Source organism: Saccopteryx bilineata, chromosome 11 (genome assembly GCF_036850765.1).
Source record: "Saccopteryx bilineata isolate mSacBil1 chromosome 11, mSacBil1_pri_phased_curated, whole genome shotgun sequence".
Lineage (NCBI taxonomy): Eukaryota > Metazoa > Chordata > Mammalia > Chiroptera > Emballonuridae > Saccopteryx > Saccopteryx bilineata.
This window is the reverse complement of record NC_089500.1, coordinates 70,676,282-70,746,688: the sequence shown is the minus strand read 5'-3', so window position 1 is coordinate 70,746,688 and position 70,407 is coordinate 70,676,282. Positions and strand designations below refer to the sequence as shown.

The 70,407-nt window shown below is 53.0% G+C and overlaps 1 protein-coding gene across 1 annotated transcript; it reads left to right on the top strand.

Annotated features, from left to right (window-relative positions):
- The first annotated feature begins 18,643 nt into the window (after window positions 1-18,643).
- On the top strand, window positions 18,644-65,203 carry SLC6A17 (solute carrier family 6 member 17). Its single transcript, XM_066246890.1, has 12 exons — window positions 18,644-19,000; window positions 34,282-34,651; window positions 37,355-37,512; window positions 39,141-39,267; window positions 40,318-40,499; window positions 41,913-42,023; window positions 55,942-56,183; window positions 56,436-56,628; window positions 58,389-58,581; window positions 58,829-58,988; window positions 60,759-60,921; window positions 61,377-65,203. Exons 2-12 carry the CDS (start codon window positions 34,366-34,368, stop codon window positions 61,743-61,745), a joined length of 2,184 nt encoding a protein of 727 aa, XP_066102987.1. The 5' UTR covers window positions 18,644-19,000; window positions 34,282-34,365; the 3' UTR covers window positions 61,746-65,203.
- The last annotated feature ends 5,204 nt before the right edge of the window (window positions 65,204-70,407 follow it).

The following is a 70,407-nucleotide window of genomic DNA, read 5'->3' as shown; positions in this document are numbered from 1 at the left end:
GCCCCCGATGTTTGGAGACTCTGGTTTACGCCTCATTCCCACTCTCTGGCGGGAGAGCGACTCATTTTTCATGGTGCCGCGTGACTTTCTAGGCTGTATTTTCAGCCTCGGTTTGACGTCAGTCTCTCGCTTGGTCCTCAGGGACTGGCTTTGTACATTTCCAGGCCATCAGGGCTGGAGCCTCCGCATCCCCTTGGGCCTCTCCTGTCATCTTCCTGCCACCTCTGGCGGCAGTCTGGGCAGCAGGGGGCGGGGCTGCCTGAAAGGAGGATGAATGTGGAAGGAAGGGAGCGGTTGGGGCGGCCACCTGGAGAGAAGGGAGGCCATCTCTTCCGAGGAGGTGGGCTGTCCTGTTTGTGAGTGTGTGGGGGGGGGTGGGGGTGGGAGGAGCCAGGCGGGTTGAGCCTGGAGGCCACAGGCTGTCTCTGGGCTGCTCCTCTGCAGACACTCCCTGGACCAGGCTCTGTATGCGTGTGTGTGTGTGTGTGTGTGGGGGGGGGGGGGGGGGGTTGGAGGGAGGGAGGGTGAGGACATGGGAGGGCAGAGTGGGGGGAGAGGAGGATGGAGGGGCATGGCAGGGGTGAGGGGGCATGGCAGAGGCAGGGGAACGGAGTAATAGCCCAACCACAGATGACATTTGCACAGTGCATCACTTTCCCATGAATCTCCCTCCTTTCATCCTCAGAACGACTTTGCTGTGGATATCGCTCCCTTTCTACAGATGGAGAAACCCTGCTGCAGGAAGACTGCTCTAGGCTCCCAGTGCCTAAGCTCAGCCCAGCTGGGTCTCGGCTTTCACTGCAGTTTCAGAGCTCAAGGGGCAAGACCGGCTCTCAGAGCTGAGCACGGAGCACGCCTGAATCTGCATCCGGCAGTGGCCCCCAAATTCCAACCACGACTTGTGTTTGCGGGCGTCTCCATCCTCACCCCATTTTTTTTTTTTTTTTTTTAGGCTGGGTAACTCAGTTTTAATTTTATTTATTGATTTTACAGAGAGGAAATATTTCCATATTGCTTCTTTTTTTATTATTCATTTTTTAGAAAGGAGAGAGAGGGAGGGAGAGGAGAAAAGAGAAAGAGAAGGGGGGAGGAGCAGGAAGCATCAACTCCCATATGTGCCTTGACCAGGCAAGCCTGGGGTTTCGAACCGGCGACCTCAGCATTTCCAGGTCGACACTTTATCCACTGCGCCACCACAGGTCAGGCCCTCACCCCATTTTTGAACCTAGACTAGGGCTCTCTGTGCCCTGCACCCCAGATACAGACAAGGGACTTCGGTTCCAGTTTCTGCCCTAACATCTACCTTCTGTGTGACTCCAGGAGAGGCACTGAACCTCTCTGGGCCTCTATTGCCTCGTTGTCTTGGACCCGATAAGTTTAACATGTCCTGGACTGAACTCATCTTCTCTCCACCGCCCTACACTTGGGGTCCAGACTCCCATGCTGCTCATCATCCCAAACTCTCTCTCTGGTTAACATTGCCCTCAGCCTTCCCAAACCAGAACCCCAAGTTCTCCTTCACACCCCTCGCCCCTCTCCCCTTTCCCCACATCCTGCTGATTGTGCTTCTTCAACACCTCGAGGATCGCTGTACACCTGCCTGGTGTTTGGTAGGCGCCGAAGAAGTGTAGGTTCTTTTATTTTTATTTTTTTAATTTTTACTTATTTATTCACTTTTTAGAGAGGAGAGACACAGAGAGAGAAAACAGAGAAAGAGGGGGAGGAGCAGGCTGCATCAACACCCATATGTGCCCTGACCAGGAAGCCTGGGGTTTCGAACTGGCAACCTCGGCATTTCAAGTCCACGCTTTATCCACGGCACCACCACGGCAGGTCAGGCCTAGGTTCTTTTTCTTATCAGCCCCTCTTCCTGCTTTGAAATGTATCAAGTGATCTGAACATGTGACTTGAATACAGCCAGATTCCTGAGCCTCCCTTCTCTCTTCTCTACTAGTCACAGTATCCCAACCCCCACCCCAGGGACTGGGGCTTCCAAACCTCTTCAAAGTGTGTCCACTTCCCACTGCCTGGCCTGCGGTCAGGTTCTCACAGCCCCTGGGGGTGGCAGTAGGTCTCAGTGGTTAAGATTGTGGGCTTGGGACTTTCATCTTAGTTCTCTCACACTAACTAGCTATGCGTAGGGAACTAGTTACTTAACCTCTCTGTGCTGTAGCCTCCTCACCTGTAGAATGGGAATGATACCAGATACTCCACTTTGTTAGGAGAATTAAATGAATTTATACACACAAAACACTTAGCACAGTGCCTGGCCAAAAACAAGCATTCAACAAATATTAACTCCTATAACTACTGCTAGGACTTTGACAATAGCTACTAAATGGCCTCTCTGCTCCCGGTTTTGTCTCTTCCAATGCATTCAGATAAAATACAGAATGCCCGGTTCAAATTTGGCTAGATGTCTGGTGTTTTTTATGTGCTAAATATGGCAACTCTATTTCCATGCTTAAAATTTCCCCCCTGGTTCTCCGTTAGCTTTGAAATAAAACCTAAGCCTTTAGGCATGACATTCAAGTTCTCTGCGATTCAGACCACTGTCCTCTCTGTGTGATCTCTCCCTTCCCGAATTCTTATTGCCTCAACCCCCTCATCATATGCTCCAACCGTCTCCAGCTGCCTTCTTGGAAACCCAGAGGATGAATCTTAGCGTTTTGGAACTAGGAAGAACCATTGGCCACATTTTTTTAGATGAGGGAATTGGGGCCCAGAGAGGTTAAAGACTTGCCCAGTCTCACACAGCAGTAAGTGAAGCCACATCTCCCAGGATGGTGTCTTTGCTAGGACCTCAAACCTTGGTTTGGAAACTCTGAACGCCACCACCAGGCCAGGGGAAGACCACCTTGGAGCAACAGACATATTAGGTTAAAATTTCTGGCCTCAGAGAAGCCGGCATGTGCTTCACTTAGGGTTAGGGGGAAGGGGGAGGCCAGATCTTCTGATGCCCCCCCCCCCACCTCCACACAGCAGCTCCCAGGGGTCAGCTCAAGCAAGCTTCGTGCCTGAGAGGCTTGGAAAAGGGGCAGACTGATGACCTGGAAGTATTCGGGGCTCAGGTAAGAAACGCCTCAGGTTATAGGGGAAGTGCTTCTGAGGCTTGGGGCTGAACAAGCAAGGCCCTGTTTGCAGCTCTGTTCTTCGGAGTTAGCCTGGAATAGTAACAGTTCCCCAAATCCAGGCAGCTGAGAGTGAGGGCATGTTAGGCTGGTGATTCTAAAATGGACAGACTAATCCTGGTTGGCCCAACAGCGTGTGATGACTTCAGGAGCAAACACAGAGTGGAAACCATCATGGTGGGAGTGGGGGACACCTTCCCCGTGGGGCTCCTGAGCATATCTCACCACTGTGCAGTCACCCCCCACAAACTCAAAGTGGACCCTCTGCCCAGCCAGATCCTCGGGAAGTTCTGGCTCTGTCACAGCCACTCAATAAAAACATAACTGTTCGGTGCTGAGAACTTGGTCCCAGTAATTGACTTGTACCACATCCAAAGGCTGTGTGCATAACCAGCCCAGAGTGATGCATCATCTTTAGCAAAAAGATTTATCATGGACTCTGTGGCAGCATCCCATTTGTCTCGAGCAGAAATAAGAACAGCTCTCCTTGCCAGGAGTCAGTCATCCTTGGTCTTCAAAGCAAATTCTTCCATGGTTGGAGGCACCCTGGGCCCAGGCTGAGGCCTGTGGCCAGCTCCCTGGCCCAGGTCCCAGAGTCTTGGTGTCTCCATCTTGAGAATCGCAGCACCAGCAGCAGAGAGCGAGGGAGAAAATAGAGCCCTGGGTTTAGGAGCCCTGGGTTCTAGACCTGACTCTGCCCCTGCTGCCTTGTGACCTTGGGCACGTCACTTAACACCCTCAGGCTTTTATTTCTCCATCTACAAAAAGGAATTTGTGCTTCCTGCTTGAACCATCTCATGACAGAAGTGGGAGAGGGATCATCCATCACTTCCCTTGTCGGGAGGCCACATGGAATCGTGGTTGGATGGGTCTGGGTCAGATCCCAACTCTGCTGCTTGGATGTGTTAGCTGGACACGTTTCCTCACCTCTTTAAGCTGCGGTTTGGTACAGTGGGGACTCCAGGAGGGTCTGCCCTGCAGTATTGCAGAGAAGACAACGACAGGACGCACAGGAGCCCTTGGAATGTGCAGGTTCGGGTTTGCACTCACGTCTGGGCCAGCGCTTCGTCAGCTCTGTGACCAGAGACAAGCCGCTCACCCTCTCTAAGTCCCATGCGTGTTAGGGTCTTAGTGCCGTAAATGGTGTTCCGTATGATAGTTCTTGTCGTCACTGCTATTAAAGGCAGGGTGTGCTCTGCGCCGAAGGACAGCGGCATGGCCAGTGATAAGTGCCGACAGAGCCTCCCCAGGACATCCCGTGGGCTGGAGGGGACCGGGCAAGACAGCAGGAGACAGTCGCATTGACGTGGGGCTTTGAAGGACAGCGAGGCTTCTGATGAGTGAAGCCGAGTGGGAGAAGCTTCTAGGCAGACTGGATGGTGCACAGGAAGCTGCCAGGTGGGCAGACTCAGATGTATTCTGGTGAAGTGAGCGTGGCAGCCGGGAGCCCACCCACGAGGAAGTGCACCCATTCACTCCCCCCCCCCCCCCCGGGACTGAGGCGACTGATTTTAAAATCACTTTCTATGTGCCAGACCTTTTGTAATCACTGTCTCTAATTTTCACAACTGCTCTTCGAAGTAGGTAACATCATCCCCTTTTTACAGATAAGCAACGGAGGCCCAGAGAGCATCCACTAGCTCCCTGAGGCCACACGCGTGGGGGACAGGGCTGGTACTGAGTCAGGTCTGTCTACAGCAGTGCTCTGTCTGCACCCTGAGCTAACCCCAACCAGCCATGAATGAGTCTGGGCTCCCATTCCACGCCCCTGCTGCGAGCGGGGGAGGGTTGTAGAAATAGGTTGGGCACTGTTGGTAGACTCCGGCGGCTGGCGGCCTTAGTAAACCCACACGGTGCTCAGATGGTTGTGCTGCACGTGGGGTGACACAGCCTCCCTCGTCAGACTAACTGTCCTCACCTTCGATATCGGAGACAGTCCGCTGTTCAGCCGGCTGACACTCGGTGGGGCAGGGGCAGGGGCTGATGTCCTCAGCTCCATGGGGATGGCATAGGTGACGAATAAGGGAGACCGAGCCTTGCCCTGCGTCACTCCAGCTTCTATCAGCCTCCAGTGGGGTTTAATCTCCGTGGAGCCTGCTGGACATCTTTCCTGAGGTCAGGTAGGTGACAGGATCCACGGCTGATGTCTGCTTTTGTTCTCTTGTCTCCTTCAGGAATATTCCAAGGCAAGTGTTTTTTGGATTTGAATCCGTCTTCTCCTGAGCTATTCACTGCTGCCTGCTTGAGCCCATGTGATTGGATCATGTGAACCAGCTCCGTGGTTGGCAGCGTCCTATCCCAAGACTTGGCCAGCATTTCCCCCTCAGTCAGAGCCCTGTCCCCCCGCCTGACTACTCAGGTCCTGTGCCATCACCAGGTATCTCTGAAAATGCTTCCCATACATCTGCTGGGCTGGGCCCTCCTTCCCACCTCCTCCTGGAAGCCTTCCCTGACTTCTGTGACCTACCTTATTTCAGACCTGAAGGTCCCCGGGACACAGCTGTTGGTTAACACGATTCTCTTTGCTTATCCACACGTACCTAAGCAGAGCAGCTCTGTGAGGTTAGGAACGGTCTTTCCTGTCTTTCCATCTCATTGCCAGCACCGAGCAAGGGAGGACAAAGAACAGGTGATGTTTGAAGGAGTTAGCTAGACGGGGGCAGATCTGGGATGCTCTGATTAAAAAAGAAAGGTTTCCATAGATTACCAAGGATGGCATCTATGTTTGCTCCACACTGTGGGGCTTCCCATGATGTATTAGCCCCTTTCTGGGACAGACTAAAAGAGCTGTTTTCACCTGTCTAAGAGACCCCTTAACTCCAGCCAGCTGGGCTAACCTGGGAGAATAGGTATCTAAAACACCACTCACCAGAGTCACCCCAGCCCAGAGCGGAGTCTGAATTAGGTGGAGAAGAGCCTGTAATGACACACGCCCTGGTTCTTGCCCTAGTTTTGCAACTGACTTGCTGTGTGACCTTGGGCAAGTCACTCCACCTTGCTGGGCCTGATTTCCTTTAACAAACGACAAGAGTAGTGGGATTGTTAAGGTGCCTACCAGCCCTGGCTCTTCGCTTCTCTGACTCAAAGATAAGATGTCTATAGCTGTGCAGATAAAATGTCCCTCCCCTGACGGCCCTGGAGAGATCAATAATTCTGTCAGCATCCTTAGCATCCTTGCAGTGAAGCTAGAATTCTGCAGTCCGCCCCCCCCTTGCCCCCGCCTGCCCCTGCAAGACTGGACCTGTTATCTTTATTCCTTGTTTATCCAATTCTCCCTCTTCTCAGCCCTTCCTCCAGCCCCCCTCCACCACCCCACTCCCAACCCAGGATGCGGCACCTTGCCATGAATGAAGAGTGGCTAGTCACATGGCCTGGTCGCCATGGCGACGGATCCCCGCAGACGAGGCAGGCATCAAAGTCACATGAGAACCCCGGAAAACTGGCTGAGGTATTTATAGAAACAGGCTGGTGCTTTTATGGAAATAGGTCTATATTTGACTCAGGTGCCGAAAGCTCCATGCCCGCCCTTGGTGAGGCGGGTTTTACATCTGATTCTCCTTCCCCGCGCCTGGGGCGGGGGCGCTCAGCCCCCTCCCTTCCTCTTGGGTCCTGGCTCATTCCCTCCCCCACCCCACTCCCAGCTGCTGCTGCTGCTGCTGCTGCTGCTGCTGCTACAGCTACAGCAGACACCCCCCTGTTCTGTTTACAAACAAGGCTCCCTCCCAGGTTGGGAGTGGGAGCCTCAGAATTCTGAGCAGGCGGGCAATTAGAGAAACCCTGCTTGCCCCCCCCCCCCCAGGACCACCGAGAGGGATGTCCTTGCAGCTCTCCGTACATATTAGAAGATACTGTGATTACTCAAAGCTTTTGCTACCTCTTCCTTCCTCCTAAGGTTGGAGGAAGCTGCAAAACCGAGGAAGTAGGCATTCTAGAGCCAGATCTGGAAGGGGTCAGCCATTGGCCCTCCGGGGGTTAGAGCCATGTTCCAGGAAAGCCAGTAATGTAACGGGAACTATTGTTTATTGAGCACTCGCTGGGTACATGCTATGCTATCTCACTTAACACACGCCGTATTCAGTGGTGTACATACTCCTGTTACCCCTGTCTCTAAGATAAGGACCCTGGTCTGATTCCACAATCCATACAGAGTGGTCCTAGACGGAGGGGACCAGAGAGTAGGCAGGGGCCCAGGAGAGAGCAGAAGAGAGGGGCAGTCTAGAGGAGCAAAGAGGAACGCATTTTGCTATTTTAATGAACAGGAAATAAATGCCCAGGGTCAAAGGCAAAGTAAGACAAAACTAAGGTAAGTTCAACACCAAGTTTCCCTTCCCAAGATCCTCCGGCCTCCAGTCCCCTCTGCAGAGGAAGTCAGTGTGGCCAGTGTCAGGCCTCCCCTTCCAGAGACCTCACGTTCATGTAGACGCGGAGAGGGACATAGTGAATATACATGGTACAGAATACAATTCGAAGGGTATAGGATGGAAAGTAAATCTTTCTCCCATGCCTGCCACAGCCACGCTGTCCCTCGCCCTAGAGGCAAGCGCTATTACCAGTTTCTGAGGTCTCATTCCAGAAATATTTTATGTCTCCACATGCACTGCAGCAAACACAAATGGCCACAGCCTCTCATACCATTTTGTATCCTTTTTAAACTAAACAGTACATTTTGGAGACATTTCCAAATCAGAACGTAGAGAGAAGGCTTGTTCCTTTTAATGGCTGCAAAGAATTGGAGTGCATGGAGGCACCATAAATTATTAAACAGTCCTTGTTGATAGGCATCTAAATTGTTGCCATTTTTTAAAAATTGCAAACACTGCTACAAGGAGTGTCTTTGAATGAATGCCTTTAAACAACGTGCAAAAACACAGTCTTTGCCTTCAAAATTTTGATAGCTATACACCAGCGATTTTTAACTAGTATGCTGCAAGAATTTTTAAAGCATGCAATACCTGACTATTTAGTCAGGGGCACTGACCTCTTTTCCCTTAGAGTGTCTAATTAAAAAATGACAACGGCCAACACAACAGTAGCCATCCAGTGTGAATGCCCTGTATTGAACCATAAAACTATAGTCCTTCAACAGAGCTGCTTCTTATTGGTCACATGCATAATAAGGTTGCATCTGAATGGTTAATTCTTGGTACCAGAAATCCTTGTATACAAATATAGGCATCTGATATTTTTAAAAAGTAACTCTGGAACAAAAAGAGTAAGTAAGTACTGTTATTATTTTGTAAATCAATCAAAATTATACCTATTTTTTGTCAGATCTACAAAAAAATATAACATCTATTTTGGTGCGCCACAGAATTTTAGTAATTAGTTTATGTGTGCCATGAGATGAAAAAGGTTGAAAATTACTGGTATACACTAATGGGCCTTGAGTAGATGCCTCTGTAATTTTGGTAAATATGGTTTAATTATCTCCCACGGAGATTGTACAATTAAACTCTTCTCCCATTAGCACATGTGTGTTATTGACCTTTTAGAAAAATTTATTTGCCAATATAATAGGTAGAAAATGGTGCCTCATTTTTCAATTTGCATTTTTCCATTCTGAATGGAATTGAACATCTTTTTATGTGTATAAGAGCCACTTGTATTTTATTATCTATGAAGTTTCTATTCATGTTCTTCTCTCTTCTTGCTGATCTTTAGTAACTCTTTATACATTAAAGAAATACCTCCCCCACTTTTTGGGTTTTGTTTTGTAGACAGGAACATTGAGCTGCTCCTGCACGTGCCCTGACTGGGGAATTGAACCGGCAACTTCTGCACTCCGGGAGGATGCTCCAACCAACAGAGCTCTCTGACCAGGGCTTAAGAAATACCTCCCCTACTTTTTAAACAATCACTCAACAGATATCTCTGAACAGCCACCATAGGGCAGGACTCTTCTAGGCATTGGCGATACAGCATTTCTCCAGTTGGGGGCCAACAACAAGCAGATAAATGGGAGAGTGAATTGAGTGCCAGATGATGATCAGTGATTTGGAGAACAAAAAAGCAGAAGGTAAAAGGGACAGCCAAGGATGCCCTCATACTTAGAAAGGTCTTCCCTGCTCACCATTATTACAGTCATTCCTGTGTTTTCTTTTAGTACCTTTATCACTTCACTGAAAAAAATTAGACTTTTCAAAGGGCAAGCTCCTGACTTCGATGATCCTCTCTATTGCAAGTTTGTCTTCCTATTTTATTAATTTGTACATTGACTTTATCATTGCCTTTCTCTGTTTTCTTTCCTTAAGGTCTTGAGGTTGTTGCTTGGTTCACTGATTAACAATCTTTTTCTTTTTAATATATCTGTTTAAGATGATAAATATCCCTCTAAGTGCTGCTTTTGGTGCATTCCTATGGTTTAGTTTTTTCCTATGGCTTATTTTTGTACATGTATTAACCTTAGTGCATCTACAGCTTACATTGGTATAAAGCATAAGGAAAGGATTCAAATTGATTCCTTTTTGGATGGCCAAACCAATACCACTTATTTAAAAATCTGTCTTTTTCCTCCACTCACTTGAAATGTAATCTTTATCACATTCTAAATGGCTGGATCTGGGTTCTTTTCTGGACTTCGGGTTCTGCTTCATGTACTTCTCACAACTAGGACCACACTAACTTAAACATGTAGCTTTATAATGTGCTTTATTGGCTGGGGGCAGGTCCCCACCACTCCCATTGCTTTCCCTGATAATTTCTCTGGCTAATTGCCTGTTTCCTTTTTCCATGTGAAGCTTAGAATTAGCTTGTCTGGTTAAAAAGAAAACAAAAACAAAAACCTCACCCTTATGTTATTTTCCTGCAGTCATTTTAAAACTACAGCTTATTTGAGAGTACATTAACATGTTCATTGTGTTTTCTCTTCCAATCCAATAACATGTCATTTCTTACCTCATGTTTAAATGTCCTTTACGATCTCTCAGTAGCATTCAGACACTTTATGTCAGATAAACTACACATCTTTTAAAGTTTATTCCAAGTGTTTTTCTTTTTTGGTTATTGCTCTGGTAACTGAAACATTTGTTGTTTCTTGTCCCTGGTTGGTATACTTTAAGGTTATGAATTTTTCCGTGTTAATGTTGCATCCAGTCATGTTCCTGAATTATATGCTTTTTTATGTTTCTTAGTAGTGAGTTATTTTTTAAATGAAGCTTCCGTCCCTTAAGGGGAGAGTGCATATTATACTGAACACCCCCCCCCCCAGGTTAGTAGCTATTTCATAATGCAATGGATTCATAAGCATAGCTGCAGTAGTGCCTGGCAAATCTTACGAGCTACTGGTAATACCAACAGTCATAACATGGCCTTGAGTTTACACAGGACCTTATCTCATTTAATCCTTATAACAGCCTTATGAGGTTAGAGAACAGATCATTAGTTCTTTTTCCAGATAAAGACTCTGAAGGTCAGAGATATGAAGTGATTTGTCAAAGGTCACCTGGTAAGGTCGTGCTGGATCAGAACCTGAGTTTATCTGAGTCTGTGCAGCAGGCTGTCTCAGAAAAAGAGACGAGGCCAGTTCTTTCGTGAAGTGGAGGGTCCCTTGGAATCATCATTTTGACCTGCATTCTGGGTGTTCACGCAGGGGGTGTTGGGTTGGTGCACCCGCCTGCTCGATAAGGACTCTGGATTCAGAGTTGCTGGAGCCACTTTCTCGACCACTGAGTGCCAATAAGGTAACAGATTGGGCTTGGCCTGCATTCGTGAGCTCCCAACAGAAGGAGAGGCTTTCCTCAGATATGATTTAGTGGGGTCCGAAAACCCGACCACTGCAAGGGCTCCAAGCTGTAGGAAGGGCTGCCATCCCCCAAGGTTGGCGCCAGGTGAGAGGACCAGCTGCCTGTTGTGTCCTGGCTGTGCCCAGGGAAGTCCCTACCCCATTCAGCTCTTACTGCTCCTTCCTTACCATGTGGCTCGAGTCCGGACAGGTCACCTTCTGGATAGGCCGGTTTGCAAAGCAAAGCTTCCTCCTTGGGCTCAAAGTTCTGTTCGTTCTGTACAGAACTCCAGGGCAAAGAGCTCTAGCCCTAAACGCCCCCTTACAAGCTACCGGTCCAGCTCCTCACTATGTCACCCCCAGCACCACCGTCATCATCATCATCGTCATCACAGCAGCAAGAGTGTGCGAGTCTCAGGTCCTCGCTGTGTGCCAGGTTGGCTGTTATAAATGTGTTCCGTGGAAAATTTTCATTTACTACTCAACACTCTGTCACTCTGTGAGGTGGACACTATTATTATTCCCATTTCACAGAGAAGGACACTCCGGCCCTGAGGGATCCACGCTGGTGCTAAGGCGGTGAGACCATGACTGCCAGGACCCAGCTTAGGAGCACTCACGCCCTGCGCTGCCACACTGCCCCAGCGGGGACCACACTGCGCGCTCACCCTGCCTTGCAGAGCTGAGACCTCACCATCTCCTGACTCAGGACGACAGATATGACCCGTGTTTCTGCTCACCCCAACGGATTGGTGACATGATGCAGCCAAGTAGCATTTCAATGGCAAAGCACCCACAGTGTATTAGGCATGGCGGCCGTGGGCCAGAAGGGCAGTAAGGAATGAGAAGGGCCGTGGGTGTGGCCCAGCCCTAAAGATACTCAGAGCTCAGGTTCCCACTTCCAGTGTCCATGTCCCCCAGGGCGTCACCCTGGCATCGGCCCTTCCTTCAGGTGAAATTTCACACACACACTGGGGACTGGCTTCATCCTCACAGACCACAGCAGGACAGCCATCTCTCCAGGAACCACAATAAGCCCCAGCATGTCTTCTAAAGCTACCTTTATGCTGTAACAGACGTGGGTGGGAACTTTCTTGTCGGCCACGTTTTAGGTTTGGTACCCTAATTGGGTGAGGGTCACTCATGCTTTTGGCTGACCTAACACGGTTAGTCTGGGAGGTGGGGTTCCTACGATGGCTGTGGGAAGAGGCCCGTTTACTGCTTCCAACGCAGGGGTGAGGGAGTTCTCCAAGGTGTGAGCATGGCACGTGGTCTGGGACCTTCTTGCTACTTCCAAAATTATGCAGCAGTTACAGGGCTGTTCTGGTTATTTATAGCTGTGTCACAAATCCCCCTAAAGCTTAGTGACTTCTCTCTCTCTCATGGTGTCTGCGGGTGAGGCATTTGGGAGGGACTCCGCTGGGCAGTTCATCTCTGCTCGGAGCCACGTCAGCTGGGGAGACCTAACTGGCTGGAAGACCCACTTCCCAGATGGCTCATTCACATGGCTGGCCTGGTGGGGCCGGCCTCCGGTCAGGGGCTCATTCAGGGCTGGTGGCGGGGGCCTCAGTTTTTCAGTTCCTCTCCACATGGGCCTCTCGACGGGCAGCATGGGCTTCCTCACAGAGTAGTAGTTAAGTTCTCAGAGCAAGCATCCAGAGAAAGAATGCATGGAAGCTACCATTTGCTTATGTCCTGGGTCTAGAAATAGACAAAGCATTATCTTTTATTCCAGAAGTCACAGAGCCCAGATTCAAAGGGAAGGGACATAGGCTTCCCTTCTTGAAGAGAGAATGGTCAAAGAGTTGTTGGTGGTGGTGGTGTTAAAGATATCCATGCTGGAAAAACTAATAATTGTGCCATGTAGAACAAAGGAGAGGTTGTAGCTTAGCATCTGGGCATTTAAGATACTCAGAAACACAGACTCAGCTTAGGTGAGAGAAGAGTGGAGGAGGTCACTGTGTCGGACCCATCATGTTTGAGAGGCTGCCCAGCCCGTAAGCCCTGACCGAGCCCCTACTGTGCATAAGTCACTGTGCTGGGGACACGAGGCACAGAGAAATGATCAGGAAAGGCCCCTGTCCTCTAAGCAGTCACTCTCTAATTTGAGAGGCAGGGCGCAGAAAAATGGAAGGGGGACCTACATAATGTAGCCCTCAATGTCAAGTTTGAGAGCAAGGACTTTGGACCAGGATGGACCTCACTGTATGACTTGGAAAAATTATTTAACCACACTAACCCATAGTTCCCCCATTAGTAAGATGGGAGGCTAATAGTACACCTCATGCTATTACACTATATCATTAAAATATATATATATTTTTTTTTTTTTGACAGAGACAGAGAGAAAGTCAGAGAGAGGGACAGCAGACAGACAGAAAAGGAGAGAGATGAGAAGCATCAATTCTTCATTGCAGCTCCTTAGTTCTTCATTGATTGCTTTCTCATATGTGCCTTGACCAGCGGGGCTACAGCAGAGCGAGTGTCCCCTTGCTCAAGCCAGCGACCTTGGGCTCAAGCCAGTGAGCCCGTGCTCAAGCCAGATGAGCCCACGCTCAAGCTGGCGACCTTGGGGTTTCGAACCTGGGTCCTCCGGGTCCCAGTCCAACACTATCCACTGCACCACTGCCTGGTCATGCCTCATTGAACTATATTTCTATAGGTCTGGTAAAAGGAAGAATCATTGTTCTAGATGTTCAGCGGAGAGACAGTCACTGAGAACTGGAAGGTTCAGGAAGACTTCACGGTGGAAGCCTTACTTCCTGTTTCCATCTCAGGGCCTTCAGTGTGGCGTCCTGCCCCCCCCCCCCAATGGGGCCTGTCATCAAGGACACCTTCCAGCCTTGCTCTTTAACTTGTCTGCGGATTTGGACCATGGACTGCCTTTCTCTTCTCAGACGTCTCCGGTTCTCCTGTGGCATGCACTGCTTCTCACCTCTTGACTTTTCCTCTCTGTCTCCTTTCCTGGCTGCTCTGGTTCTTCCCGCAGTACAGCCAGTGCTCGACTTATGGCCACGATTGGTTCTGACAGACTGGTCATAACATGATTTGGTCGTAAGTTGAGTAGGCTATATGTACAGTACTGTGAAATGATGTTATAAAAATCTTTTTTTTAAAATTTATTTTATTTTATTCATTTTAGAGAGGAGAGAGAAAGGAAGAGAGAGAGACAGAGAGGGAGAGAGAGGGGAGAGAGACAGAGAGAGAAGGGGGGAGGAGCTGGAAGCTCCCATATGTGCCTTGACCAGGCAAGCCCAGGGTTTCGAACCGGCGACCTCAGCATTTCCAGGTCGACGCTTTATCCACTGCGCCACCACAGGTCAGGCCTATAAAAATCTTTATGTCATATTTTATCATGATTTTCTTTCATTACTGTTATATATCATAATTTTCTTTGTTCATTTTATGCCATTTGTATCATCTCTACACCATTTTGTTTCTTATTTTTATATTCGTCAGGTTTAAGTAAAACACTGCATTAACCAGTACAACTGGTTTAATATTTGCAAAACATACAAAATTACAAAATACAGGGGCATACAAAAATACAAAATACAGGTGTAAAAAATACCATAGGAAACATTTTCCCAATTGCAAAACATATCAAAATATATGAACATGTACGAAACATTTTATTGGCCGCTGGTGCTTGGCTGTGGATCATTGATATCGTCATCTGAGGCAGCAGTTGGGGTTACCGGAGTTGGTTTTTTCATAAACATGGCGAGCTTTGTCTGAATTGTATGTTTCTTTTTTTTCTTTATAAATTTCACAATACGGACAAAACACATTGTGCGCCATCCGTTCAATCCTTGCAAATCATTTGATGTTTGGGTCCATTGCTTCGAAATCTATAAGAAGTTTATTCAGTAAAGATAGAGCTTCTGATAATCCCTTAGTGGTAACCTTTCTTTCTGGCTTCTCCTCTTCTCTCTCTGCTTCTCTTCTTTCTTCTTCTGCCACTCTTTCTCCTTCCAGTTCGATTAGCTCTTCATTTGTAAGTTCTCCGGATTCTTTGTCTAGCAACTCTTTGACATCTTCCATTTCACACTCCAAAGAAAGGTGTTTAGCGAGTTTTACTATTTATTCCCCTGAATTGTTTCAAGTTCATGTTCACTGTCAAATCCGTCAAAATCATTAACATAGCGTTTAACACAATTTTTCCAGATGCCACTCATGCACTTTGTCGTCACAGCCTCCCAGGCGGTAGCGATATTCTTGATACACATCAAAATGTTGTAGTGTTTCCAAAAATCTCGCAATGTTAGTTCTGAGTCAGCATCTATAGCGGATATTGCTTGAGCGAAGGTGGTTTAGAGATAGTTGGCCTTCAATGTAGCAATTGAACCTTGGTCTATAGGCTGGATGAGTGGAGTCGTGTTTGGCGGAAGAAAAACAAATTTTACATCTGGATGGAGATCGCCTAGATGTGGCGGGTATCCAGGCGCATTATCGAGTAGCAATAAAATCTTAAAAGGAATATCTTTCTCCAAACAATATTCTCGAACTTGAGAAATAAAACTGTTCATAAACCAGTCTTCAAACAGTCCTTGTGTCATCCATGCTTTACGTTGAGGACGAAAGTAGACGGGCAGTGTGTACTTGTTAACATTATTGAATGCACGGGGGTTGTCTGAGCGATAAATTAAGAACGGCTTCAGCTTAAACCCTGCGATGTTCCCACCAAGCAGCAGAGTTAGCCTATCCTTAAATGCTTTAAATCCCGGCATGCTTTTGGCCTCTTTGTGAATATAAGAGCGTGCTGGCATCCGTTTCCAAAATAATCCAGTTTCATCAACATTGAAAATCTGTTCTTCTAGATATCCCTCATCTGTAATTAATTCATCCAGACTATCAACAATCTTATGTGCTCCTTCCTCATCCGCACTCGCTGCTTCTCCAGTCACTCGAACACTATGCATTTGGAATCTCTTCTTGAATCTCTGGAACCAGCCAGTGCTTGCTTCAAATTCTTGACTGTAATCTTCTCCAGCATGCTCCTTCAGAGTCGGAAATAGACTTCTCACCTTCATCTGCACAGTAAAAAGACTTAATGGTGTCCGTTTTTTAATATGATCTTCCATCCAAATATATAGCAATTTCTCCATTTCGTGGATGGGCCAGCTTCGTTGCTTTGTTATAACTGTTGATCGCATGGGTGCAGAACCTTTCAGAGCTTCACGAATTCTTTCTTAGTCTTTCAAAATCGTCGACACAGTCGAGTGTGATAACTTCATATCACATATGATCACATTCACTTTCTTTCCTCCTTCATACTGCTCAATTACCTTCATTTTCATGTCGAGATCGATGGCCTTTCTTTCCTTCTTGGCAGGCTGAGGCGTAGACAAAGACAATTTCCTCTTGGTAGACATCTTGGGAGGGGTTTGAGGAAAAATATCCAAGACACAAAACACAAATTGCTGTACCGAGTCTGGGTTAACAGTTGAAATGGTGCACGCAGAGATGGTAGTGCTGCTGGAAGCTGGTCCGCACTGTCCTACGCCCAGCTGGGCAACGCTTGCGCTGCCAGATGGGGAGCAGTCGTGGCTAGCGATTGTGGTCATAAAGTTGAATGGTCGTAAGTTGCATAGGTTGTAAGTCGATCAATACCTGTAAGTGCTCCCACAAGCTTGGTCCTCTTGACCACCTTCTCTGCCCTTCCCTGGAGGGCTCTCTCCCACTCTGCTTCACTGTCCCCTTTATGTTTATGATCCCAAGTCTCTGCAGCCCTCTTTCCCAGACTTGATGCCCCTATTTCTAACCATGCTTTATCTATTCTTTCAGCAGACCTTTACGGAGAGTCCGTTCTGTTTTGAAGATGGTCTCTGCCCTGTGGAACGCTCACATCAGCCGTGGTGACAGTCACCCACTAGCCTGTCAGGCCATTACATACCTAACCACAACAGCGACAGAGGCTACTAAGGAGAAGAAATGTCTGCCTGGCAGGCTGACCGAATTCCTGTCCATGGTCAGGAGAGATGTGAAGAAACAGGGTTCGAGGTGAACTCTGTGGGTGAGCGGGCAGGGACCGAGGGAGGAGGAGAAGGGGAGCCTAGAGGCTTCCCAACAGAAAGGGCACGCGGGCTGGAGGCTGAGTCAGGAAGGAGTGGGCGAGTCGGAGAGCTGAGAGAAGGTCGGTGTGGGTAATGGGCTGCGGGGAAGGCCACGGGGAGAGGGTGTGAGATGAGGGGAGGGGTGAGGAGGGGCCTTGTAGGGCACGTTCAAGATGGGGGCAGCACTGCAAACTCGAGAAGGATGCGCACGTATTTGTGCTTCTAAAAGAAGGGGCACTGATCACTTTTTGTTCTAGACTATCTTTTTTGAGGATGCTTGCACAGCAAATGGCTTTGGAAGTTGGAGATAGCGTCTCCCCAGCGGAAGACAGATTTGTCTGCTGTTCATATAATAATGATAGTAAGTGTAACAATACTCAGGGCAAAGGCTGGGCAGGGTTGCCTGCAGCCCATTATAAAAGATTGGGGTTTCCTAAGTTTGGAGCTTCCAGCATGCGCAGTATCACCTGGGCACAACCCCATGTTCCTCCCATGGACTGGGGGTGAAGGTAGCTGATTTGACTGTGAAGCTCAAGTAATGCCTGCTGTGCCTTGAGTAATAAAGTCCTTTGTCTCTGGCCCAGGAGTCTCGTGTCTTCTCCTAGCATCCATGAAATTGTGGCAGACTAACGTGTTAGATTGCAAGGGTAAAATCTCAGAGCCTTTAGAGTTCATGACAATGATTCTACTGCCTTTCAGTGGGACGACTGGGACAGCCTCTACCACCCACCCTTCCCAAACACCTGTCTCTAATGCCAGGGTTCCCCGAATGTCCGCTAGAGCAGAGACCATTCATTCCAGACTCCCCAAACAGCCCGCTATGCCCGGGAGCATGGCTCCTACCTCCCTACCTTCACCCGCCCTGCTCCAGCTCCAGCAGCCATCCCCCTGCGTGCCTCCGCCCTCTTGCATCTCTGCTCTTTTCTCTTGTTATGCTGTCCCCTCCGCAGGGGTCATCCTTCTCCCCTTCTGTCTGCTGAAGTCCTGTGCACCCTCTGAGGCCAGGATCCTGTCTCACCTCCATCATAAGGTCTGCCCAGACCCAGTCAGAAGTGCCCTCTCCCTTCGCTGTCTGCCACTCTCCCTGTCTCCTAGGGTCATCGAGCCTCCTGCCTTGTATTGTGACTATGTGGATGAGCCCCACTCTGCCTCTGGCAGGGGTGCCCTACCGTTATCTCCGTGACCTCAACCCCTGCAGCCCAGGTATACAGTAGGAGTTCAATAGATGAGTGATGTGTTGAGGAGCTGAATTGCACGGGGAATGAATGGTCCTGCTGGATGGTGGGCTGGAAAGACCGTGGAGCAGGAAGGGCATTCCAAGTGAGAAGAAAGGGAGCCAAGGCATGAAGGTGCAAGTTGCTAGCGCAGGGGGAACTGCCACTGGGTGGGACGGAGTCATGAGGGGGGCTGAAAAGGACGAGCCTGAAAAGGTGAAGAAAGGAAGCCCAGGACTCAGGAGGGCCTGGGTCATTGGGGTCCCATTCCTCTCTGAGGGAAGAAGCCCTGGTGACTTCTGTCCAGGGTCCTGGTCCCGTGGCAAGGGGCCCCAAGAGGCTGCTGCCGGGACAGCCCCGTCCCTCCTTTTGCCCACCCCCTCCGCCTGCGTCGGCTATCAGAGCCCTGCTCGCGGCCCCAAAGCCTTGCATTGACGCGGGCCCGCGCGTGAGTCAAGCCTGCGTCACGGCGCCCCGCCGCCAGGGTGGCCTTTCGGAAAGCGAGGGAACAGTGCGCGGCGCGCTCCGCCCAGCTCCGTTCCGCTCCGCAGAGCCGGCGTGACCAGGGTGCAGGCAGGGCGGCACACGACCAGGGCTTCCGCAGCCCTGCGCGCTCCCTACGCCGCGGGACCGGGTCCCCGGGCCGCTCTCCAGAGGACTGAGAACGCCGCGGGCGGGAGCTGGACCGCGACTGGCGGCAAGGGAAGGAGCAAGAAGCCAGCAGGGTCGTAGGCGCGCGGCTCCGGGTCCCCTCCCAGCCCCGGCCGGTGCCCGACGCCGCCAGACTCGGGCTGCCGGTGGGAGGGGCTGTGCGCCCGCCACCCGTCGGGGTCCGCAGCTGCTCCGCTCCGAGTCCACGCAGCGGTCCACGCGGGACAGGTGAGTCGCGGGCCGCGCCCTGCTTGGCTTGACCGGGTCAGCCACCGCAACTTTAGCTGTCTGGCCCCGCCCTAGTCAGAAAGGCCTAAGAAACGGGGTACGAGGCGGCGCTGCCCGGGTATCCGCCCGGCCCTGCGCGGGCCCGGGCTCTCCCTTCCTCTACAGCCTCCGTTGCCTGGCGACGGAGCTCCGGGGTGCCCAGCGCCGTGCTCACGGGTTGGACACCTGACGCCAGCTTCCGGGGCTCAGGTGGTCCCAAGAACTCCGGAGGTAATGGGGCAGAGCTGCAAAGGCAAGCGCCCGCGGAGACCTGGGGAGGAGGTCCGGCGGGTCTCACTGCCAGGAGCCGCGCGCCCAGGGCGCAGTTCCCGCCCGCAGGGAGGCTCCTGTGCGGCTGGAGACCCCAGCCCCGCTGGGCTCTAGGCCCGTGACCTTGATAATATCATTGGCAGGAAAAGCGAGCGCTCACGCCCAAGATGAATATTTAATTCCCAGTCCTGGGGCTGGCCCTCTCGGAGTTCGGAGCTAGCGGGAAGCCCATCCTCCCTGGAGGGAAGCGCATCTGAGAGCGGAATGGCGGAGATGGGGTCCGTGCGCGGGGTGCAGGTCGGGAGGGGGCGCCGTCTCGGGAGAGAGGCCTCTGCCACATTTCTACCTGTGCACCCGGGCTCGGCTGTCATGCAGTGTTCGCGGTACCAGGGGTGCGGCCGCTGGGAAAGGAAGACTGGTGTTTCCTTTTAAAACCCGAACAGCGCTGTCAGGGCTCCAAGTGTTCCGAAATCCCGAGATTCACCTTACAGGACCCAATTGCTGCCGAGAGGAATATTTGTTTGTTTTTAAACCAATTTGATCCCACTCCTCTTTCCTTTGAGAAATATTTTAATGAATTCTTTGGGTTAGGAAGTTTCTAACCAGAGCTGTCTTTAGGGCAAATCAGCTGTGAACACGAGGCAGGAGGGAGTGGGTTGGGGAGTCGGGAAGATTCCTTTGAGGGCACTGCCCTTGTTATCAGGAACTTCCAGAAACTGTGAAGATCCTGCAACGGCTCCAAAAATTCAATCAAAACTTTAGTTAGATCTGTTAGGCTGTACAGGACTTACTGATGGACATCTGGAGAGCAAAGTCAGAGTGTGTGGAGGTTAACAGCAGGGGCTTCTTGTGTATGGTGCTATGCTTACATTATCCCATAGTCTGGTGAGGGGGACCCATTGCTTGGGCAGGAAGGGCTTTGAGGTCACACCTGATTGTCCTTGGCCATGGCCCACCCGTGGGGACCATCGGAGGTTCCGGCTCCTCAGCTGGCTTTTTCTCAAGTAGAGCAGCTGTGTGGCTGAGGAGGTGGTGACTGTCAGCGAATCCCTGCAGCTCAGCCTGGAGGTGACTCAGAGCAGGAGGCAAATCGTGCCCACCGGCTCTGATTGGAGTGAGTTTGTTTGGCCTGAGTCACACGCAGAGTTGTGTCAGCTGCTTGTGAATTGAGTGGAGTTTGGTACCAGGACTTGTGAGCCGGAATGGTCGGAACTCTCAGTGTTTGGGGGCCACTGACCAGAGGTGGGCAAGTCCTCAAAGGGAGATAAGCAGAACTCAGGCTGCCTGGCTCCTGGGCCAGGGTCCTAGAGCTCTGACCCTCAGGCAAGGCCCACTGGGCCAGGTTGCGGGTGGGTGGGTGAAGGAGAGGTTTTGGGGGAGGATCTGTGATTGTGGTCAGAATGACCCAGTGCTCTGCCATGTGCCAGTGCAGGGTGACCTTGGACAAGTCACTTTACCTCTGGAGCCTTGGTTTCCTCAGATGAAAAACAGGAATGCTTATGGTGCCTTTGCCGCAGGCTTATTTTGAGCCCATTGCGAGTGGAGCCACATAGCAGATGCTCTATAATGTGAGTTTCCCACCTCTTTCTTTATGGGCCTTAACCAGACTGCTCTTTCTCTACCTGCCCTTGCTCTGTGGTATGAGAGGGGGTTGGAGACAAAAGAAAGTGACAGGGCTTCACACGTGGTTGAGAAGGACCTGTAACTCAGCTGCAAACTGACCTAGTTCCAACCCTCAGTTCTCCCCAGGAGACCCTCAGTGGGGAAGCCTGAGTTAGAGCAGGGCTGTGGGGGAGGGGCAAGCAGGCTTATGCTGGGTCCGTTGGGTGCCCTGGGCTGTCTGCGATGGCTCCAGGGTGAGCTTTCAGCACAGACCTTGACTCCTGAAGCATGTTCATGACTGTGGCTTGGTCCTAAGTTATGGCACCTGCTGGGTGGACGTCAAGGCATCCTGCCCTACGATCAGATCCTGCTGTCCTCTTCCCCACCTGTCCTCCCTGTAGTGGAGTTGGAAGCTGCAAGACAGCCGTCCAGGAGAGGAAAGGAGTCTGTCCCCTGAAGGATCCTGGGCCCTGGCTCCCCCCCCCCATAATGTGTCCAGACTTGGTGCTGAGCTAAGATGTGTTTACATCAAAAGTGGAGGAGGTCCTGGCCGCTTGGCTCAGTGGTAGAGCGTCGGCCTGGCATGCAGGAGTCCTGGGTTCAATTCCCGGCCAGGGCACACAGGAGAAGCGCCCATCTGCTTCTCCACCCCTCTCCCTCTCCTTCCTCTCTGTCTCTCTCTTCCCCTCCCACAGCCAAGGCTCCATTGGAGCAAAGATGGCCCAGGCGCTGAGGATGGCTCTATGGCCTCTGCCTCAGGCACTAGAATGGCCCTGGTTGCAACAGAGTGATGACCCAGACGGGCAGAGCATCGCCCCCTGGTGGGCATGCCAGGTGGATCCTGGTTGGGTGCATGCGGGAGTCTGTCTGACTGCCTCCCCATTTCCAACTTCAGAAAAATACAAAAACAACAACAACAACAACAAAAAAGAGTGGAGGAAATAAGGGCGTCCCCAGTGCAGCAGGAAAAGCCATGCTAATCCAGGGGACTCCAGCTTGCACCTGGAAAGTGTGCACGTGTGTGTGTGTGTGTGTGTGTGTGTGTGCTCATGCTCCCTGGAAATCAACGCCTTTCCCATGGGGTCTGGCACATTCCAAGGCTGCTAGAGACAGAAAGGAGAGGAGTCCTGAGCAGCTGGCTCCTGCTTGGGCAGCTCCCCTCCCCCCATTCCTCTCTCCTGTCAGGTTTGCTGCAGAAGGACAAGTCATCATTAATCCCTTTAAAGCTTCTAAGATAAGCAGCAGAATACTTTAAAGGAAAGATGAATTGGGGCTTTTTTGCCTCAAACCAGGTCTGAGTTATCACTGGCTCCCAGCCTGCGCTGCAGAAAGTCCTCACAGCTACACACGTGGGGCGCTGGGATGGGGGAGAACTGTTACTCAGGCCTGCGAAGTCCTCTTACATCAGCCTCCTACGCTGGTGTCCCGGGCTGTCAGAGGTCACGGTAGCACGGGTGGATCCGTGTCAGGGCTCTCTCCCAAACTCAGGTGGGCCAGTGATCAGTGGGGGAATGCCTACTTCGTGAGGTTTTAGGAGGGGCGGGGGCAGTTCTGGATTCCAACAGCTGATGCCGGGCTTGGCACCCAAACGATAATATCTGGATTTTTATTGAGGCTTCCGCACTGTGCTAAGTGCTTTATTTCTTCACCATCTTGTTTAATCTTCACTACCATCCCAGGGGACATATAATTGTGCTCAGCAGTTTTACAGACAGCAGCTCAAGGTTCAGAGAGGTTCAATAACTTGGTCAAGGTCACCCAAGTAGTGAGTGGCAACCTGAGAATTGGAACTCGGGTCGGCCAGATTCCAAACTTCCTGCTCTTGACCACGATATGCTAGGTCTTTATTGTAAGTTCTTTGTAACTATTTGCCGACTACCGGGGCATTTACCCAGATGCGGTTGTCTGCGTACTCCCGGGTGGTTTTACAGCAGCGGCCAGCATGGGCCGCTCGGAGGGATGCTGCTGGCTTCCCGGTCTTGTCCTCTGGGGGGGCCCACCCTCCTCACCTTGGGGGCTCGGCCACTTGTGTCCAGGGCAGTTCTGGGAAATGTGGCATTTGCTTCCTTCTGCGTCTTCATCTCTTCTCTCTCTGAGCAATCACCCGCCCTGGGGAACGGGCCCACACTGTCCTAGCCTGCCTGGCACCTCCAGCCATCCTGGATCTCAGTGGGACGTGCCTGTGAGGGTGGGAAAGGGGACGACAGCGTCCGTGCTCCCCGCCCCTGAGGATGCAAAGAGGCCTCTGCAGACACCTTGCTCCACAGGCAGCCATTTTGTGAAGATGCAATCTTTGCATCATCGCTCCCGCCCAGGATGAATACTATAAAAAATTAAAACATTGTTGCCTGACCAGGTGGTGGCGCAGTGGATAGAGTGTCGGACCGGGATGCGGAAGGACCCAGGTTCGAGACCCCAAGGTCGCCAGCTTGAGCAAAAAGCTCACCAGCTTGGTTGGACCCAAAGTTGCTGGCTAGAGCAAGGGGTCACTCAGTCTGCTGTAGCTCCATGGTCAAGGCACATATGAGAAAGCAATCAATGAACAACTAAGGTGTCGCAACGAAAAACTGATGATTGATGCTTCTCATCTCTCTCCGTTCCTGTCTGTCTGTCCCTATCTATTCCTCTCTCTGACTCTCTCTGTCCCTGTAAGAAAAAAAAAAAAAAATTAAAACATTGTTTATGCATGGATGAATCCAGTTCATCCATCCACTGGTAAAAATATAATTAGGGCCTCACCTGTGGCGGCACCGTGGATAAAGCGTCGACCTGGAACGCTGAGGTCGCCGGTTGGAAACCCTGAGCTTGCCCAGTCAAGGCACATAAGACAAGCAATCAATGAACAACTAAAGTGAAACAACTGTGAGTTGATACTTCTCGCTCCCCCCAGCTTCTCTCTCTGTAAAATCAATAAGTAAAATCTTTAAAAAATCATATTTAGATAGGCACCGTGTACAGAAAGCTCCCATGTGGGAACAGAAGCTCGGGATGACTGGACTATATTATTCTCACGTTCAGAAAGAGGTATATTCGTTAGAGAATGATCCTGGGTCAGGTGAGTCCCAGGTGACCTGAGTCCCCAACTTGGGAGGTGAGACTTAAGGCCCTGTTTGCTCTGTGGCCTCGTGGGGCAAGCGCAGGGCCAGAGGGAACGAGGTCCCAGTCTCCAGGCCTGGGGTCATCTCACCAGCTACCTTGGTCCCACCACGCTGCCGCTGGGCCGTCCAGAGCTGACTCAGGGCTCATTTGAAGATAACGAGTTGTCTCTTGTTGTATTCCCTCATTTCTAACTACTGGTTTAATTAGACTTTCTGCTGAGTTCTGTGCACTGCTAATTTGCCACCTGTTTCAGTTGCAAATAGGATTTATTGGTCCACACCCCAGACTCCTGCTGGTTGCATCTTCTCTTTAATTATAAGACTTCTGGGCTCCTGTGGTTTAAAATCCCACTCCAGGTGGGGAGTGCTATTTGATAATGTTACCTTTCAAGAGATGTGAACAGGTGGAGTGGCTTCCTCAGGTGTTCCCAGGTGAGTATTCAGTGAGGACACAGACCTCCTCCCTCCCGCCCCCGCTGTGTGTTTAAAAGACAGAGAGTGGGCTCTGTGCTGGGTGACCTAGCCCTGGCTCCCAGATTGGCCTGGTGGGCGCTGTCCACGGTCCTGGCACACCAGTGCGACAACTTGCCTGCTGGTAATCAGGGAACTCCTTTAGAACAGCTGGAAGAAATCTCCTTGACCAGTCCCCCAATTTGAATGACTGTCATTGGCTTTTGTAAAGAACGTGGCCAGGTGAGGCGGCTCCTGACTTCGGGGAGAAATGGCGGTAGCTGGACTTGCCCCCGCTGTTGACTCGCTGAAGGAGACGCAAGCCCATTGCTCGGTCATGCAGCACGGTCCGTTAGGGAACTTCCTCACCAGTGTCACAGCTGGGTGGCATGTGGCTCAGCAATCAGGATGCCCTCATCCCTTGGAATAGCCTGGAGCAGCCTTGGGTGGTAGAGCCTCTATGTGCCCCAGTGTGCTGTACCAGTGTGCTTGTCTCTGTGGGTCAGACATGCAGAGGCTTGGAAAGCGCTGGTGTGTTGGAAAGAATGTGGTGGGTAGAGTTTGGGAGACCACGGTTCAAATATCCTTTCTTCTACTTCACGGCCGGGTAATTTTTATTTATTTATTTAGTTTTTTACAGGGACAGAGAGAGAGAGAGTCAGAGAGAGGGACAGATAGGGACAGACAGACAGGAATGGAGAGAGATGAGAAGCATCAATCATTAGTTTTTCGTTGTGACACCTTAGTTGTTCATTGACTGCTTTCTCATATGTGCCTTGACCGTGGGCCTTCAGCAGACCGAGTAACCCCTTGCTCAAGCAAGCGACCTTGGGTCCAAGCTGGTGAGCTTTGCTCAAACCAGATGAGCCCACCCTCAAACTGGCAACCTCGGGGTCTCGAACCTGGGTCCTCTGCATCCCAGTCTGACGCTGTATCCACTGCGCCATTGCCTGGTCAGGCTGGCTGGGTAATCTTGTACATGGTATTTACCCTGCCTTGGCCAAGGTTTCTTTGTTTGTAAAATGAGCATCATATTTTATTCCAAGTTCTTGTGTGGACAGATCACATATGTAAGCGTTGTAGGTCTTCAAACATGCTTGCTTCCTTCTCTGTGTTCTGTGACGTGTTCCTGACAGGAGTGAGTGCTTTTCTGCCCAGGAAACAGACGTTTCTGGTTCTCAGGAAAGAGACACCACGTTGGGACTGTAATTAAGGGTTCCTGATCGCTATTCCTTCAAGTGCTCTTCAGCAGTCGGTGGGTAACTCAGGTAATTGGACACCCTTGGTTCCCTCTGTCTCTCTCTGAGACAAGAGGAAATAGTGGCTTCCGGGAAATCCAGGTCAGAGGTTTTGAGCAGATGCTGTGAGGACCCCATGTCACCACCCAGGGCCTCCCGTGAATGAGGGGAGAAGGGAATGAGGCCTTCACTTGTTGCTCCTGGACTTTTTAATTTCACTTCTGATTTCCAAAAAAAAAATGTTTTTTTGATTTCCGAATTGGGACAGTCTGCCTGCCTGGGCTGGGCTGTGCCCTTCAGCACCTCGGAGTCATCTGTTTGCCTCTCTGTTTAAAACCCAAACCTCATCTCACATCCTGGCCGAGTCACCATCATCTCTTACCTACCTTCCCTGTTTCTTCACTTATACTGGAGCGATCCCTTTTAAAACAGACGAGTCACATTATTCCCCTGCCCAAAAACTGCCAACAGCTTCCTGTTAGCCTTGAAAGGAACCCCAAAGTGCCTGCCAGGCCTACGAATCCTGCCTGCTCGGAGTCCAGCTCTCCTCCTGTCTCAGCACCTCCCGCCTTTCCCTTGCCCAGGATGCTGTAGGCATGGGGCCTTTCTTTTGGGTCCTTGTACTCATCAAGCATGCCTGGTCCTGCCTCAGGGCCTTTGCACTTCCTGTTTGCTCTGCCCTGAATGCTTTCCCAGGATATCCACATGGCTCATTCTCTTACTCTATCGGGTCTTATTCAGAGTTGCTTTCTTAACCCCCCTTTATATTGTAGCATCCCTGCTTCATGCCATCCCCTCCTACTCTCTTTTATATATTTATTTGATATCTTTGTATACATTAAAGATAGAGTGTATGCCTATACATAATTAATTATGTGTTTGGCTGATTTATTTGTTCCTCTGCACTAGAAGATGAATCCTACAGGGCTGAAACATTGTTTGCTCTGTTCTCTGCTCTACAAGGGCCTGGAGTTAGTGCTCAGTAAATATTTGTTGAAGGAAAGGAAGGAGGGAGAAGGGGGAGGGGAGTATAGAAGAGGGATTTTTAGAATCCCATATTTATATTTCAGCAGAATCTTTCCTTCACAGGAGTCTCGGGGCTCCATTCTCCTGCAGTCCCAGCGGAAAGCAGGAGGTCAGGCGGAGCGCCGAGCTCGTGCGTCCTCTACCAGCCCCCGCACCTGCGTGCTGTTCCCCGTCAGTTCCAGGACATGGCACGACAGCGGGCGGATGCCCCTCTGTTCCCGTTTGAGCCTGTTTACCCCACGTTCTCGCACGAACCTGGCACCGGCTCATGGCGTGTCCTCTGCGTTACCTCATTTTGTGCTCGTGCAGCCCCGTGAGGTCAGAGCCTCATCCCGATTATTTCGGGTCCAGAAGCTGAACCCAGGAGAGACTGTGTCCTTCCTCAAAGACTCACAGCCAGTAATGGGCCCCCGGGCTCAAACCCAGGTTCTCCCAGGTACAAAACCATGTCCTTTCTGTGACAGAGTTGTGGTTCCGGAGTCAGGCAGTTGGTGGGGACCCAGGGCCTCCACTTCCTGACCGTGTGCCTGATTTCATCAGTCCCAAGAGGCATATTTCCACACATTGTCTCCATCGGCTGTTGGTTGAGGAGGCAGTGGTGACTTAGTTGGGAAAAAAACTTCCATTGACCCTTTCAGGTACGTTCAAGAGCGTGCCAGCAGCGAGGTGCCTTTGGTTCAATGAAATATAGGTCACTAATGCCTCTGAGCCTCGACTTCTTCACTTGTCCAGTGGGTATTATAGTGTTAGCAACCCCATACGTTCCTGGTGGGTTACAGGAGACCATGGCTGCTCTACACAATGGCTCTTACAGCGTCAGCCCTCGAGGTGGATGGCCTGTGTGCTTGGTTGTCATTGTTATTATTACTCCACCCGCCCTGCAGTCAGACGTTCCCTCAGCTCCGAAATTCTAGTGCTTGTTAATGCCACCTATGGGATAGACACGACGCTGGTCTTCCTACATCTCCCCTGGGCATGCATTTCCACCATGAACTGGTAAAAACTGAACCAAAAGCTTTGGTTTGGCCCGGGCCCTGCCCACATTTTCCAGTGCCAGCTCCTGCCCCCGACCATCTGCCTGTTTTCTTGCTTCCCTTCCCCCTTGACGAAAAAAACCCACAAAATACCGAGTGCAGAGAACATGCTTGGAAAATGTGACGGGCTGCGGAAGGCTCCGCCGCTCCTTCGCCCGAGCTGTCGTTTGGCACGGTCCCACCAGCCCCCGGGAATGCGCTGGGCCAAGACTGTGCCCGTCCGAGGTTTGTTTTTCCGAGGACAGGATGGATGTTGTCTACAAAGCGGAGGAAGCGGAGGGCAAAATTGTGGCTCCTTTCTAAGAAGCAAAAAGTCACTGAGCCATGGCCAGACCTCTTCATGTACCTTAGCTTTGAACTGCCGCTTGGAGCATCCATGAGCATCCGATGTTCTTGGCATCAGAATATCGCAGCAGAAAATGGGGGGGGGTCAGTTAAAGGTGCAAATAATATCAGACTAGAAAATCTGGGGAGCTCAGGTATCAGTTACCGGATTCACTCATTCAGGTCATTCATATCAGATTTATTGAGCACATGTAATATAGTAACGCACCAGGGTTTGGCCTGTGGAAGCGAGGGTGGTGTCACACCCCGCACGTCTGTGAAATGGGCTCAGCGATGACTGTTCTATGTACTTGGCTTCTCAGTCAGCTTTTCGCTGTCTCTCTCCTTCTGTCCATGTGGTAACCAGATACAGTTGGCAGGTAAGCCCTGTTCCCTGTTCCACAGATGAATAAGGAATGGAAAGCTGGCTTCCCAGTCCTGGGGTCCCCCCCCTACATGTGCTGCAGGACTGCAACCCATTAGAGTTCCCCCAGCTGGGTGTGCAGACCTCCTGGTAGGTCGAACTCAGATCTGTGAGCTTTCTGGGCCAGCCTCTCTGTTTCAAAGGCACAGCCAGCGGGTAGGATCTCAGCATGGAAAGCAGGTTGTTCTTGGAGGGTGGGCAGGCAGGGACCCTGGGACCATGTTCCGTCCTGTGTGTGCCGGGCATGGCACTTAGAAAAGGAATCAGCCATGTAAACAAGCGGCTGTACTAGAAAGCCAGATGGTAGAAGTGTGAAGGAATGTTCCAAGCAGCGGGCTGAGAGGGGGGAGAGAAAGGACATCCATTCTCACTTAGAGAATCGCAGACAGTGTCCTGGAGGCCAGACGGGGGACCATGACTGGAGCTTCAGCAGGCAGAGGATGGGAGGGGTTCCTGCAGAGGGTGTGGGGTGGGCGGGGCCAGGAGATGGAGGGGGTCAGTGGGGGGGGCTGTAAACGCCACAGCAAGTGGGAGCCAGGCAACGTGGTATTTCAGGAGGCTGCCTCCGAAGGTCTAGAAGGAAAGCGAGCTGGGGGCCTGCTGCATGCGTCTCACAGAAGGCAGGTCTGGGCCGACCTGAACACCTCCCCAGACTCTGACTTCTAGATGGTGGCCACAGGAGTGCAAAGTCAAGAACGGTGTGGGGTCCCTGCCTGTGTGTCCTAGGCGAGAAAACCCAAGGACAGCAGCCACCAGGTCGAGGCCCAGGGCCTGTCAGGAGCCGTTTGCCCCAGGTGACTGCCAGAGGTATCAGTAAAACAATGAAAAATCATTTGGAGGACAGTTTGTGTCTCTGATAACAGTGGACAGGCTTTGGGCTCAGTGGAAGCCCAGAGGCTCTGAGGTAATTAGGAGAGCTGTTGGGGCCCAAACCACGTGTCAACGGAAACCGGGAAGCTGTCAAGTTGTCTGGGAGACAGACCCAACCTTGCTTGTTCTCACTGAGGATTAGTCTTGAACTGGACCTTGGCTTTAGGGCCTGGGGGTCTGGGTAGCCCTCTTTCCAGAGTGGGAGACCCTGGGAGAAGCAGGGCACTGTGGGGAGTGTAGTCACCTTAGCTGCCTGCTTTCCTGAAGATGGTGGCTTCTCCACTCAGCTCCCGGAGGGGTCTGGCTTGGAAAATAAGCAATTCTCTAGAGTTATATGGTATAGCATTCCCAAGGAAGAGACACGGGTGCTCAGAGGGCCGACTGCGCGTTCCAGCAGGGCCCCTGGCTGCTGTGGGCTGGAGGGGCTCCAGCTCGGTGCCCGGCTGGGGTGAGCAGCCTCCTGCACCCCTGTGGTCATTGCTCCGTGCTGCACTTGAAAAGGGTTGTGGGGCCCTCAACCCCGGGCAGGAGATGTTTTACCCCTCTGCCTCCTAGTTGGGGATCTTTTCTTCTCCTTTAGGAAGATGCACAGTTCAGTGGCTCAGTCCTACCTCTCTCACGCATGCTATTCTGAGCTGGAAGCTGTTCCGGTTGCTAGGCAACAGACCTGGCACAAGGTGGCCTGGATCCCCGACCCCCTCTGCAGCCTGCTTTAAGTAATGGAAGCTTTTTATCCTGCGAGAATGCCGTGGAACTGGATCTCACGTGCTGCTCACCAAAGCGACTTCACAACCCACCCAGCTACTCCTAGGGGATAATTTCAGCACAGCTGGGCTGGCTGTCAAAGTGTCCCCATGACACCCCAACAGCTCTCAACTCGAGAGGGTGCCGCGACAGACGGGCGCAAACACCTGCGGCGGCTAGAGCCTGGGGCTGTCAGGCCTCCCTCGCTCCCACGCGCAGGAGGGGCAGTCCCGGATATACGCAGAGTGGAAGGGGCCTCAGAAGTCATCCAGACCAACCCATTTTACACACAGAGAAACTGAGACCCTGAGAGGTCAGGGCCTTGGTGCCAGTTTGCACAGCTGGTTGGGGGTAGGTCAGGCCCACCCAGCATCTCGCCGGCCTCCTGATCCCTGGGTCTGGCTGGCTTCCCAACCTGCAAAAGAAAGGCCAGTGAGGACTCTGCCCTCCCTGTCTCCCTGATCTTGGTGCCTGTCTGGCCATGCTCTGGGGTCATCGGTCAGACTCCCACGTGCTGGTCTGAAAGCTGACCTTCGCTGGCACAGGGTCTTCAGGTGAGGAGTCCGGTGGGGAGGCAGGGTTGTTCCAAGTGGTACTGGTGTCACCGCCCCCCTTAAAAACACGGAGAGAGCACAGGAGTGGGGACACCTGGGCTCTGACAGCTGTGTGACATGAGCTGTGCACTGTCCGCCTTCTGATCTGGGTACGAGGGATACAGCAGCGAACAAGTAAGCCAAACGTTTCCTCTTGTGGAACGTATATTTCTTGTAGAAGGGCTAGGTGGGAAAGAAAGAAATCGACATATGTATCAGGTCTACTGGAAAGTTCTGTCCGTTTCTATCACAACAAGTTTCGACACGTAAGCACATGTTTATTTGACGCGTGTGTGCCCCTCTATTTTTATCACTTAATATATACATACTGACGTAGCAAATTAACTAAAACAAAGTTGATTCACGTTAGTCTTATGTGTGAAGCGATAGTGTACCCGTGGCTACTGATAAAGTTCATTTACGCTACTGTATTTTATGCGAATTTCAACAAGGAAGAAATGCTACAGAAGCATGTAGAAATTTATTGAAAGTGTTCGGTGAAGGTACAGTTTCTGATAGGACATGCAGAAGATGGTTCTAAAAATTCGAAACAGGTGATTTCGACCTTTCTGATAAGCCATGTTCTGGGCGACCATCTTTGATCGATGACGATGTTGTTAAGACCATGTTGGAGCAAGATCCTTTTCTGACAACATTGGAGGTCGCAGAAAGGCTTTATTCAGCTCAGCAAACCATTTCGGACCATATTCAGAAGATAGGATTGGTGTGGAAATGTATTAATAATAGTTTATTGACGGTAAGAAAAATATGTATTTTGTCTTATTCCAAAAACGGACAGAACTTTCCGGTAGACCTTATATATAAGGATCAGTGGGGATGCTTGGGGGGGGGGCGGTGCAGGGGCTGCACCCCAAAGGGCTGCTATTGAATGGTCTGTAAAGGCCTCCTGAGGAGGGGACCTCTGAGCGGAGGCCCTCAGGAGATGTATGTCAGGTGAGCGATGGAATGAATGAATGAATGAATGAATGAATGAATGAAATGGGAGCCCTCCAGCCCAGGCCTGTCTGACTTCAAAGCCCCTGATCTCCACCACCACCGTCTGCCAGTGCCCATCCCCAAGGAGTCTGACCTCATGGCTTTAGGCTGTGCAACCCTCTCCCTGGGCCTCATATATAAAATGAGAATGGTACTAGGGTCCCCCAAGCTTCTAAATGTCAGACTCGGGTTGTCACCTGAGCACATGCACGGAGGTCCCAGTCCTGACTGCAGCCTGGCCCTGTGCCTCGGTTTGCTCGTCCACGCGGGTCTGGCAGCATGGTGGCCCCCGGGATTCCATCCAGCCATGCAGGGGGTCTGGCGGGGCAGCGCCGTCTCATCTTGGGAGAAGGAAGGAGCTCGTAGGGAGCTGCTTCCCGTGGGGACTGTGGTGCTGCTGTGCTGTCCTTCTCTGGCTTTACCACAAGGTGCTGATTTTGTCCTTGAGTCCTCCTAGCTTAAAATGACGCTCCCCCTCTCTCCTCTCCCCTCTGCCCTTTCTCATGTTGATGACCAGAGCTGCCACTCACCAGGCTATGCATGGGGAAGCGTGTTCTCCGGTGGGTCGGCAGCACGATGGATTGTGCAGACTTGCGGAATCCCCCTCGCTTCTCTCCGGTTGTGGCAGGAGGCACAGTCAATCAAACCTAACGCGCTGCAGATTGCTCTGGCCGGGTCCTGCTGCAGGCTGCAGACCTGCCGACGGGCTCTGAGCGGGCGCGCCCTGCCCGCTGCGGTCTCCAGCAGGACCCCCACCCTTCTCCCCAGCTCTGGTTTTGATAGAAATTCTCAATGTCAGCTATAGGTGAGGTGGGGTACCCAGACAAGCAGCCAGTGCCCATGCCTTAGGTTTGCTCCATCTGAGTGCCTTGGGGACAGGGACCTGCTGATGGGGAGGAGAAGGGGCTCATCCTGGAAGCCCAGGCAGGCACACGGGCCTCCCCATTGCACAGTGCCCTGGGGCTCCATTGGCTTGTGTGGCCTGGGCAAGGCAGCAGCCTAGGGGGCCGAGGACCAAACCGTGCACAGACACACAGCCCCGCCCTGGGGCACCTGCAGGACACAACGGGATATTCTCAGCTGAGCTACTGTGGAGTCCCAATAGAGTGCTGCGTCTCTCCTAGGAAATTCTGGGACCTTCTAGAGAGGCTGGCTCAGTCCCAGTTATTCCAAATCCCAGGACCCTGACTGTCCCTGGGGTGGCAGGGGACAGTCCCAAAGACTCACTGTCCCTTTTGGATGAAGAGGGCAGGGAAGTGTCACCTGCTGATGTGGCCCAAGTCCTGGCCTGGGAGGATTGGTGAACCCCACAGACTAGAGTGGACAGTTGTTCCCAACTGCCAGGCCTCCCAGCTTCATTAGCAGGATCCAGCTGACCAAGTCCCCTCGAAGGTCGGTCTTTGCTGGAGTCAGCCAGAAGGTCTGGGTCAAGCCCAGCGGGGAGGGCAGCGGGCACACTTCTGCGGCGCGGTGACCTTGCCCTGTCGTTCACGCGGCCAGTCTGGGGAGAACAGATGGGCGTCGGCTTCCTTAGTTAATTACAGAGCAGGGTAATTTATATTTCTAGAAAGGCAGAGGACAACTGTAGGCCAGGTATATGTGTGTTTAATTTTAAATTCTCTGACCTCCCCTTAATGAAGAGGTGCCTGGAAATAGAGCAGAATACAGGGATCCTTCAAAGGGGCTCCTTTTTGGGCGCTGTTTCTTTAAGGGGATGAAAGAGGGCTGAGGAACGGCAGGGCAGCGTGTTGCCTGCCCCGCCCCCGTTGTGCAGATATGATCTGCTGTAGAGCTGTCGCTGGAGGATGGAGAACCTGCTCTTGGCTCCGGTGGCCCTCAGATAATGTCATTGGTGAGCAATGACCCAGGATTTGTTGGCTCCGAGCAGACACCTTCAGGGCTCTGGTGCCAGAATCTTTAGCCAAGCCTGGTCAGTGCTCCTGCCTGGGCAGTGAAGGGGCCACAGCGCCTGGTGTCCAGGGGCCCCACAGTGAGAGCTCTAGTCCTCCCTGTCCCCCCAAATGTCAACATCCCTTTGAGTCACCTGGGGATCCTATAAAAATACAAAGAAAGATTGAGCAGGTCTGCAGTGGGCCTGACGTTCTGCATTTCTAACCAGTCCCTCTGATGCTGTTGGCCCACAGCAACGTTTTGAATAGAAAGACCCCAGGGAATGCAGCAGCTGGCTTCCCTGAGTCCCACCAGAGTCAGGAGAACACAGGGGCTCAGACTTGGCACAGCAACCTGCTTGACCCTGGGAGGGGGCAGCTGTGGGACCTCCACATGGTCCTGAGCACTTGGGCCTGCATTTATGAAAGGGACTAATGCTTCTGTGGACAACGCCTGATTTGGGTTTGGTATCTGGTGTGCTTCTAGTGGTGCTCAGATGAGGCCTGTGGGGAAACTGAGTCTGCAGACCTTGGGCTCTGCAGTGGGCACCCTCAATGGGGAAGAAGGCCAGCTCAGTATTCCTTGCCATTGACCAGCTCTGTGTGTGTGGCAAGGAATTGACGTGGGCCTCCCACCTCGCTGGCCTGGCCAGCTGATCCTCTCCTGCTCACCTGGCTTCACAGGTCCCGGATGAGAAGGAGCTGACAACAGCGAGTCCCACCTTCTCCGTGTGCTACGAGCCGGGCCCCGCGGCCCCCGTGGCCCTGATGCCGAAGAACAGCAAGGTGACCCAGCGCGAGCACAGCAACGAGCATGTCACGGAGTCCGTGGCCGACCTGCTGGCCCTCGAGGAGCCCGTGGACTACAAGCAGAGCATCCTGAATGTGGCGGGCAGGCCTGGCGGCAAGCAGGAGGCAGCAGAGGAGGAGCTGGACACCGAGGACCGGCCGGCCTGGAACAGCAAGCTGCAGTACATCCTGGCCCAGATCGGCTTCTCCGTGGGCCTCGGGAACATCTGGAGGTTCCCCTACCTGTGTCAGAAAAATGGAGGCGGTAAGAGGCAGGCCAGCTGGCCCCGGGGTGTCCTGCAAGTGGGTCGGGCTGAGGGGTGAAAAGGAACGCGATCTGCCCTGATCAGAACTGGAACCCACGTGGGTCTGAGCTCAGGCTTGCAGAGTAAGACTCTCCGGGAATTGCTGAGCTAAGAGCTGTCTGGGCGGCCTGGGTTCAAGTTCCTGCCCAGCAAGTCAGCTCTCTGTGCCTCTCTGTTCCGCGCCTGTAAAATGGGAATAATAGGAATTCCTGCCTTACTGGATAGTTGGGAGGATGAAAAGAGCTTTACATGTAGAATGCTTAACATGGTATCTTCCACGTTGTAAAGAGCAACTTCTGGTTGTCGTTATTAAATGCCAACTAGGCGCCAGGCACTGTCCTACGCAGTTACTGGATATTAGGCCGAACTAGATGAGACTGCTGATATTTAAGCATCTTGGTACAATCAAAGCACCAATTTCATGTGGCTCAACCATTGAATCCCCCCAACAACCCCATGTTATTATCATTCTCATTTTAGAGACTGCAAAACTGAGGCACAGACAGGTTAGGTAACTTGCTCAAGGTCACACAGCTAGTGATAAAGTCAGGCTTTAAACCTGGACATCTTGGCCCTTGGGCCTGAGCATGGAGTTATCACACCTACTGCTTCCCAAGTAGGAGGGGCCCTCATGCTGGGCCCTGAGTTTGAATCCCCCTAGAGGATCTTACTCTGGTATCAAACTCCTTCTGCTCCCCAGAGTCTGGGTCTCAACCCTGACTCAGTATGCATCTCAGAAGGCCAAGACCAAGGCCAGCTTTCAAATCTCAGGAATAACCTGGGGGTTGGCCAGAAATGAGACTAAAAGCATAAACTGTTATCTACCCAGGAGACCTCAGTGGTCCTGGAACCCAGGTCTGTTAAGTTTCCTAATGCCCTGAGCAGTGTTCCCCACCTCTCAGACAGCCGGCCTGAGGTTCCTGGAGGCAGCTGGGACATCAAGGGAAATCCAGGCATGTCCTTAAGGTGGAAGGGGGCATGTTTTCAAACGATTTCAACAAGGGCTGATGCAAAAAAAAGCACCTCTGATTACCCAGAAACTCTGCGCCCCCCCCCCCCCGCCCGCATCCCCCGAGCACTGTGGTTAGCGAGGACTCGGCCTGGTGGGGTGACCGGCTGTCGAGGCAGCGGTCCCAGGCCGGGCTGAGGTGGACGGGCCTGAGTGAAGGGTGGCGGGTGGCTGGTGGCCGGTCTTTGCTGCAGGACCCCTCTTTGGACAGTACTTACCTGGAGTCTTTCCCTGGTTCTTTGGGGAGAGAAGAGAAACATCCATAGGAGAAGCCAACCTACTTCTCCGACTCCCTGAACCCATCTCCCTGAACATCTTGCCCACCCGAGGGCACGCGGCCGAAACACAGACCCAGTGCGGCTGCGTCCCTCGGCTGCCCTGCAGGTCTGTCCCCGCCCTCCCACCTCCCCATGCCCAGGACCCAGACAGAACTAGGTTAAAAGACAGAACCTTCCTCCTTTTAGCACCATGATGGCACTGCTTGTTAGTAACAAGTGGAATTTATGTGTGACTCTGTGTGTGTGTGTGTGTGTGTGTGTGTGTGTGTGTGTGAGTGAACTGGATGCTGTTGTGTCAGGCTCAGTCGGTTGCTTTGCTGGAAGGCTTTCCTGATTAGCTCTGTTGGACCCCTCAGTTGGTCACACACACACACACAGTGTTGACCTTGCTTGTGTGAATCTGGATTCCTGCCAGCTCTCGTGAGCTAGCACATATTGGGGAGCATATCACGTTATGGGGGGCAGAGTGGTGTGGCTAGAGGGTCTTCTGGAGACACCCAGCTTGTAGGGCTTGGTCTGGGGGTGCTGGGTGACCATCAGGGCACTGCTGACTGCTGCTGGTCTGGCACCATTTGACGGGCAGGCAGGGCTGTGCCAACAGCATTGCTAACAGGACTAGGTCATTGGCACAGCTCTCGACGGGATCACTCGTCTGTGTCCAGACATGGTTTTAATTCTCCAGCTAAATGCCCTGTCACTTGGAAACGAGATTGTGTCTGCAGTGAGGCCCAGGATAGCGAGTTTAATTTATCATCTGGAATCTTTAGTGATAGCCATTCTATCCTTTATGGTCCTCCCAGCTACACTTTCCTGAACTGCTAATTTCTCTCCCGTTCCTCCCGATTAGCTGTAGATTAATGGCCACGCTGGTCCGATTCCCTCTCCCTGGAGAGCTTCCAAGCTCCGCTTCCCGGGAGCTGCCCGGTCTGCTGTGTCAGCATCTGGCTCAGACACAGGGAAGGCTGTGCCCAGGGCCTGTGCCTCCGGGGGGGCCCCCTCCATCTGGGCTGCCACTCTGTGGGTGGGAGGGGCTGGGAACAGGTGTCCGCAGAGTATGTCGCGATGGGAGTGTGTCTACTGGCATGCGATGTGACATACAGATTCCAAGAGGCAGTCCAGTATCTGTCCGTCTGTCTGTCTTTGGGTCTAGCCTTGTAAGCGGGAGGCATTGATGTCCATCTGGATCTCCCCTTAGTGTTTCAGGCCGGGGAGTCACGGGGAAGTGGCAGGTCACACGCATGAGCCAGACCATTCCTGGAGGAGCACCAGGACCAGGGACAGCTTGAGAGGATTAGGACCGTGGGCAGGACTCTAGGCCTGGGCTGCCAGCCCTCCCTTGCCCCGGACGCCCTTGGACATCCCTCCCTCCTCCGCAGGTGCCTACCTGGTGCCCTACCTGGTGCTGCTGATAGTCATCGGGATCCCGCTGTTCTTCCTGGAGCTGGCCGTGGGCCAGAGGATCCGCAGGGGCAGCATCGGCGTGTGGCACTACGTGTGCCCCCGCCTGGGGGGCATCGGCTTCTCCAGCTGCATCGTGAGTCGGGGCTGGCAGCGGGCGCTCACCGGGAGGCGGGGGAGCCACTCTGGGGTACAGGGTCTCCAGACCAGCGTCCCGGGCCAGGTCAAGGGCAGGGAAGGAGACCCTCGCCGTGAGATTTCCTCCCAGCTGGTGTCTCAGGAGCACGTTATTTCCCTAACTGGGAGCTGCCTCCACTGCCTGCAGCAGGAATACGTTTGGGATTGTTCGTAAGGAGGAAAGGCTGGGACATGTTCACAGGGGGTGGGAGGGCACCTGGAATATCTCTGCTGGAGTTCTCCGGGGACATGTGGACCACCCCAGAGACCCCGCTCTGCTTGCCAGCCCATTGGATCCCCGCGAGGGAGGCCCTTCCTCTTTCCTTGGTTAAAGAGTGCTTCAGTGGGGCAAGCGGGAGGCAGGAAAAGGCAGCCCCAGGGCGCGGGCTCTCCTTGCCGGTGTGCTGTGCTCATGCGCGGAGCTGGAGGAGGACTCCAACAGGAGCCAGCCCCGGAGGGGGAGCTTCGTGAGGGCCCTCGGCTCACCCTCAGGGCATTGCTTGGCGCTCTGGGTGAGGACACCCAGCCTCCCGCAGGGACAAAGCCCACAGCTACTCACGCTCACTCCTGGGATAAAAACTGGAATCTGCTTCTGGAATGGACTGAGGGTTCTGTCAGGTACGGCTGGTTCTGCCAGGTCAGCCCCAGCCTGGCTCAGGCAGAGGCCGGAGGAGGGTCTGTGCAGCTGCCCCTCTCGTGCTGGGCGTTGCCTCAGCACAGGTGGGCAAAGCCAGGTACAGCCCCTCTGCTGGGGCTGTCCACGAGTGTGAGTGGGCCCTCCCTTGGAACAAAAGCACCCGAGTGAAGAAAGTGGGTGTCCCCCTCCCTCTATATCCCCTTTAAGGTGCTGCGGGACTGTCTGCTCCTGCACACCGGGGCTCAGGTGACATCACTGAAGCCAGAGGCCCTCAGCTGTCACATCAACCAGCAGTGTCACTGATGCATGATACAGCCAGGCCCCGGGAGATAGAAGGGACCTGTCACCATCCATGCAGCAGATCTGTGTATGAGAAAGCCTTGCTTTCAAAGAAATACCTGGGCCCCTCAGTTCGAAGAAATTAGAAGTGACATCCTTTTAGAGGAGAGAAATGAGAACTGACATCTTTCTAGAGGCAAGCTGCAGACAGTACCGGATGTAAGTCCCGAGAGAAGGGTGGACACAGGAAACCAATAAGAAGCATCCAGAAAATTCCAGAAAGCACCATGTCTGGGCATATGGACTCCCGAGGCCAGGGCCGTCTTGGGGGCAGCTCTGGAATTGCGCTCCTCAGTCATCAGGAAATGATGGGGAAGTGCTTTGAGCATCTTAGAAGAATCTCAAACTGGAAAGGATTAACATATTAAGAATTTATTGCTTAAAGGAGAGAACTTTAATATCAGAAACATTCCTCTGTGGATGCTTTGAATACCAGATGAACGGAGGATTAGGAGGGGCCTTCGGCTGCCCGATCTCACCCCTCCTCCCCCTCCTCCTCCCAGGTTGGGCTCTGCTGTGTGCAGCCAGCCCAGCACTGCGCCTTGGGGGGAGGGGACAGGTGGGGCGTTCCCCACCACCGCCATGACCCTGCCGTGGCCCCTGGTCCTCAGGTCTGCCTCTTTGTCGGGCTGTATTACAATGTCATCATCGGGTGGAGCATATTCTACTTCTTCAAGTCCTTCCAGTACCCACTGCCCTGGAGCGAATGTCCTGTCATCAGGAATGGGACCGTGGCAGGCAAGTACGGGACCCCCTGAGTATGCCCAACTGGGGACCCCGGTCAGCCCTGTCCCAGGAAGGAGTCAAATGAGCCTCAGAGGCTTTGGCACAGATTTGGGATTGCATTGACTTGCTGTGTCACCTTGAATAAGACACCTGCCCTCTCTGATCCTCATTCCCCCTTCTGATGCCCTTTCTCCAACCTGTCCCATGGGGTTCTCGTGGGGACTAAGCGAACGAGCGAGTGCAGTAAAGCTCTGGAAATGGAAACTTTTCTTTAGTTGTTAATGACTACTCTGTACTTCTTAAATACCATCCTCTCTGGAAACAGTCTTCGTTTGCATACCATTTCTGTTAAGGGCTGGGTGATTTATCCCACCTCCCAGATGGGTAAACCGAGGCCCAGAAACAACGTTCCCATGGCCACACCGCTGGTTTAACCCAGGGATGGGAATCCGGGTCATCAGCTCCCAGCTCAGCACCTTCCTGAGGGGCTAGAGCAGTGGTCCCCAACCCTCGGGCCGCGGACCGGTACCGGTCCGTGGGCCATTTGGTATCGGTCCACAGAGAAAGGATAAATAACTTACATTATTTCCCTTTTATTTATATTTAAGTCTGAATGATGTTTTATTTTTAAAAAATGACCAGATTCCCTCTGTTACATCCGTCTAAGACTCACTCTTGACGCTTGTCTCGGTCACATGATACATTTATCAGTCCCACCCTAAAGGCCGGTCCGTGAAAATGTTTTCTGACATTAAACCGGTCTGTGGCCCAAAAAATGTTGGGGACCACTGGGCTAGAGGCCAGTTCCACCTGACCCCTCCTGCCCTCCACAGATGGACGTGGACAGCGGGCGGCACAGGTGGGGATTTAAATCATTGTGTCCTGACGCCACCCTGACCCTGTCGGGAGCCCCGGAGTCCCCAGGTCTGCCAGGTCCTAGTTAACCCAGAACAGGCACACCCCACCCCCTGCCACGCTCAGCTGTCCCCTTGCCCACTGCTGCCCTGGGGGACGAGCAGGTGGCCCTGCAGCCTGCCTCTGAGACCTTTGCTGCTGTCACAGTGGTGGAGGCGGAGTGTGAAAAGAGCTCGGCCACTACCTACTTCTGGTACCGAGAAGCCTTGGACATCTCCAACTCCATCTCGGAGAGCGGAGGCCTCAACTGGAAGATGACCCTGTCCCTCCTTGTGGCCTGGACAATTGTGGGCATGGCCGTCGTCAAGGGCATCCAATCCTCGGGGAAGGTGAGTGGGGAGGGGGCACTGAGACCCACACAGTCTGGAGGGTAGGCTGCTGAGGAGTCTGGGTCGCCCCCGCAGGGTCCTGGGGGTGGGCGTGGCCTCGGGGTGACTCAAGATGAGGACATAGCCCCTCTGAGGAGGCGGTGGTGGGCAGCCCCTCTGAGGAGGCGGTGGTGGGCAGCCCCTCTGAGGAGGTGGTGGTGGGCAGCCCCTCTGAGGAGGCTCCACACAGCTGTCAGCGGGCGCCGACCAGCCAAGCCCCACACACCTCCTCCGTGCAGCACAGCTTAGATCCCCTTCAGATACGGGCTCATTCACCTTTGTCACGTGTCAGTGGTTACAGACTGCCAGGGCTGGGAAGGATGTTAAGGATCCTGGAGCCAAATCCACTCATTGTTCTGATGAGGAAACTGAGGCCGAGAGAGGGGACAGCCCCTCGCCTGAGACCACACAGCCAGTCTGTCCCTCAGAGCTGGACTCAGCCCTGGCCGTCTGCCCGAGGCCCCAGGGTCTTTACCAGACTCAGCGAGCAAGGAAGCTAAGCCTTGGAACAGTAGCACGGTCTCAGCCACCTCCTCTTGCCTCTCTGAAGGCCAAATTGTGACTGACACAAAATTGTGTCACTTATCAGTGTATGAATGCATTTGATCCACCATGAGTTAGCAGTTACTGCACCCATTTTATAGACGGAGGTGGAGGCACACCAAGGCTAAGTAAAGAGCCCAAAATCACGTGCTTCATAAGTGGTGGAGCCAGGATGAGAACGCAGGTGGTCTGGCTGCGGACACGCACGCTCCTAACCTTCACACCACGCAGCGCGAGCAGCCCCCCGACTTGTGTCAGCGCAGCACACGTTGCGTGAGCATCTTCTTTGCGTGAGGCTCTGTGCCAGGCACATGGGGATGTGGAAACACACATGTTAGAAAATAGCACACAATTTATAATCACAAGAGGCAGGACCTTCTTTTGATGTTTTTGCTTGGGAGCCATGACTGTAACCTCCTGGATGCCTTCTGTCAAAGGAGCTGTAAGGACAGGGGAGATCCTGGGCGGGGGGAGCACTGAAGCCAGGGACACGGAGCAGGCACAAAGCAAAAAAATGAGGAGCAGAGAGCAAAGGGTTCCTCGCCACCGTGACGGGTCTGGGGGTGGGGAGGCCGCGGGCACAGCCCCGCCGGCCCTAGAAGGAGAGAACCAGGCCCAGCCATGCTGACTCCAGCTTTTCTGTGCTCCTGTTTGTGCCTTGGCCCCAGGCCAGACGTGCAGTGGGGTTGGCCCCGTGCCCAGGGGTCCCAGGGCTCGGCTCTGCTCTCAGCAGCTATCAGAGGCCGTTCATGTGCCCCAGCTGTGAGCAGGGAGGGGGGTGCCAGCCGCAGGAGGGCCCGGTCCCATGGTGGGTCCCTGTCCTCTCTGCAGGTGATGTATTTCAGCTCCCTCTTCCCCTACGTGGTGCTGGCCTGCTTCCTGGTCCGGGGGCTGCTGCTGCGAGGGGCTGTCGATGGCATCCTGCACATGTTCACTCCCAAGGTAGGCATCCTGGGCCACCAGGGCTGCACGGGCTCATCAGCCTCATGCAGGGCCGCGCTGGCGGGGGACCTGCTGTGGTCAAACCCTGCAGGGACGCGCTGGAGACGAGGACGGGCCCCGCCCTCAGGGTCTCCAGGGGACGGACATCACATTCGTTTGGGTGAAATCAGAAGCAAGCTTCAGAGAGGAGGCGACATGTGAACTGAGCCTTCGGGAGCAGATAAGATTTCAGTGAGTGTCAGGAGGACATTGCAGACAAAGGAACTGCATGAGCAAGCGTGGAAAAGCACTGGGCGTGCTTGAGGTGACAGTGGGAAGTCAGGTGTGGCGGGGGCGCGGGGAGAGGGAGCCATGTGGGTTTCAGGAGGTGCTTCTGTGACTGCAGAAACTAGGAAGACACCTAGAGAAGAAAGCCCCCCAGGAATCCCAGCACGTACCCAGACCAAAGGAACAATGTTACTTTTATTAAAGATAATGGACCCCATGGGTAGTGATTTTACCCTCATCTCATCCATCCGCATCTCATAGAATCCTCCCAGTAGCCTGGCGAGGGGGCCGAGCAGGACCAGAGTACCCGTGTCACAGGTCTGCACGGGAGTCCTAAAGATGGCCACCCAGGTTTCCTCCCGGTGGTCTCTCCAGCCTCCGCCCCTGCCTTTCTGTGCCCTTCCGAACCACTGGGCACAGCTGGCACGAGCCAGTCCACTGAGGAGTAAAGGAACTTCAAATGCAGGTTGGGATGTTCTTCAAGGTGCCCCAGGCAATGTAACTAGTGATCCCGCTGGGCAGGCTGGGAAGTCCGCCTCCAATGCCCGCTGACCGATCAGCCACCAGCAGGGCCTGGTGAGACTCCAGTCCACAGGCATGGGTCAGAACCCTGCTAGATGATGCCTTTAACATTGTTCACACACACACACACACACACACACACACACACACACACACACACAGAAAGCTCATACAGATGACGCAAGGGGAAGAATTTCCTGATCTAGTGGGGTTGGAAATCCCCATCCTCTCCCCTGCCGTGCACCTGTGACAGCGCCTCGTGGGGGGGGTGGCCATGTGCGGGACACACACGACTCCATATACACCAGGCGGCAGAAACCGGCCCTCGGCATGCTGGGAAGTCACTTCTGAGCTTTCCCTGGGAACAGCCACGGTGGTCCACCTTGTGAAGCACTTAGCGACTCTCCGGAAGCATGAGGGTGACTCCTGGGCAACGTGGCTGGTGCAGGGTTGCTGTGACCACGTGGTGTCTGACAGAGGAGAACAGTGCAAACCTGGTCTCCTTGGGGGAAACCAGCCATGAGAAGAAAGCCAACTGCTTTATGGAGTACTTCAGCTGCATTTCTAGAATCAGCCTAATGCGCACACCGAGTCTTTCGGTGGTATCTTAGTAGTAAACTTTATGAGGAAATGATTACTCTGGAGATGGCCATCCATGTGGAGAGTCACGCCGGTCTCCAGAGGGGCCCTGTGGTGGTATTGGGAAAGCCCCGTGTTTAATTCCAGGAGCAAGGGAACCCACTGGTGACATCGGCTGCTGGCCCCGGCGCACACACTACTGCTCCCCGTTTGATTCAGACACTCTTTAAACACCTTTTTTATTTATGAATTATCTCAGGCATATAAACACATACATAATAATATAATAATCATTCTTTTTCTTTTTTATTTTACTTAAGTGGGAAGTGGGGAAGCAGAGAGACAGAGATAGACTCCCGCATGTGCCCCAACCAGGATCCACCTGGCAAGCCCTCTACCAGACGATGCTCTGCCCATCTGGAGTATTGCTCTGTTTCTTAGGAACCAAGCTATTTTAGTGCCTGAGGCAAGGCCATGGAGCCATCCTTAGCACCTGGGGCCAACTTGCTCCAACTGACCCATGGCTGCAGGAGGGGAAGAGAGAGAAAGAGAGAGAGAGAGAGAGAAGGGAGGGGGGGGTGGAGAAGCAGATGGTTGCTTCTCCTGTGTGCCCTGACTGGGAATCAAACCCAGGACATCCACACCCTGGGCCGACTCTCTACCACTGAGCCAACCGCTCAGGGCCAGTTAAGAAAGAAAATATTCTTAAGAAAGAAAATATTACAGATGTCATATCATTATAGCCCAACCTGATCCCATTCTCTCTCCTCAAAGATAAGCACTATCCTGAATTTGGGATTTATCCTGCTAACACATTAAAAATTTTTTTTTGTAATAGATATATGTATATCCATAAATAGCATATAGACATTTGTGCATACTTTTAAACTTTACAGGAATAGCATCATATATGCAAGCTAGAACAACTTGCTTTTATTTTTGCTCAACACTGTTTTTTGATATTTAGCTATTGTGATATGCATAACTCGAGTGCATCTATTATCGCTGCTGCATATGGTATTCCACAGTAGCACTAAACTGCAGTTGATTTATGCATTCCCCAGTTGCTGATCATTTTAAGTTTTTTCCAGTGTTCATCATTGTTAATGCTACGATAAACATCATTACACAGGCCTTCATGTGCACAAGTCTCTCTGGAGTGTATGTGTTTAGGAGTGGAATTGCTGTCCCAAAGCGTATGCGTATCTTCAGTTTTACTAGATGTTGGCCAAATTGCTCTCCAAAGTGGTTGCGTCTATTAACTCCCACCAGTTGTATAGGAGAGGCCCAGTTGCTGCACATTTGTTTATCTTCAACTATTGTCAATCAAATGGGTGCAAAATGGTTGATGTGCACTTTGAACGACAGGGACCCTCCTTTCCAAAACCCTTTCCTGGATGTTCTGAGAACCATGTCATCCCATGTTAGCATCTGCAGAGGCCAGAGTCTTCACAAGGTGAAGTATAAAGAAATAAATCCGCCTGACCAGGTGGTGGCGCAGTGGATAGAGCGTCGGACTGGGATGCGGAAGGACCCAGGTTCGAGACCCCGAGGTTGCCAGCTTGAGTGCGGGCTCATCTGGCTTGAGCAAAGAGCTCACCAGTTTGGACCCAAGGTCCCTGGCTCCAGCAGGGGGTTACTTGGTCTGCTGAAGGCCCATGGTCAAGGCACATGTGAGAAAGCAATCAATGAACAACTAAGAAGTTGCAACTCGCAAAGAGAAACTGATGATTGATGCTTCTCATCTCTCTCTGTTCCTGTCTGTCTGTCCCTGTCTATCTCTGCCTCTGTAAAAAAAAACAAAACAAAAAAAAAAAACAAAAAAAAAAAAAAAAAAAAAAAGAAATAAATCCACGAGGCTGTAGAGGAACCAGGCCACCAAGAACCAGCAGGTGTGGCCCCTGGCCCACGTAGCTCTGTGACTTTCAGTCCGGCTGCAGTCTGTGGGGCCCATGTTGAGACCTTGCCCACTGAGCAACAGTTCTATGGGCCGGCTCCTGCCCTTGACCCTGGAGGGATGTGTGAGTAAGGAAAGGGGGGCTGAGGGCCTCAGAGGTCAAACTCCTCCAGCAAGGATCCCCTTCACAGCCTGTGCCACTGTGAGGCAGGCGAGGCCAGTGGTCATGGCTGCGGTGAGGTTACTATGTACAAATCCTTCCAAGTCAATTGCAGAAAGACCCGCTCCCGGAAACAGTCGTCTGACAGCCCAGTCACGGCCGACGACTGTTGCGGAGCTGGGACTGTTTCAGCATAGGTGAGTGTGAGGGTGAGATGTGAGGACGCTCACAGGCGAGTTCTCGCCGGGAAGGGTGCTACAGGGTCAGGGTCGCGGTTGCACAGGCTGCGTGTGCGCTGCCCCAATCAGACTGACCACAGTATCAACGACAGGGGTCCTGCCACTTGGCAGCCATGGCAGAGTCCAAGACTTTGGGCCAGGACATCTCAGAATCCTGAAAGCAGCAGGGTGTCTCCATGGAGACCCTGAATGACCTGGACGGTGCTCCCTCCTCTCAAGTATCCCAGCAACAAGAGATGACCCACGCTGTAGGACAGGCGTCCCCAAACTACGGCCCCCTGAGGCCATTTATCCAGCCCCCACTGCACTTCTGGAAGGGGCACCTCTTTCATTGGTGGTCAGTGAGAGGACCACTGTATTTGGCAGCCCTCCAATGGTCTGAGGGACAGTGAACTGGCCCCCTGTGTAAAAAGTTTGGAGACCTCTGCTAAGACCTGCACTTTCGGTCCATGACTCCACGCAGTGACTGAGGGTGGCGAATACCATGATGACCAGTAGTAGCACTTTTGCTGGGACACTATCTCATGTTAATGGCTAATGAACTTTTTGGAATTCTTAAGGCCCCTTCTCTCCTGATGACTTTCTTCCCATCCAGTGAAAAACCCAAGTCAGTGTGGGGTGCCATGCAATTAAGCATATGACTTGCTCAGCAACTTACAGTGATGGATTATGGTAGATTTTTTAACCCTCAAAACTTCAAGGAGATGTTTATCACAAGTACGAGTGCTCCTGTCCTTCGGCCCAGCGATTTCACTTCCCGGTATTTGTCCCGCAGATGTGCTCATCCACGAGCAGAGTGATCTGCGCACAGTATTGGTCGTCACAGCATTGTGTTTTAGTAGCAAAAGATTGAAAACAACCCACATGACTTTTGTTCACTTATTTTTTTCATTCAGCAAAGGTTTGCTGAATGCCTGTTATATTCTGGGCACTGCTGTGGGTCCTGGGACCCAGCAGTGAGCAAAGCAGACAGACTTCCTCGCGTGTTGGTGGAGGGAGACAGCGTAAGATGGAGGAAATGTTGGGTGGTGTTGGTGAGGAGAAGAATAAAGCAGAGAAAGAGGGTTAGGGGCATTGGGGGAAAGGTTGCTTTAGAGAGTGTGCTCAAGGAAGGCCTTGCTCAGAAGATGACATTGAGTGAAGACCCGAGAGAGGTGAGGGAGCAGGCCCTGTGGATGTTTGGGGGTAGCGCATTGCATCATTGCAAACAGAACAGTCAGCCAGAGGCCTTGAGATCGGACGTGTCTGGTACATCCAGGGAGGCTAGTGTTGCCAGAGCGGGCAGGGGGAGCAGTAAGACATGTGGTCAAGGGCCAGTGGGAAGCCACATCATGAGGGTCTTACAGGCCAGGGAAGGGCTTTGGTGTTTATTCTGGGTGAAAGGGAAGCCATTGGAGAGTTCTGAGTAGAAGAGCAACATGATCTGACTTCATCTTCGAAGGATCACTTCGGCTGCCATTAAGAATCTGAGGGGTCAAGGGCAGGACAGGGAGACCCACTAGGAGGCTGCACCCAAGTGCTACATAGAATTCATTTCAGGTGAGAGGTGCCTGTGATTGGAGCCCAGGTAATGGCGATGGGAATGATGAGAAGTGGTCAGAGAGGATGTAGGGAGGAAGAAAAGTCAACCGAATTTGCTGTTGTGTTGGATGTGAGGTGTGGGAGAGAGGGCTTAAGGATGACTCCAAGACCTTTTTCCCGAGCAAGTAGAGGGATGGAGTTAACATCAACGGATCTGGGGAGGATGGTGGGAGCAGCAGGTTTGGCAGGGAACACCGAGAGTGCCGTTCTGAATGCGACAGATCTACATGTCTAGTAGACACCCAGGTGGAGATGTTGAGTGGGTGGTTGGATAGGCGAGTCTGGAGGTTGGGTGGAAGTATAAATTTGGGGGTCCAAGAATTTAAAGCCATGGACTGGTTCCAGCCACCCTGAGAGGGAAGGTAGACAGAGACGAGGTCTGAGTGCTGAGCACTGGAGTCCCAGAGTTTAGAGGTTGGGGGAGAGAAAGCCAATGAGGGAGGAGGGGGAGGAGGAAGGAGACGTCCATCCCCCAGACAAAGTGGAGAAGGTGCTTTAAGAAGGAGGGAATGGTCAGCCACATCCAAAGCTGCCAGGAAACTGGGTAATGAGGATTGAGAAATGGCTGATGCGCTTGGCAACAGAGGGGTCCCTGGTGATCGTGACCAGAGCTGTTTTGTTGGAGTGCTGGGGACAATCTCCTAGTAATGCGTTCAAAGAAAAAATGGAGGTGAGAAATTGGAGGCCTGTAATATAAACCACTTATTTTCAGGAGTTTTGCTGTAAAGGAGGGAGGCAGAGACATTGAGAAATGGGGCGTTAACTGGACAGGGCCATGGGATCAAAGGTATTATTCAGAATTTTATAGGATGATAAAAATAACCGATTACCCATGGCTGGTGAGAATGTGAAACAGTGCAGCTGCTTTGGAAAAACAGTCTGGAAGTTCCTCAAAAGGTTAGAGTTAGCATATGACCCAGCAGTCCCACCCCTGGGCGCCTACCCGAGAGAACTGAAAACACATGTCCACACAAACACTTGTACGCAAGTGTTCATGGCAGCATTGTTCGCAAGAGCCAAAAAGTGGGAGCAGCTCAAATGCCCATCAACAGATGAGTGGAGAAATAGAGGATAGTATATCCATCCAGTGGAATTATTAGGCAGCCATAAAGAGGAATGAGGTACTGAGCCATGCTACAGATGGGTGAGCGAAAGAAGCCAGTCTCAAAAGACCCCATGTTGTATGATTCCATTTACACAAACGCCCAGACTAGGCAAATCTATAGAAACAGAAAGCAGGTTAGAGGATGCTCAGGACTGGGGGATGTTGGGGAGAAATCTAGTGTGACTGTTAATGGGTATGTCCTTTCTTTTCGGGGTGATGAAGATTCTCTAAAAGATGGTGGTCATGGCTGTTAAATTGTGTGTTGAGACTCAGTTTCCAATGGGGGTGGTGGTGGATGGAGGTCTTCCCACACTTTCAACAAGCAATTCCCAGAACACCAGCTGGGTGTTCAAGAATTCAACTCAATTCTGAAACTACCCAGAGATAGCATCAAATTTTACAGGTTAAGGGTTCAGTCCTACAAAACTGCCCCTCCCCTCTCAGACGCCAGTCACAAGCTGAGGTTATCTGTACTTCTGACCTATCCCAGCTATGAATAAGAGGTTTCCCACGACCCCCTTCTTGGGTTTGATTAATTTCCTAGAAGGGCTCCCAGAACTCAGAGAGGCATGTTACTTACTAGATCACTGGTATACTATAAAAGGATATCTCTCAGGAATAGCCGGACAGAAGGGCTGCATGGGACAAGGCAGGGGGGAGAGGGGGCGGGGCTTCCTTGCCCTGCAGGTGAGCGACTCTCCTCACCTCCACGTGGTCCCCAGCCTGGACGTTTTCGGGACCTGTCCCCTTTGGTTTTTACAGCAGATTCATAATATAGACAAGAGGGATGAAACCACTGGCCATGGAGAATTGACTCAAGCTCTAGCCCTCTCCCCTCCCCGGGAGGTGGCGGGGGACTGAAAGTTCCAAACCTCTGATCCCAGAGTTGGTTCTCCTGGCAAGCAGCCCCCACCCTTACGTGCTCCCACAAGCCACCTCACTCACCTAACAAAAGGGCACCTTTATCATTCTCCACACTTAGGAATTCCGCAGGGTGTCAGGAGCTGTGCAGGAAACTGTGGATGAAGTCCAAATAGCTCACCAGTCACAGTCCTCTGCTCTACTGAGACCATGGAATCATACACTTTAAAAAAAATCCAGCTAAGGGGGAAATTGATGTTGTCAGAGAGAAGGCAACCAGTGTCCTTGAATAAGCAGGAGAGAGGGGACCCAGTGCCCGAGTGGAGGAGTTGATCTAGTGGGGAGCACACACTGTCCCCACAGGAGCAGGGGGACGGGCCGTCCTGTGGGCTGAGACGCGGGCAGCTGGCGCCGTAGTGTGGAAGTGCTCACTGCGGGCGTTCTCTCCTGGTGGGGCCGTTTTTCTCCGAGACGTAGAAGTGAGCGTGAAGTAATTGTGCAAGGGGGGCAGTGCGTGCGGCACACAGGACTCCTGAAGGTTAGGGGTTGGGAGTATGCGGTGACGTGGGCCAGCCTGGTGCCTGGAATGATCACGTGTTGTACAATGGACGGTGCTCACTATGTGCGGGGCCCTGTAACAAGCACCTTCCGTCTATTCGCTCACTTAGGTTCATACCGACCCTCGACGTGGGCATTACTAGGACCATTTTGCACGTGGGAAACTGAAGGACAGAGAGGGTACAGTCACTTGTCCATGGTCCCACCTGACCAGGGCCCCATGGTTTCTCCAGCTACTCGGGGCAAGCCCTGAGTAGGGGGAGGGTTGGACGGCACCAGGGTGAGGAGCTGGTCACGTGGTGACAACGGAGAGACTGAAAGGGTGGACCATCCGACTAAGCCGGTCAGGAAGGGAGCGGAGGACACGAACGGTGAGCGGCGGGGAAGGAGAGGTAGGTCCCAGTGGGGCTGAAGACTGTCTGGAGTCAAGATGCCAGAGGAAGTGGGCTGGAAAGACGGAGTGCTGCGGAGTGTGCGGTCCTTAACACCGGAGCTGGAGCTGGAGCTGGAGCTGGAGCTGGAGCCGGAGCTCAGATAGTATGATGGAGGGTGTGGTGTGACCAGAGGAGTGGGGGAAGGGCAAGCTCGGGGTAAGGGCGGCGGTGACGGGACCAGAGGCAGCCTGGTGAAAGGGACACGGGTGTCAATACTGAAGTCGCGGGGATGACGGCAGGGGCTGTCCTGAGAAGGGAGGAGGCGGTGCGCAGTGGGATGCCGCGTAGTGACCGGGAGAGGCGGCAGCACCCTGGCCACCTCCAGGCCCCAATGTCCCAAGGGTGTGCCGGAAAGGGACACCCCAGGGCTCAGGGTGGCACCGGGTGTGCTCAGCCCTTCCCCCTGCGGCAGGTTGCCTGGGAGCTGTAGCCACAGGGCAGAAACGCCAGCCCTCAGCCCCTCTTACCCCCCCCAGTCCCAGTCCAGCGAGCGGACTAATTAATGGACCCCTGAGGGTGGGGTCCGGGCAGTGCCCAGGCTCTGCCGCGCTCGCCAGGTTATTCTGACGGCAGCCAGGCAGGCGGGACCCCGAAGTGAGCAAGGAGGTGAGGAATCTCACCTCCAGAGAAGGGTGTAGAGGTGGGGGACGTCGCTGGCGTCAGGCTGAGTCCCAGGTGCTGGGTGACAACTGCCAGCAGTTTGGCAGAAGTGAAGGCTTGAGTCAGAGCAGGGGACCAGTCATCTGGGTGCAGTCCAGGTGGAGAAGGGTGACCCTGGAGTCATGGACATCTCGCAGCAGCCGAGGTACATGGGGCACAGGGACTGAGGGGCCTGCCTGGTGGTCCCTGAGGCAGCCCATGGGGACAAGCCGGGGAGGGGCGAGTAGGCAGCTTGGCAGGAGCCCCGGAACTCTGCGTTCCCAGCTCCGTGCACTGAGGAAGCGTCGAGGCCAGAGGCTCAGGAGGGGGGAGAGCTCCGTGGACGTCTCTGGTGTGGACAGTAAGGGAAAAAGGGGGAGGAATATACACACACAGGTGTGTGCACAGATACGTGCGTGTATATGTATGTATAATGGCTGATGTGTGCATTAAATATCCCCTGAAAGGCACACAGGAACTGATGCCATGGTTATGTCCAGGGAAGGGGAGTGGAGCGGAGCGGGACACAGAGGTGAGCAAAAGGACCTGACTGTGGACCCTCTTCCGCCTTTTGAGCTTTAAGCCACATGACTGCATTACTTACAAGCAGTCACGAGGAAGAAGCCACAGCTGTCTTCCGGGCTGGGGCCGGTACCAGCTGAGCCTCGGGCACTGCCGCCTCTGGGCCCTAGACAAGGGAGCAGTTCTGACCAGTGAGCCAAGCTGGCCACTGGGTCAAGGGTCTGTTAATCCTTAGGGAAGAGAAGTGGGGTCCGTGCAAGTCCTGAAGGCCCAGGGGTGGAGGTCAGTGGTGGCACTCGGCTCACGCAGCTAAAGCAAGGCTTCGGAGTAGGATGATCGGGTGGCCTAGCCTTGTCCCCAGACGGTGAGCTCTGCAGCCGGGTGAATGGGCCCCAATCCCAGCCCATCTCTCAGCAGTCAGAGGACAGGTTCCTTGGCCTCTTGGGGCCTCAGTTTCCCCAGCTGCAATATGGCGTGAAGCATGGTGGCCCCGTCGCAGATGTCAGGAGGGCGTGCAGGACTGCACGCTGCACACTGTGAGCATTAGCTATTATTACTCTTGTCCCTCGTGAAGGTGTCACTGCTCTTAGGCAGTGGGAACCTGGCACTCCAGTGCCACCTGGTGTCTCGTGGTCCCATCTGGCTCTCACACGGGCAGGTGCTGGGCAGTGCCAGGGAGCAAGGGCTTGTGCCTGTCACAAAGCTGCTCAGGCTGGGCGCTCCGCAGCTGCTCCTGGATTCAGAAAACATCTTCACGCCGCCGAGTTAGACTCCATAAAACACCTCATCCCTGCGTGAGGAAGTGACTCAGCCATTGTGCCAAGGAAATGACAGGAAGCCATCACCCGGTTTGGGGGGGCGCCCCGAGAAGGGTGAGCCTTGTCTTTGGTTTCCTGCCTCTCCTCCTGCAGTCACATTCTGACATCTCGAAAGGATGCTGAGCTTCCTGTGGCCGGGCCATGGGCTCCTTCTTTGTTGACACTGTGATCAGGACCATGGTGAGAACATGCACCACCACCCCCTGAAACCCTGAAAGAGCCCCTTTAAGTTCAGGGAAAACAGGCGTTCAGTACTGACGGTGCCTGAGTCAGCTCACCTTAAAACAGGTCAGCCTTTGCCTGTCTGTCTCTTTTGTCGTCCCCCCCACCTCACTCTTTCCTTCTCTTCCGGGTCCCAAGTGCTGCTCATAGAAAGATGACGGCAGGTGGGCTCCATCCCTAAGAAGCACAAAGTGTTTAAAGAGCTGTATTGACAAGAGCTGTGAGAGCCCAGGACCTTGACTAGCTCTGCTAGAGGCAGTCAGGGAATGCTACAAAGAGGAGGTGATAGGCCCTGGCCGGTTGGCTCAGCGGTAGAGCGTCGGCCAGGCGTGTGGGGGACCCGGGTTCGATTCCCGGCCAGGGCACATAGGAGAAGCGCCCATTTGCTTCTCCACACCCCCCACCTCCTTCCTCTTTGTCTCTCTCTTCCCCTCCCGCAGCCAAGGCTCCATTGGAGCAAAGATGGCCCGGGCGCTGGGGATGGTTCCTTGGCCTCTGCCCCAGGCGCTAGAGTGGCTCTGGTCTCGGCAGAGCAACGCCCCAGAGGGGCAGAGCATCACCCCCTGGTGGGCAGAGCGTAGCCCCTGGTGGGCATGCCAGGTGGATCCCGGTCGGGCGCATGCGGGAGTCTGTCTGACTGTCTCTCCCCGTTTCCAGCTTCAGAAAAAAACCCAAAAAACAAAAAAAAAAAAAAAAAAAGAGGAGGCGGTATATTTGTGCTGAGTTTTGAGATATAAATAGGAGTTTACCAGAAAGTGAGTAGGAGGGAGGATATTCCAGGCAGAAGGACTAGCCTGGGCAAGAACCACAGGTGGGAGATCAGGTGCTTTTAAAGTGTAGTAAGTTCACTGCAGTCAGCATGTTCAGAACAAAGCGGGAAGAGATTTTCCGGCTGACAGTGGGGACCCAACAAAGACTTTTAAACATGCAAATGACGTGACCAGAGCTATGTCCATCTCCGCCTGTGCTCTGTTACAAAATCTTTTGCTTCTTTATAGTTAAAACTCACCAAACTACCCAGAGCCCTCCCACTAGGTCCAGCTTTCAGACTGGTAGAATGGCCATGATTGACATCTATTACATCAGTGACTTTTCCAGTTAATAGTTTCGGACCGCAGTTGGCCATAGGTAACTAAAACCATGGGGAAAAAAAAACGCAGGTAAAAAAGAGGGAACTACTGTGTTTTTTTTCTTAATGATCTTCAGATTTCTATTAGGAGCATGTATAGGCCCCCAGTTCCTTATTCATAATGACCAAGTCCAAATAGCCCTGAAAAACAAGTGTTAATTTCTTTTTTCTCTGGAACTCATTTCATGGCAAAATGACCTGAACAGATGTGAGGCTATTTCTAGTCTTTATTGATTCACTTGCTGTGAATATTCATATTCTGCGGCAGAAATTCAAATGTTACAGGTTAGTCTCAGACCCCGCCTGGGGCGCTCCGTAACTCTGTGGTTCATGCATCATACGTTACCTTTCTATAATAAAATTGGAAACAAAAGTCTGCTTTCCACAACCAGCCCGGCCCTGGGGCGTGTCGATGAGAAAATGGGGGCCTGTGTTACTTTCAGAATATGAGGACCCGCTCCGTTTCTCTGGTGGTCTCGCTCTCCCTGTTCCGCTGTGACCATTTGAAACCGCTTTCACCTGTCTGAGCGTCCGGCCCTTCCCTCCCAGCACACCTGGACCCTAGCAGGTGACCACCTCCTGCTTTACAGGCCAACCGAGTCAGGAGATGGTGTTAAGGAGGGCACCATGGCCTAGCACCAGATGATCTGTATTCTAGAAACTCCTCTGGCCCGACTAGCGAGCTCCATGACTCTGAGCAAATCATTTCACCTTTGGGCTTCGCTTGACTCTTTCAAAATGTGAGTAATAATCCCTGATAAGGTCAGCAGCGTTTTTCCCGGATTAAATGCTGCTATGCGCCAGACATGACTGGTGACTTTAGTGCCCCCCCCCCCGTCTATTGCGGGGTTGGGTTCTAGAACCCCCCATGATAGGTGAAAATCCGCGAAGTAGTGACCTTATATTTATTTTATTATTTATATATATTTTTTAAGGCTTCGTGAACCCTCCCCACACTCTTATAAACCTTTCCCACACTCTTATAAACCTTTCCCACACTGTTATTAACCTTTCCCACGCTCTTATAAACGCTTCCTATGCGTTTTCCATACGTCTGAGTCTTTGTCTACTCATCTGCTGTATGCTACATATTTTATTATTGAGACTTAATATTCTTTTAATATGTTTTAATTAATTTTTATATTGTTTTCAATTTTTTAGGCTAGAAAATGCTTATTTTACTGCAAAAATAATTAAAATAATAAATATCTAAAAATACCTATATACCGCAAAATCCCACGTTATAGCAAAAAAAAAAATCCGCGATGCAAAATTAGATATATACAATTTAAAGATCTGCGATACAGTGAGACCACGGAAAGTGAACTGCGATATGGCGAGGGCGACTGTATACGTTTGACACTCACAATCCCTCTTTTCAGATGAGAAAACTGAGGCTCATAAAACAGACACTACAGCCCTGGCCAGTTGGCTCAGTGGTAGAGCGTCGGCCTGGCGTGCAGGAGTCCCAGGTTCGATTCCCGGCCAGGGCACACAGGAGAAGTGCCCATCTGCTTCTCCACCTCTCCTCCTCTCCTTCCTCTCTGTCTCTCTCTTCCCCTCCCGCAGCCGAGGCTCCACTGGAGCAAAGTTGGCCCGGGCGCTGAGGATGGCTCTGTGGCCTCTGCCTCAGGCGCTAGAATGGCTCTGCTTGCAACAGAGCAATGCCCCAGATGGGCAGAGCATCGCTCCCTGGTGGGCGTGCCGGGTGGATCCCGGTTGGGTGCATGCAGGAGTCTGTCTGACTGCCTCCCGGTTTCCAGCTTCAGAAAAATACAAAAATAATAATAATAAAATAAATTTAAAAAAATAAAAAATAAAAAAACCCAGACACTACCATTTGCCTAAGTCTTCTCAGTTAATTAACAATGGGCTTCAGATTTAGAGTGGGGGGTCTGCCTGTCTCGAAAGCCCTGTGCTGGGTCCAAGTCATGGACCGCACCGTGAGTGACAAACAATGAAAGGAGACCAGATGTGAAACACTTTGGAAACTGCCCTGAGCCGGCTAGATGCTGTTGTGTTTCAGTTCCTGTCCGGTCTGAGAGCAGATAGGGGGATGGCAAGGCTTCCCCCCGCCAGGGGGTGTCCGGGTTCTGTGCTTTGGGGTGGGCGGGGCGAGGTGGGTTCCTCTGTGAGCTGGAGCGTGTAGATGGAATGAATGAACGTGTCAGGTCTTTTATTTCTGATAGAAGGGAGAGCGAGTGGGTGGGAGGAAGACGTTGGTGTCTTTTTTTATGGTTTGAGGTGGAAGAAGTCTCAGGGAGACCCTGGTGTTCTCTGTTGGAGGCTGAAGAAGGGGAGTGTGGTGGGAACTGCACTGCACTTGGCTGAAACGATGACTGTGTGTCTCTGATCTTTTCCCTGCCACGGTCCCCTCCCGCGTAGCTGGACAAGATGCTGGACCCGCAGGTGTGGCGGGAGGCGGCCACGCAGGTCTTCTTCGCCCTGGGGCTGGGCTTCGGGGGTGTCATCGCTTTCTCCAGCTACAACAAGCAGGACAACAACTGCCACTTCGATGCTGCCCTGGTGTCCTTGATCAACTTCTTCACCTCGGTGCTGGCCACCCTCGTGGTGTTTGCTGTGCTGGGCTTCAAGGCCAACATCATGAATGAAAAATGTGTGGTCGAGTAGGTGGCCTCTCTCCTTCTGTCCTTGCCCCTCCCTGTCCACCCTACCCAGGAGGGGCAGGGGGGACTGTGGGTGGGGGGAGTCCCTCTCTTCCTGGGCTGGAGGATGGAATCAGAGGAGCTCTATCCCGAGTCCTGGACCCCAAGGACAGACTCACAGATGTCTCTGTTGATGCTGGGTGCCTGGGAGGTGCCCCCAGGATCATGCTCACCTCTGCCTTTTTACCTGGTCCTTGCCCCTTTATGCTGCAGGAATGCTGAGAAAATCTTGGGCTACCTCCACTCCAACGTCCTGAGCCGAGACCTCATCCCTCCCCACGTCAATTTCTCCCACCTGACCACCAAGGACTACGCGGAGATGTACAAGGTCATCAAGACGGTGAAGGAGGACCACTTCTCAGCCCTGGGCCTCGACCCCTGCCTGCTGGAGGACGAGCTGAACAAGGTGGGCAGGCGGCCCTTCCCAGGATGGGCCGGAGGCAGACAGGCCATGGGTGCTGGGGCTTGGGTGCAGGTTCCAGAAAGCCACCAGGGACTCATTCATCTACTTGATAAGCAAGGAGGGAGAGACAAAAGGCTTCAGCCCACACCCCTGCCCTGGGGTAGGTTGAGTCTTGCTGAGAGGACGAGGTTAATACCCATGTCACAGAAATCATAGGGAGTGTAAGGGACGACCTTCAGGTTTATTGAATGGGCTTCCTGCGTGCCAGTCACTGTCACCTGTCATCCACTCAGGACAGTGCCTATACCCAGCACACAGACAATAACTGTTTACATTAGCCACTGCCCTTTGCTGCCTGTCCCCTTTGTCCCTCGTGACAGTGCCCTGAGTTGAGTGTTAATATTGTTCCAATTTTACAGGTGAGGTGAGTAGCCTGTAAGTTGGCAGCTGGGTCAGGGTCTCATAGCTAGTAGGTAGGGGAACGGGTCCCCAGTCTCTGAGTCAGCCCTCGATGCTTCTGCCACCTCCCCCAGCTGTCCCCATGGCCCACTCCACTCTCAGGGCCACAAGGACCCTCAGCCCCTGGAGGAGGGCAGGGGGAGACCACCCCCTCGTTAGTGTCCAGGCCCAAGTTTGGATACCTTGCTCTATTCCTATTTGTATAGCTTCAGACTTTCACAAAAGACTGTCCTGTTAGAGGGGGAACAGGAGAGAGGGCTTTGGGTCCCAGCTGATGCCAAGGCTCTCGGAGGGCAGAGCCGGCTCCCTTCCCCCTGAGCCAGCACTGCGCTGCTCCAGGGGGCCAGGGAAGGTGACACCCCCTGTGACATGTCTGAATGCCACGTTAAGTCAGCTGCCTTTTCCAGTCACCATCCCAACGCCGAGGGAACCCTGACCCGAACCCCCTGATCTGTTCCCATGTGAGCAGGAGCAAAAGGGCCCTGTCTGGGGACCCCTGCCCTGTTTCTCCCCCAGGTGACTGGCAGCATCAGAGACCTCCCTCTCCCATAAGACCCTGCCCCATTCTCATGGGCGCGGCCCGGTCCTCCCATAAAACTAAGATCATAGCATTTTTTTATATGCTACAATCTTGATAACATCCAAATGACAAGAATTACACACTCACACAATTAGAGAGGTACTCCCTATAGTCACCATATGTTACAGGACAGTGCAGAAGTGATGTCAGTGAGCAGCCTGTGGTCAGTTGACCCATGAGCAGGGGCCCAAGCATTGGCTTCCCATCAGAGTCGCCTAGAAGCCTATGAAATCCCAATACCCAGCTTTACCTCCAGACCAATCAATTACTTGTCCCTGGGGTGAGACCCAGGCATTGGTGTTTTTAAAGGTTCCACTATAATTCCATGGGGCAGCTGCGGCTGAGATCACTACATTAAGGTCTGGGTTTCAGAGCTGGGAGCAATCAGGGAAGACTGCTTAGAGGAGGCATGTCTTGAGCTGGGTGTGTTTCTAAAAGTGGGCCTCTTCATCTGAATTAACTTGGGATCCTTGTACAACTTTTCGATTCCAGGCCTCACAGCTGAGCTACTGAATTGGTTGGTGACTTACTCCCTTTGTGGGGATGGAGTCTGATGTCCACTCAAATTTGAGACCCACTGGCCAAAGCAGCAGGATGTAGGCGGGGTGGGGAACCCCAGGAAAGAGGAAATAGTTAACCCTAACGCTCAGAGATGATGAAGCAAGGGGCTCCAAGGGTGGGCACGGGCCCTGCTGGAGCCCTCACCCTCCGCCCCCACTCACAGTCCGTGCAGGGCACGGGCCTGGCCTTCATCGCCTTCACCGAGGCCATGACGCACTTCCCCGCCTCCCCGTTCTGGTCCGTCATGTTCTTCCTGATGCTCATCAACCTGGGCCTGGGCAGCATGATCGGGACCATGGCAGGCATCACCACGCCCATCATCGACACCTTCAAGGTGCCCAAGGAGATGTTCACAGGTAACTCCTGGCAGCCTCCGCCGGCCTGTGGGCTGCCCTTGGGGACAATGACGAGGTTGTGGCTCTGACTTAGGAACACTGGGTTCTGACTGAGTCATTCCTGACCCACAGGGCTGGGCCTGCTGGAGGGTGGGCTGTAGGCCCGATGGGGGTAGGGGTGGGATGGGGAGGCCTGGGTGCCCCCAAGACCCCCGGGCCCCGCCCACCTGCGCCTCTGCCCCCACACCGGCCTCCCGGCTCTCTGTAGTGGGCTGCTGTGTCTTTGCATTCTTCGTGGGGCTGTTGTTCGTCCAGCGCTCCGGAAACTACTTTGTCACCATGTTTGATGACTACTCGGCCACCCTGCCACTCACCATCATTGTCATCCTTGAGAACATCGCTGTGGCCTGGATCTATGGCACCAAGAAGTAAGGGGGCCATGGGGAGGGATGAAGACAGGAGGGGGGATCTGACCTAGCTTGACTCCCCCGAGAGCGTTGTATTCCCGTGGCTGCTGTGGATGGGGCAGGGGGTCCTAGTCAGAATGCCAGAGCCGAAAGTACCTTACAGACCATTTAGGGAAACTGAGACTCAGAGAGGACATCACTGCTCAAGCTGGTGAGAGGCAGAGCCAGGCTGAGGACATGAGTCTCCTGGGTTCAGGACCCGGCAATTACCCTAAACTGCCTTAAATGATCATAGCACCTTTCTCAGGTACCAACCCCTCCGAATTCTGCGAAGCTTACGCACCTAGTGGGTGAACCGGGGCCCGTGCCTTGCAAGCACTCATCTACTTCAGCAGCCTAAGTCCACAGCCGTACGGCTATTTACATAGGGGTGTGAGGCAGGGTGTGGTTTGGGCCCTGAGTTTTGGGTTGCATGGGTAAGAATCCTGCAATAAGAAAGGATTGGGTCTCGTGGTCTGAGCCCAGGGCAGACCTAGACTCACTGTCAGCTGCTGGCCTCAGTCCTCATCTAGGAACCAATCTGGCCTGACCTGTGGTGGTGCAGTAGCTAAAAGGTCAACCTGAAAGACCAACATCACCAGTTTGAAACTCTTGGTTTGCCTGGTCAAGGCAAATAGGACAAGCAATCAATGAACAACTAAAGTGAAACAACTATGAGTCGATACTTCTCACTCCTGCCTCTGTAAAATCAAGAAATATACTTTAAAAAAAAAAAAAATCTGTATGGCCAGAATGCCCCAGGACTAGGTCCCTATCACTCAGTCAGCAAGGCCAGGGCTCCACTAACCCACTCAGCCTGGCCCTCCTGTGATGTCTGGGCCTCGTCTTAGAATCAGGCCCTCCCACCGCCCCTGACTTAGTCCCTCACTTCCCAGGAGAGTGTAGGAGGGGCGGGTGGTAAGACAGAATATTATTTTTAAATGCATACGATAAAGTATAGAATGTTGTACAGGCGATTCGTTATTTTGAAAATGAGCAAAATAATGTTTAATCTGAGGTGGAATATCTGTCTGTGTGTACTTCTATTTTTGCTGCATTAAGTTACAAGATCTAGCTATGGGTCTAATAACAATGGTCATTTCGAAGTAGCAGTGAGCATAAATGGTATTTGTAGGTATCTTCCGTTGTAACGTGAGGTAATACCTGAGCTTTAATCCGTTGCTGGCAGAGTCCAGGTATTGTTAATGCTACTGTGGTTGCTTGTATTTATATTTATAATAGAAGGAAATGCAAGATTTCAGTTAGGTGTTATTGAGATAAAGATGATTTTTTTAAAAATGCCATTCATTGACACAGCCTGCAAGCCCCACAGAATTCCACCCACAAAAGGGGTAGTTAGTTAGAAACCTTCTGGACCCTGGGGAAGGTGCACTTCCACCTCTTTGCCAGTGGGGGGAGTCTAGAGCTAGGCCAGTTGGGACTGGGGGGAGGGTGGCCCAGAGTACACAGCCACCTGGTGCCATCTGCCAGCCTCGGCTGTGTCCATGGGTTGTGTCATACCCTGGGTGGGGTGTGACTTGATGTGGTCAGAAGAGGTTAGAACAAGACAGGAGAGCCTTCCCAGAGGCCAGCTGGGCCACAGATAATATACCAGGAGCACTGAATGCGAAGAATGGAAGAGCTGGGGAGGGATGGAATGATCAGTGAAGGCTTCCTGGAGGAGACGGCTATGAGGGAATGCGCAGGCGCGGCATGGGTACCAACTCCTGGCCCCTCTGCTGCCCCGGGCAGGTTCATGCAGGAGCTGACGGAGATGCTGGGCTTCCGGCCTTACCGCTTCTATTTCTACATGTGGAAGTTCGTGTCTCCGCTATGCATGGCTGTGCTCACCACGGCCAGCATCATCCAGCTCGGGGTCACGCCCCCGGGCTACAGCGCCTGGATCAAAGAGGAGGTGAGGGGTGGCAGCCTGGAGCCCCACGGGCACCTTCCCAGACTTTGAATGTAACAGGTGATAGAGAAACCCTTATAGGACAGCTGCTGTGCTCCAGGCCCTGCCCGAGGCATGGCACACCTGACCTGTAACCTTTTATAACGACCCAGAGAGAGGTGGCATTTTCCCTATTGTACAGATAGGGAAACCGAGGGTCAGAAAGATTAATGCACTTATCCAGTCTTTCTAACCCGTTTTCATCCCCATGTTGGGGAGTGGAATCACCCATTTTTTTCCCAAGTGCGGAAACTAGGATGCCGGTGACCGGCTACCTCAAGTAGCAACCCTTATTGACCGTCTCCTCCACCGGTGCCAGGACTGTGGGAGGGAAGTGGGGAGAGGGCAAGAAGGGGTGGTCCCGAGCGATGGGGCTGTGGCCACGTCGGGCAGCAGCCCTCACCCTTGTCCGCCCCTAGGCTGCCGAGCGCTACCTGTATTTCCCTAACTGGGCCATGGCCATCCTGATCACCCTCATCGTCGTGGCCACCCTGCCCATCCCAGTGGTGTTCGTCCTGAGACACTTCCATCTGCTCTCCGACGGCTCCAACACCCTCTCCGTGTCCTACAAGAAGGGCCGCATGATGAAGGACATCTCCAACCTGGAGGAGAATGACGAGACCCGCTTCATCCTCAGCAAGGTGCCTAGCGAGGCGCCCTCCCCCATGCCCGCTCACCGCTCCTACCTGGGGCCTGGCAGCACGTCGCCCCTGGAGCCCAGCAGGGACCCCAATGGACGCTATGGGAGTGGCTACCTCCTGGCCAGCACCCCTGAGTCGGAGCTGTGACCCTCCCGCTCGCCTCTCCCTCACACCAGGCCAGAGCCCGTCCCAGCCTGGCCACTCCTTGGGGGGGGGGGGGGAATCTGCCCTGCCTCTTCCCCCACCCCAGTCCCGCCAATCCTGCTCCTTAACCTGAGTGGGGGCCACACCATCTAACCCTCTGAGATCTTCTCACCAAACAGCAGCCGCATAACTGAAACAGTCCAGAAGTTCTGATTCCCAGCACAGGGGAGACTCCACGTGGCCCCCTGGGGGTCACGCCATCCTCCTTCTCTCCCCCTAACCTGCTACCTGCCACTCGTAGGTCTCGGAGTCCCTCTGTGCTTCCAGGTGGTGGTGGGGGGGAGTGACAGGCACCGGGCGGGGTAGGGGATCCCAGAGGCTGCCTGAGCTAAGGCTGGGGACTGGGGATGGGGCAGCTGTGCCAGGACTCGGGCTCTGGCTTGGGCTGGAGTTCTATTATGAGGCAGATGGTGTCCTGGCCACCGAGGTGGGAGGCTCCCCCACCCCCAGCTCTAGCTGTGATCTCCGGCGCCCTAGGCCCTGTCTGGGTTGGTGGGGCGTGCTCCTGCATCTTGCCTGGAAGAGTGAAGACTAGGCTTGAACTCCTCCTGCTTCCATTAGGGATTAGCCAACCCCTGTCCTCTCCACGTGCCCAGCCCCATCCTGGGGCCCAGAGTGGTGGCCTCTGTCTTCTCCTTGAGGTTTCCAGAGCACATGTGTCCACAGCACAATTCGGATGGTTTGGAGCACAATTGCAAAGCACACCCCCTCTTCTCACCTGGGGCCCAGCTTTCTGTCTACTGGCAGCTTCTCCCCTGGAACGGGGTCCTGGGTTTCAGGGACCCATACCCCTCACACCTGGGGAAAGACAATTTCACTGTCCCTTTGGGCCACTACTCACCCTCTGTTGTGTAAACACAGCTACCTAGGTGCACATTGTGCACTTTGGAAACCTTTCCCAAGCCACCTGGCCCATGGTAGGCAGGGCCACGGGCAGTGCTGAGGACACTGAGGGTTGCCAAAGGGAAGAGGGGCTGCGTCTCTGTCCTGGGGCCCAGCCCCACAGCACCAACCCCCTCTTACCTTCTGGCCGACCCTGGAACAGGGCTACTTTCAGAGTGCTGACTGGGATTAGAACCTGAGGGGAAGGCGGTGTGCACCGCAGTGGATGGACCAATGGGAGGATGGATGGGTGGTTGGACGGACAGGTGGATGGGTAGGTGGGCGGATGGATGGATAAATGATGGATGAGTGGGTGGGTAAGTGGATGATGGATGGACGGGTGGATGGATGAATGGATGGATGGATGGAAGGAAGACAGGCAGGAAGGAGGAAAGGAAGGAAGGAAGGCAGCCAGTCAGGAGGGCTAGGACAGCAGACCTCTGAGAGCTGTGGTGAGCAGGGAGGGAAAGGTCACAGACTAGGTCTGCACACCTTGCAGAGGGTCCTGAGTCACTTGTGACTGACTACCCTCAGCACTGAGGGTTCGGGGATGAGCACAGACTAGGCCCAGGGTTTCCTCCTTTACCCCTGAGTCCCTTGCCTGGGGACCCACTCCTCCCCCACTGCCTCCCTTTCCTGCCCTCAGCCCCACCTGCCTTCCTGAGTGTGAGGGATGAGAGAGACCCACAGCTCCCTAGAAACAGGAGCCTTTGGAGCACGCCCTCCCCCCAGGCCCCTCACCTGCCAACACCTCCCACCTGGCCCCATGCCTAGTCTCAGCTGATTTAGCAACAGGAAAAGCAGGGCCCCAGGAGAGACGCTCAGCTATATATACTCCTCTGTGTATTCTATTTCTATTGTATAGTCAGTCTGTACATGTGGGTGTAAATGCCGTTAAATGACAAACCCAATATTATACTGTGGCTGCAGGACTATTTTCATCCTCAGTGCTGCACAGATCTATTTTCATTGTATATTTGATATATTTTTAATTTTGTAGCTTGTGGCTAGGCCAGGCCCCAGCCTGCCAGCCTGCACAGGGTTCTGAGCCGGGCGTCTGCCTGGTCCCCGAGGGCTGGGGCACGCTCCTAGCCTTTTGCGGTGTCTGCTGTGTTAGTCGTAGGGCCCAGAGCTTGGTGCGCGTGCGTGCGTGTACGTGTGTGGTGTGTGCACATACGTGGGTGTGGGTGTGTGTAGGGTGCTGATTTGTGAATCCCAGTGTTCACCAGGTTCCTGGGGCTCCAGCTGCCCTCCCGCCACCCCTCCCCTTCCCCCAGCGTCCCCCCTCCCCCTCTCAGCCAAGCCGAGGGCAGGGCCTGCGGGAAGCCCCTGGTGTGGGGAAGACAGCTTTTCTTGCTGGTGACTCATTGCCTTCACACCACTGGGCTTGCTAGAAACCGGGAAGGGGGGACCTTTCTCGGGAGTACCCAAATTTATTTTCTGGGCAGCGTCTTGCTGCCACCACTGGAGTCACAAGCTCTTCATCCTGAGGAAAGTCCTGGATTCTTAAGGTGGTGAGACTCCCGGGAGGGCGTCTCACGGCGCCTTTGTCCTGGGTTTCTTTGAGCCGGTCCTTGCACTCCGGAGGGAACTGCTGCTGGCCCTGTGACGGACACCCGCCTCCGCTCACCCCTCAGGGGCGCCGGAAGGGGGCGGGGCCGGGAGGGGAGGGGCGGGGCCTGTGACCAGGGAGATTCCAGCCCCAGCTTTCCCCCGGGAAGAGGAAGCAGCCCCGTACCCTTGCACAGGGTCCCCCCTCCCACTGGCTTTGGTGCTGTCCACGCAGCGCCCACAGAAGAGGGAGCGAACCCCAGGGCAGGGGTGCGCCCGAAAGGGTCCCCGTCCCTGCCCTCCAGCCCAGTCACCAGCTGTTTGCTCAGGGAGCCATCTCCACTGAGGCATCTTGAAGCCCAAGGTCCATGTGGAGCTGGACAGGTGGGGCACACCAGTTGATGCCAGTTAGGGTGGCTTCGCCCTCAGCAATAAATCTGCAGAGACTGTTGCTTTCTCAGCGCCGGGAGTGGCCCTCCTGAGTCAGCCGGCCACGGGCCCTGCGGCCCTGGGCCAGAGCTGCGTGGTCCCGGACCCCAAGCAAGCGGCTGGCAGTATTATGGGTAGGGGCTGCCCTCTGCCATCCTCACAGCTGCGCCCCTGCCATGGCCCCGCCCAGAGACTCCGCACGGTGGGATAGAAGAGACAACAGGCTGGAGGGCAAGCACCTGACTCCAGAGCATCCACGAGGCCCTGAAACGGCCTAAAGACAGGCTGGGGAGGGGCGCCCAGGGTCTCTCCTCCCCCTCAGCACGGCTTTCTACAGACCCAAGTACACACAGCAAGCATCACTTTAGGTTCTGACCCAGTTCAGAACAATTTAAGTCCTTGTACCCACGGCTGGCCAGAGCCTTGGGTCGGTCAAGACCACTTAGCCCAGGGAAGGGGACGAGGGATTGTCACCCTGGAGCTCAGCCTTCCTCTCTACTCCCCCCATGGTGTACAATAAAGTGTCTGTTCTTACCAACCCCCTCTTGCCTTTCTGCTCTGCTCAGGATTGGGGAGAGGGGGTGGGGAAGCGCTGGGTAGACCTGGGATGGGGTGCTGGGGGTGCGGCTGCTGGCTGGGGGCTGGGGAGGATGAGGAGGGACGTGTGTGTGTGTGTGTGTGTGTGTGTCCTTGTAGCAAGCGTTATTGGGCTCCAAGTACTCCACACATCGGATTTTCTGTGGTGTTCGCAACAGCTCTCTGCGAAAGATGCAGTTGACCCTTGAAGAACATGGGTTTGACCTGCATGGCACCACTTATATGTGGAATTTTTCATAATAAATATACCATCGGCCCTCTGTATCTACGGGTTTCACATCTATGAATTCAACAGCACATCAAGACAATTTTCTTTTTAAATATCTTTATTGAACTCCTTTATTTTGTGTGTGTATGTGAGAGAGACAGGAAGGGAGAGATATGAGAAGCATCAACTCTTTGTTGCGTCACTTTAGTTATTCATTAATAGCTTCTCATACGTGGGACCCCAGCTGAGCCAGTGACCCTTTGCTTAAGCCAGCAACCTTGGGCTTCAAGCCAGTGATGTCTGGGCTCAAGTCAGCGACTATGGGGTCATGCCTATGATCCCATGCTCAAGCCAGCTACCCCGCGCTCAAGCTTGTGAGCCCACACTCAAGCCGGCGACATCGGGGTTTTAAACATGATACCTCAGCTTCCCAGGTCGACTTTCTATCTACCGTGCTGTCACCACCAGTCAGGCAAAGCAGAACTTTCAATTTGCAGTTGGGAAGCCTGACTCTATGCATCGTTCTGTGCCATTTTATATCGGGGCCTGACCATACAGTGGTTTTTGACTGCATGACTGCATTGTTCAGGGTCGGCTTGGTGCCAGATTTCTGTTCCATCTGAAGAACATGTTCCATCTGAAGAACATGAAGCTCCATCCAATGTGAGGATGGTGTTTCGTGTCCACTTAGGGGACCTTGGGGGCAGAGGGAGTCCTGCCCTGCCTTACTGCAGCTCTGTAAGGGTGGGGTGTGTGGAGGCCCAGCTCAGGGAAGGGCTGGGGGCTGGGAGGGCCTGAGAGCCAGGTAGGGGACAGCAGGGGACTGGAGGGTTTGCAGGAGTAAGCCTTTTCCTAGGCTATGAGGAAGTGGCCCCTCTCTTCATATAAAAGATAAAAAAGAAATACGAGATTTGTCATTACCTATTTTCTCAAATTTCGATCTCAAATATTTATCAAGCACTTAAGGAGCTGGTGGTAGGGGAAGGGCTTCTTCTTGCCTTGCCCTTAAGAAGCCAGACACTGGAAGAAGCAAGAGGTTGTCTCCTGGGGGTGGAGGAAGGACCACCCACCAATGCACCCCTCTCTAGGCTGGAACGATGATGCCTGATCTGCGCCAGCGTGCGCGCGCGCACACGCAGGCACGCACACAGAGTCAAGGTCCCCCAAGGAACTTTCTATTTCCTTCTCCTGCCTGAGAAGACAGTGTTGTTCTGGGAATAGCCACCAGATGGCAGAAAAACCTTTCCATCCAGATCTTGGTCCTCTTGCCCTCCACCACTTCTTTGTGGATGAGTTTATTTGTTGAACAAACATTTGTTAAGCATCCACTGTGACAGGCCCTGTGTCAGCTACGGATACACAAAGATAAATAAATCACCACCCACTGTCCTGAGTATGGGAAAGGGAAGGGAACCCGTCCTCTCCCACACCCACCCCAACTCCAGATCTCCCCATAGATCTCTGCAACAGGGGAATGTCTTGGTACTAGAAATGTCACTCCTCAAAAAAAATTTCAACCTGTTGGTTGAAAGTAATGTTTTTGGTTGAAATTTCAACCCCTCTCATCAGGAGGGACACACAACCCCCTAATGAACTACTTTTTCTGGAATTTAACCCAGGTGGGAGGAATCTGTACTTTTTAGTGGAGACATGCTGAGTGCCAGTGAGTCTTGCCAGCTGGACCCTTAGCTAACATAAGTGCATGTGTGTGCTCTCTGGACACAGGTTGGGCCAGGAGCCTCGAGCAAGGAGGGCTCCGGGGGTCCACTTTCGCTGGCCCTGGCCCTGTGATTCCCAGGAACACAGTTCCACGTGCAGAGGCCACTGGGCCCCTGTTGGTCTCTGCCCTTGGCCCAATCCCAGGCCCGGTCCAGTCTCCCAGAGTTCAAAGAGGATGTGCCTGTAAGCTGGCTCTCAGGTCCCTTCCAGCCCTCTGATTCCAAGTCCATGGTTTATAAGGCTCTGAGTCTTGGCCAGGCCTGAGCTTGTGGCCTGCAGCCTTCTGGTCCTTTCCCTTTAAGAGCTGGGCCACTGAAGGCCACCTATGAAGTTCTCCAGAGCCCCAAATTCACCTTCACTAGGATTTTCACAGAAACCCAAATCCTGCCTTTAGCCCTTGTACAGAGACATCCTAGCTGACCTTCACTGGCTGTGGGCTGTCCCCAAGGCTGGGTCCTCTCCAGTCCCCTTCTGGGAAGGCTCTTGCATTTGGATTGGAGCCTGCCTGTCTCCTCAGGCTGCACAGGGTGGAATGCAGGCAGGGGGGAATGAACTGATAAGCACACCGGAGGCTCAGGCCTGCTCTGCCGCCCTGCCCTTCTCCTTCCTGGAGGGGAAAGGCCTGTCACCCTCCCCTCAGTGATGATAGCTGACACAGCAATTCAGTGACCCAGGCTGGGGAGCAGGGCCCACCGGGAAAGGATGCTGGCTCCCCGAGGGAGAAGGGGTGATCCCTGGAACCTTGCCTTGGCAGCTGTGGGGCCAGCTCCTAGGCCTGGAGTCCCTCAAAGTCAGCAGAGTCCAAAGAAGAGGTTGGAGGGCTCTTGTCACCCAATGTGGTTGAGCCTCACGCCAAGCTCCCACGGGGAAGGGGAGCTGGCTTTGATGTCAGGTTCTCAAGCTTCCCCTGGTGGGATCAGCCTCCGCTCTGAGAGCAAGGGCCTTCTCTATGGAGCTCTACAGGTGCTTAAAAGCCCTCATCAGTGTCACTCTGGAATCAAACACTGCCTTTCTAGGTTGCTTTTTCTGTTGTTTTTTTTGGGGGGGGTTTAGAGAGAGAAAAATATCAATTTGTTGTTTCACTTATTTGTGCATTTATTGGTTGATTCTTGTATGTGCCCTGACTGGGAATCGAACCCACAACCTTGGGGTATCTGGATAATGCTTTAACCAACTGAGCTACCAGGCCAGGGCAAGTGTTTTCCTAGTTTTGCCATAATTTTATTCCTGGTGAGGAAAGCCCACTGTGGCTGACACTTCAGCCTGAACTGGCCCCTAAACAGATGTTCATTTCTGACAGCCGGAAGATACCACAACACCCCGGGGACAAAGGTGGAGAAAAGGTGATAATGGAGGGAAAGAAATCTGCAGAATTAGGAATTTCCAACTGTGACTCCTTCACAGTTCTGCTTAAGCCTGTGGCTTATCAAGGTCTTGGAGGAATGGAAAAGGGAGGGAGCAGGCAGAGTCTCGGATGGGAGCATTCCTCTGGCAGAGAGATACCTGAGGTCCTGGAATTGACAAGGAGGCCAGAATCAGTTGTCACCCCGGCCCAGGAGCCCCTTTTCTTCATCACCACAGCCCAGAGCCGAGGTGAGGTCTGGTGCAGGGTCTCATAGCACCACCAGAGGGCAGCACAGACCCATCCACAGCAGACTCATCGCAGGCTAGGCAAGGGGCTTTCCTCCCCTTTCTGGGTTCTGTGCTTTGGGGAAACAACATGACCTCATACACATAGAAACAATGGGGACAAGCCCTGTGATGCCAACTGCGGCATACTGAATTCCCGTAGAAAATTCGAGAAAGGCCCAGGTAACAGGTTAGTTGCGAGCTCTAGAATAAAACCTTCAGCAAGTGAGGCCTTCTCTGAAGGCCTGTGGCCTGTGGCCTAGCCCCGCCCCCCCAGTTCCTGGAGCTGGTCAATGTGCTGAGTCAGGGGGCCCTCCTGCCCAGGGCACCTTATCCGGCTGTGTCTCCCAGGCTGGGCCCTCTAATTTCCTTGGCTCTTCCTTGGTTCTCTTCCCCCCAACCCCAGCTTTCTGACCTCCCCTCCAGGGGAGGCCTCCTTTTCCCTGGCAGCTTCCTCCCTCCACCCCTCTCCCCAACATACCTATGGCCACCCACAAACACGGAGTGGAGGCACCAAGAGGGCAGAGATTTACTAAGGCAGAGAATGGGGCGGGGCTGTGTTTTACTGATTGCTTTCCAGGGCCCGGGACAGCTTCTGGCACATAGTAGGTACTCAAGAAATACCGATTGAATAAACAAAGGACTCAGGAGTAGGATGAGTTTCCTTCTCTTCCCACCAAACTGCCCCCTTCTTGGAATGACTGACTTCAGGTGACCTGAATAACGGGAAGCAGGGGAGAGACCCCAAGAGTGTTTGCCGGTACACAACCAGATAGGACTTTACAGTCACTCATTACAGTTGGTTCATAATTGTCTTTGCTATGGTTCATCCTTCCTCACGCCAGCTTCCGGCCAGGCCTGGGTCTTTTCTTCCCAGTCACATTTGGGATTTTATTTTATTTTTATTTTTTTTGCCACAGTAAACTTAAAGCCAGCTAAACTCTCAAATGCAGACATCGGATGGGGGAGGGGGGCACTAGTCACAAAACGGATGCCAGTAAATGTGTATTTCTGACTACGGTCTAGATGATACCTACCTTGTATTACTATAAATCATCAAAGATCATCATCGTTTTGGTTTTCTGACTTCATTATTAATGAGATTTTTGCTTATAAGAATTCCTCGAGCCTGACCTGTGGTGGCGCAGTGGATAATACATCGACCTGGAATGCTGAGGTTGTCGGTTCAAAACCCTGGGATTACCTGGTCAAGGCACATATGGGAGTTGATGCTTCCTGTTCCTCCCCTCTTCTCTCTCTCCTCTCTAAAATGAATAAATAAAGTCTTAAAAAAAAAAAAAAGAATCCCTCGAATTTGCACTGGGCTTTTAACCTTCCCCAGGAGCACCCCCAGGCCCCTGTCTCTTTTGCCCCAGTGTTGCGGGTCCTGATCTGTAAACCCGCCCGTGCACAGACTCCAGGGCAGGTGTGTCAATCACCTTGCATTTCTGCCTTAAGAATCTCTTTATATCATACAAACGGTCAAGTAGGCTGCTTAAATCTGTAAAAAAAAAAAAAAGAGAGAAAGAGAGAGAGAAGGAGAGAGAGAGAGCCTTAAAGATGTAGAAGTTCTGGCTTAAATAAAAACAA

Coding starts and splice junctions, on each gene's coding strand:
- SLC6A17 (XM_066246890.1), top strand. CDS start 34,366: ATGCCGAAGAACAGCAAGGTGACCCAGCGCGAGCACAGCAACGAGCAT. Junction 58,582..58,828: donor GCCCAAGGAGATGTTCACAG/GTAACTCCTGGC, acceptor GGCTCTCTGTAG/TGGGCTGCTGTGTCTTTGCA. Junction 60,922..61,376: donor GCGCCTGGATCAAAGAGGAG/GTGAGGGGTGGC, acceptor GTCCGCCCCTAG/GCTGCCGAGCGCTACCTGTA.